Source organism: Ochotona princeps, chromosome 16 (genome assembly GCF_030435755.1).
Source record: "Ochotona princeps isolate mOchPri1 chromosome 16, mOchPri1.hap1, whole genome shotgun sequence".
NCBI classification, from domain to species: domain Eukaryota; kingdom Metazoa; phylum Chordata; class Mammalia; order Lagomorpha; family Ochotonidae; genus Ochotona; species Ochotona princeps.
In genome coordinates, this window is record NC_080847.1 from 56,152,061 (window position 1) to 56,216,550 (window position 64,490).

At 56.7% G+C, this 64,490-nt stretch overlaps 1 protein-coding gene across 1 annotated transcript; it reads right to left on the reverse strand.

The window, feature by feature from the left end:
• Positions 1-40,502: 40,502 nt before the first annotated feature.
• Positions 40,503-52,002, reverse strand: NLRP12 (NLR family pyrin domain containing 12). The gene is made up of 10 exons (XM_058674575.1): positions 51,708-52,002; positions 50,194-50,262; positions 48,218-49,922; positions 47,465-47,635; positions 46,483-46,653; positions 45,674-45,844; positions 44,904-45,074; positions 43,651-43,821; positions 41,871-42,041; positions 40,503-40,639 (listed from the first exon to the last, which is right to left on the reverse strand). The coding sequence occupies exons 1-10, from the start codon at positions 52,000-52,002 to the stop codon at positions 40,552-40,554; spliced, it is 3,183 nt and encodes a 1,060-aa protein (XP_058530558.1). The 3' UTR covers positions 40,503-40,551.
• Between the last annotated feature and the right edge of the window lie 12,488 nt (positions 52,003-64,490).

The window sequence follows — 64,490 nt, forward strand, 5'->3', positions numbered from 1 at the left end:
TGAAAGGGTTACTTGAAGAGACAGAGGATTTTAGAACAATGCCTGCAGGCCACAGAGAAACTTCTTCCTGATGGAAGAGCCAGACGTCTCTTCCTCCAAACCCAAGAAAAAGTGATGTTTTTCCAAGGACGAGTTGGTTAATAGTGGCCCAGATGAGACACGGGGGAACGGCGGGGGGGTGGGGGCCCACACAAGCCCTCCCCCAGGAGGGAATCCTCGACCCAGCAGGAGATGGTGGGGACCTGCGTGGAGGAGGGGGCAGCAGGAAGGTCTCCAAGGAAAAGCGTAAGTTCTCTTCCAAGGATGCGCCTGGCAGCAGGGGCAGCACCAAGAGAAAGAACAAGCTCCCGGTCTCCCAGGGCCACTGCCTGGAGGGTGCCCCGCAAGAGAACCCTCACCCACACCCCAGTAAAGACCCCGGTCTCCCAGGGCCACTGCCTGGAGAGTGCCCCGCAAGGGAACCCTCACCCACACCCCAGTAAAGACCCCGGTCTCCCAGGGCCACTGCCTGGAGAGTGCCCCGCAAGGGAACCCTCACCCACACCCCAGTAAAGACCCCGGTCTCCCAGGGCCACTGCCCGGAGGGTGCCCCGCAAGGGAACCCTCACCCACACCCCAGGAAAGACAAACTCAAAAAATAACAATAAAAGCCTAGAAAGACACTTCTCCCTGGCTGAGGCTGGTAGGAGCTAATCTTTGTAGGCCCGTCCCTCCTGGGCTGGCTGGTCTTGACCCTCGGCTGGCTGGTCTTGACCCTCGCTACCTGCCCCGCCGCATCCTCCCTCCCCAGAAAGCCGGGGCACACAGCATCCGACCCTCGCTTCCAGCAGAGCTGCTGTGCCACTCTGCCTTTCTGTTATCCGAAGTTAAAAAAGCACCGTGGAGCTGGGAGGAAAGGCTCTGGCATTTGCCAGATGGGGCCTGCCAGCTCGGCCTTCCCAGATCCTGGGGCCCCCGCCCAGTGACGCAAGAACTTTCTCCAGGAGCCAATTTGATCCCTGGCAGCACAGGCCCAGCACCCCAGCAGATTTCCGATTTCCTGTTTCCGATCCCAGCTTCTAAAGGAGCAGGCAGATTAGGAATCACTGTGCCGATTTGCATGTCTGTTTGCACATGGATGAGACATGGAGACATCAAAGCTAAAGGAGCCCACCTTGAGCAGGTGCCCCCCAAGGAGCCCTTCAGTGGGACTGCTCCTGCTGTGTTGGTATTTACTCATTAAGGGCAGAGAGAGAGAGAGCGCACGAGCGAGCCATCTGCAGGTTCACTCCCCACACTGCCACGTCTGAGACTGACGCAAGCCAGGGGCCTCCGCACAGCCCAGGTGCCCCATGTCACAGCCACAGTGCTAGGTGTTTGTCCTAGGCAGCAGCTCAACCCTCCCCACCTCCCTGCCGCCTCCCCCCCCCCCGCCGCAACCCTGCTTTGTAACTGCCACCCATCAGAGGAGGCCCAAGGTGAGATTTCCTGTGTGTGACATCAACACTGTTGGAATGTAGAGTATTTCGCACGCACGCAGCAGGCCCTCGGGCCCCCTAGCACTCTCCCTGAGGGCTCCCCAGCCCTGCCCTCGTGAGTGTGTGCGCAGCGGCCAGCGCAGGGGCATGAGGGACACGTGGACAACTACGCAGATCGGAGAGCAGCAGTGGGGAAACCCACCCGGCCAGTCGGTCCACATTCCTGCTGGCCTCTTGCTGCGGGGGCGGCACGCCACAAGGGGACTCCCAGAGAGGGAGCAGGACCCCTTCTCAAATGCGGTGGCCTTAGGACCACCAACCAACCAAGGCAGGGGACAGAATATCTTCACGACCAGCTCCAAACGTCAGAAAAAAAGAGCAGGGACAAGGGCTGGCTGCCGCGTCTCAGAGTCACCAGGGCAGTGGAAATCTCTGCTTCCAAGGCCCGTCTTGGGGTGGGGTGGGGGAGCAGTGAGCCTGGAATCCCGGGCTCCTGCAGGATTCCATCAGCCTCATCCTGTCCTCCCACAGAGCCCCCATCCTGGGACAGGCTGCCGCAAGCAGCATGCTGTCCTGCCAGCCCCTCACCTCAGCATGCCCCGGGGCCCCCACACACAGAGCTTCCCCCCGAATTACCGGATTCCTAGCGCAGTCCCGGGAGTGCCTGGTCAGTCAGGCCGGAAGGCCACGCAGGAGCACAAACTGGAGCCGCTGGACCCGCCGGGGCTTCCAACCCAGGCTTAAATAATTCCAGGGAGGGGCCCGCCAGGAGGGCCGGGCTGGGCGGGGCACAGCGTGCAGGTGATGCAGCAGCTGGTGCTGCTCTGCCGTCAGCAGAGAACCAGCCACGAGGGGTTTTTCTTGTTTGTTTTGTTAAGATTTATTTATTTATTTGAAAGGCAAAGAGAGAGCTTTCATCCATTGGTTCACTCTTCCAAATGGCCAGAGCTGAACTGGACTAACGCTAGAAACAGGAGCTCCACCGAGTCTCCTACACTGGGCACGGCTCCAGGCTCTAGGGCTGCCTTCCGAGGGGCTTTAGCAGGGCGCTGAAAGGGAAACCGAGCAGCCAGAACTCAAGCCAGACCTGCTCTTACAGGACCAGGCATCCCGCGTGACCACATAACCCGCTGCACCACAATAACTGACCCCAAGTCCAGTTTTAAAGATTTATTTATTTTTATTGCAAAATCAGATATACAGAGAGGAGGAGAGACAGAGAGGAAGATCTTCCATCTGATGATTCACTCCCCAAGTGACTGCAATGGCTGGAACTGAGCCGATCCGAAGCCAGGAGCCAGGAGCTCTTCCAGGTCTCCCACACGCGGGTGCAGGGTCCCAAGGCTTTGGGCCATCCTCGACTGCCTTCCCAGGCCACAGGCAGGGAGCTGGATGGGAAGTGGGGCTGCTGGGATTAGAACCGGCGTCCATATGGGACCTTGGTGTGTTCAAGGCGAGGACTTTAGCTGCTAGGCCACCGCGCCGGGCCAGAGGCCAGTTTTTTATGTTGTTTTGTTTTGTTTTGTTTTGAGTACCATGAATGCTGTGGCCTTTCAACTGGTAAAACCTTCATTCTGTCCAGAAAGTAAGCAGATTATCACCAGAAGATATTTGCGACCCAAAACCTGTTCGACAGTGTTCCAAACATCATTAGGGCATCATCACCTCTCTTGCTCCTTCTTCAGGAAATGGTGGGGGGTTCTTAGGAAGAAAATGAGAAAAGGCCACTGCTGCGAAGAAACATTCCTCTCCTCTCCCTCCCATGCCTTGGTAACAAGGTGTCTGTCCAGCTGTGGCAGGGCACATCCGCCACAAAGTATCCTGGGACGGCCTGTGGCACCGCCTGCTGGCCATCATCATGACTGCCTTACGTGCAGAGCCTCCCTGCAGACTTTCCACCCCACTGTTTGCACATTTAGAATCCCCTTCCGGGCGCGGTGGCAGCCTCAGCACAGTGTCAGTGGAGAGTGGTGAGCCAGGAGCTGGGGCTCCAGAGACCATGGTGGAAATCTAACATAAGAACCCAGACCTGGAACTCGCTGGAGGTTGTGGCACATGTGGCTGCAAAGAGCCATGTACCAACTGCAATAAGTAAAATCTAACTGTAGACCTGTGGGTGACACAGCTTATAAAACCTGCCCCAAGGAGAAGACTCTGCTAACCAGAAATACAATGACCAAGAGCAAAAGAAGAGACAAAAGCACAATGAATATTACTGAAAACTGCCCTGCAAAGGAGCAAAACCCTATGCCAACCTCAGAGTTAACTGAAGAAGACATTGAAAAAAAACGGGAGATACAGAATTCAAAACACTTGTTATAAAGCTTCTTAACAACAAGAAGCACATAAAGCAGACGTTCAAGGAATTTAAGGAATATGTTGCACTGGAAATGAATCAATTGAAAGTTGATACATTAGAAATGAAGAATACAGTGGAGCAAATTAAAACTACAGTGGAGAGTCTCCAAAACAGAATGAAGGAGGCAGAAGAAAGAATCGCAGAATTGGAAGATATTTCCTGTCCTCACAGGGAAACAAACAAAAACCTGGAAGCAGATCTGGATCAGATCATAAAAAGTATTCAAGAATTAAAAGACACTATTAAGAGGCCAAATCTAAGACTTATGGGAGGGCCCGGCATGGTGGCCTAGCAGCTAAAGTCCTCACCCTGAACACGCCAGGATCCCTTATGGGTGCCGGTTCTAATCCCAGCAGCTCCACTTTCCATGCAACTCCCTGCCTGTGGCCTGGGAAAGCAGTTGATGATGGCCCAAAGCTTTGGGACCCTGCACTCGCGTGTAGGAGACCTGGAAGAGGCTCCTGGTTCCTGGCTTCGGATCAGCTCAGCTACGGCCATTGTGGCCACTTGGGGAGTGAATCATCAGATGGAAGATCTTCCTCTCTGTCTCTCCTCCTCTCTGCATATATGACTTTGCAATAAAAATAAATAAAATCTTTTTTAAAAAGAGTTATGGGAGTCCCAGGAGGTGCAAAAAGAGAAACTAGGCTTAAAGGTGTATTCAAAGAAATAAGGGAAAAATTCCCTAGTCTGGGGAAAGCATTGGGAAAAAACATCCAGGAGGGGCACAGAACTCCCAACAGGGTTGACAAAGGCGATCTTCACCACGACACATGATAATCAAGCTCTTTTCAATCAAACATAAGGAAAAGATCCTTAAATAAGCACGTGAAAAAAAATGAACTGACATACAAAGGAATGCCAATTAAACTCACAGAAGATCTCTCACAGGAAACTCTACAGGCCAGAAGAGAATGGAGTGACATATTCCAGATTCTGAAAGAAAAAAATTGTCAGCCCAGGATAACATATCCAGCAAAGCTTTCCTTTATCTTTGAAAATGAAATAAAATCCCTCTGGGCCTGGCGCAATAGCATAGTGGCTAAAGTCCTCACCTTGCATGCACCGGTATCCCACACGGATGCCAGTTCTAATCTCAGCGGCCCTGCTTCCCATCCAGCTCCCTGCTTGTGGCCTGGGAAAGCAGTCGAGGACGGCCCAAAGCCTTGGGACCCTGCATCCGCATGGGAGACCTGGAAGAAGCTCCTGGCTCCTGGCTCCTGGCTCCTGGCTTTGGATTGGCACAGCTCCAGCCATTGCAGCCATTTGTGGAGTGAATCATCGGACGGAAGATCTTCTTCTCTGTCTCTCCTCCGCTCTGTGTATCTGCCTTCCCAATAAAAATAAATCAATCTTTTTAAAAAAAAAAAAAAGAAATAAAATTCTTCCGCAGTAAAGTTAAAAGAATTTGCCTCTTTCAAACCTGCCCTACAAAGGATACTTAAAGATGTGTTCTGTTGGGAGCACTGCACGAATGCCCTGCCCTAAGATGGTGGCTGGTTCAAGGCCAGGAGGCAGCAGGAAGACAGGAGGTCACAGGTGAGGCAGATCTGCCTCCTTTCCAGGGCCTGGCCAGTCAGGTAGCACCCAGTGGACCCACAGGAATGCAAGTGATGGGAGTGAGAGCTGAGGCTGCTAGAACAATAAATATAGGCTAGCCTATCTTTGCAAGTTTTTGGAGCATGCAGAGTATAACTGTTTTAGCTGCTTCGGTGACTTTTGACTGAAGGAATTGGAATGCTTTCATTAGAGAAGGATGCTTTTGATTGTTGTCTCATTGTTTATGGAATTGTGGAGTCTGTAGTTGTGGGGGGATTCTGTATTTGGAATTTCTGTTTTGGAGGTTTTTTCCCCCTGTGGCCTGTTTTCCTGTTAGATGATGGGTGGTTTGTGTAAGTGAAAAAATGTAACGAGAATGTGCTACTAGTTGGCGGATGATCGCATGTGCCTTGACCTTGGAGTCCTGGCTGTTGCTCCATAACTACTGTTAAAGAGTGAATAATGTCTTGTTCAGAATTATCTTTTGAGACGCCTGCTTAGCCTTGAAGTGCAGACGGAGTGACCAAATGACTGTACATGCCCCTGAGTCATGAAGAAAAAACAAAATAATTAGTTACTTGTGCAGAGGCTTGTGAGGTGTCTGGGTAAATAAAAAGGACAGCCTTTTCTTGGGCTGTGTGCAGGATCGTGCAGGATCATGTAAGATCATGTAAGAACGTGTGAGACCATGTAAGAACGGGTGAGAACGGGTAAGACCAGGTGGGAACAGGCAAGAACGCACCAAGTGTCAGTTTCTGTGTTTTTCTTTATCGCCGACTCCACGCACCCTTCCCGAGCTCCGAACTCTCGGCTGGAGCTGGACTCCAGCAGTTACTTTTTTTATTATTATTAATTACATTGCATTTGTGACACAGTTTAATAGGTACTGGGATTCCCCCCACCCCTCCCCAAACCCTCCCCCCACGGTGGATTCCTCCACCTTGTTGCATTACCACAGTTCAAGTTCACATGAGATTCTTTCATTGCAAGCATATACCAAGCATAGAGTCCAGCATCATATTGTCCAGGTAAATTAAACGGCTTGTTGGGGAGACCATCTCTGGTCTGAAGGTAGAGCTGGCAGAGTATCATCCCGATCAATTAAAAGCTCCAATATAACATCAGCAACAATTTACAGCATTATGGAATTAGTTGACATAGTATTGAGTAACCAATATGTTAAAAAAAAAAAAATGCAAGTTCTCAACCACATCCTGTGACTTCTTCATTGACATTTCAATTTTAGTTTATATACAATCGGGTTCTATACACCTTAAAATGGCTATAGATTACTATTCAGCCGTCTCGTGTCTATTTTCATTTTAGTATTTAGCATTCTATAGCGTTGCAGCATAATTTTGCTGAACTTGGCTTTTTCTTTTCGGGTAGTCTAGACTGGCTTATAACTCTAACAAGACATATGTCAACAGTTGAGGTGCAGAACAGTTTTAGGAGAGGCGTACAGAGAAATCCTTAATACCCTAGTGAGGAGTAACCAATCTTTGCGTCCCACCTAGTAAGGTATAAGTGAATCCACGCTGACCGTTTCCTGTCTGATTCCAAGCTTTCCTTGTTCTCTATCTATTCTAGAGCTTTGTTTGTTTGTTTGTTTTGAGGGGTTTCTGGAGTGATACTGATGGTCATTGCAAGAGAGGGTGGGGACCCAAGGTTGGAAACAAGCAAGGACCAGAGAAAGCTCCCCTCCTTAATCCAGAAGGAAGTTTACTGTTCTTCTGTTTCTGTGGACTGCTCAGGGCTCCTGGCTGTTCTGACGCCCTTGGATCCTGCCAGGAAGGATTTGGATTTCTTTCATCCCATGTGGTGGATCCAAGCGGAAGTGGATGAGCTCAGAGTTCTTGGCCTCCGAAGGCACTCCAATTCCCTGTGGTCTCCTTGGCAGTAAGGATGTAGTCCTAGGTGCCCCCATACTGATGGTCCTTGGTGAGAATCCGTGAGTCTTCAGGGTTGGGATACAAGCCTCCTCCTGTCCCCCTGCTCCACTCCGGGGTCCTCCCTGCTCTGTGCATATGACCTCCTGTTAAGAGGTTGTCAGGACCGCTCTTAATTCCCCTTATATGTCTTTGTAGTTTAACTATTGTCTAATGCTGATGTGAGTCTGTTGTCTATGAGTTACCAGTTATGATCCTGGTAGGTTATATTTCACGTCTTCCTTACACATTCCAGGGAGATGGAAGATTTCTCTGCTCTCCCTCCCCACTATGGGATAACATAGGGTATTAAAAGTATATTAGGTTTGGGCCTGGCATGGTGGCCTAGAGGCTAAAGTCCTCGCCTTGAACGCGCTGGGATCCCACATGGGTGCTGGTTCTAATCCCGGCAGCTCCACTTCCCATCCAGCTCCCTGCTTGCGGCCTGGGAAAGCAGCTGAGGATGGCCCAAAGCTTTGGGACCCTGCACCCGTGTGGGAGACCTGGAAGAGTTCCTTGTTCCCGGCTTCGGATCGGCACAGCACCAGATGTTGCACCCACTTGGGGAGTGAATCATCGGACGGAAGATCTTCCTCTGTCTCTCCATATGGGCACTGGTTCCGATCCAGCTCTCTGCTTATGGCCTGGCAAAGCAGCGGAGGATGGGCCAAGCCCTTGTCCCCTGCACCCATGTGAGACACCCCAAAGAAGCTCCTGACTGCCAGCTTCAGATCTGGACAGCGCTGGTCATTGTGGCCATTGGGAAGTGAATCAGTAGACTTCTAAATAAAAATCAAACACACCTAGGGACACCAAAATCCTCCCAAAGATGAGCTTGGAGAGCCCAGCCTGGCCTGTGACCCCCAGGTAGCTGACCACTTGGTATCCTAGGAGGGGTTGGCGCCTCAGGGTAAGGGCCTAGGGCAGAGCTGCAGGCAACCAGCGCTGTAATTCCATCCAAAATTTCACTCACTGACACAGTGTCTCTCCCTTTAATCTAAAGAGCTTTTCCAAGAGCATTTAAGTCTGAGGACTTTATCTGAAAATGGGGAAGGAGTGAGCGACCTAAAATAGGATTAGGATTTGAATGGGGCACTTAGCACACCATCTAAGGTCACCCCGCCAGTCACTGGCCCCATCTTCAACCACAAGAAGTGTAAAGTTTCTACCTGAAAGATGGAATTGCCCAAGCTTGGCCACAGGAGTGACCGGGCCGATGGTGGCAGCTTGAGAACAGGCAAGGCCCGGCTAAGACACTTGCCGACTTTGCTAAATTGCACAGACCACAGTTAAAGCATTGGTGAATCTGAAGGGCAGGTATAGACAGACTGTACAACACCTCACTCACCCAATGACTGCAATAGCCAGAGCTCAGCCAATCGGAAGCCAGGAGTTTCACCCATGTCTTCCAAGGCCTTGAGCCATCCTCCGCGGCTTTTCTAGGCCATAAGCAGGGAGACGCTGGATCAAGAAACACAGCAGCCAAGACTCCAGCAGCATTTTCATGAGACGCTGGCACAGCAGTCGGAGGATTAGCCTACTACGCCATGGCACGGGTTCCCAGTGGAGCCTTATTAAAGTGATTTACTACCTTGTGATACGCTCACAATCTTGCGCAACCAGCTCTATACTGAGAAATCATTTCATAAAGCTCTGTCGAGTTCTGACCCTCACTCCCTCCTGCCCCCAGGCCGTCCATCCACGGAATGCAGAAGCAAACACGGACAGGACAGCATGCTCAGGGAGATGCTCCGGCCCCTGAGCGGCGGGATCCACCCGTGTGAGGGAGATGCTCGGGCCCCTGCGCGCCGGATCCACCCGTGTGAGGCCTTCGTGGGCTGCCAACCCACAGCAGCAGGCAGCTCCCTCCACACTGCTTCCCAACACCACCCAGAGCTGAAATGGAGCTTCCGAGTTGCTACCTGCAGGACTCACCTCCCGCCAGGCCTCTGTGAGATGCTCAGAAAGGCCTGAGGGTGGTCCCAGCACAGGACCAGGACCAGGACCAGGACGGCCAGAAAAGCTGCTGAGGGCTGAGGGCTGGGGGCTGGGGGTTCCACCACCATGTGCGATGCCATGGTCTTGTACCAGAGCTCCAGTTCTGCCAAACAAATACACAGGTTAATTTAAAGAATATTGTTCCTGGGCCTGGCACAATAACTTAGAAGCTAAAGTCCTCACCTTGCACACTCCAGGTTCCTTATGGGCACCAGTTCTAATCCCGGCTACCCCACTCCCATCCAGCTCCCTGCCTGTGGCCTGGGAAAGCAGTCGAGGACAGCCCAAAGCCTTAGGACCCTGCACCTATGTGGGAGACCCAGAGGAAGTTCCTGGCTCCTGAGTTTGGATCGGCTCAGCTCCACCCGTTGCAGCTGCTATTAATTGGGGAGTGAACCATTGAATGGAAAATCTTCCTCTCTGTCTCTCCTCCTGTCTGTTTATCTACCTTCCCAATACCATCAGACAGAAGATCTTGTCTCTCCTCCTCTCTGTATATCTGCCTTTCCAATAAAAATAATCTCAAAAAAATCTAGGAGCTATTCCAGAAGCTTCGCGGAGCGGCCTGCGATTGGCGGGAGGAGGAGACAGGTCTACAGGTGGGGTTGATAAGAGATCTGCTTAAAATCCTGGCATGACTCCCCATGCTTCTCACCTCTGGAGCTCAGCGTGTCACAGCCACATCTCAGCCACAAGATGTCAGGTAAGCCTGGCCGGGCGCGCGTTGCGGGGAGGACGCGCACTGGGCAGGGACTCTGTGCAGGCGCTGGCGTGGATCCTTCTGTGAGAACAAGCCCAGCTCCTCCTGCCACGTTCGCCACGGGGAGACCAGGACTACAGTCAGGGGAGGGCCAGGTCCCAGAAGGGGACGGTCTGTGACAGTTTGTGGGAATGGAATTAAAATGAAATCCATGCAAATGCCTGGTCTTTAGAAAAAAGTTCATAGAAAATCAGTATTCATTACAAAGCAACCCTGTGGGTTTCAAGTAATTTGCACCAAAATGAACGTATACATTTGTCCACAACTTTTGGGTAGACCTCCAAACAACAGATCTTTTAATTACTTGCTTATTTGAAAGCTGAAAGAAGGAAATATGGAGATCTTCCATGCGCTGCCTCACTCCCAATAGCCCACAAGAGCCAGGGCTGGACCAAGCAGAGCCAGCAGCCTACAGCTCATCCAGGTCTCCCACACGGCTGGTAGCGGCCCAAGGACTCGCGGCAGATCCCGGCTCAGGACCCAGGCAGGCAGCAGGTCCAGCTGGAGACATGGCTGTGCCCGGCAGAGCCCGCTTCAGGATGTGGGCCGCGGGGCATTTCCCCAGCAGCAGGCAGCTCTCACAGGTGTACGGCCGTGGCCCACGGGCACGGGCTCCCCAGCAGGGCTCGGTGCACGGTGGGGCCGGGCACCTCACCCCAGCTCTGAGCTCCAAGAACTGCTGTCATGTGTCGCAGGCCTCTGCCAAGCTCCTGCGGGATGATGGGATTGTAAGCTTATCTCAGTGCAGTCTCAAAACCCACTCAGGTTTTTTCCACACCATAGAATTCCCAAGAGCTTTTCTCCCCCTTTATTACTCCCCAGAGACTGTAAAACTTGCCAATGGGGACTGCATTTCCAGTTGTGGCGAAGAAAGTCGCCCGCTCACGATGCCCATGCCTGGACGGCCTCACTGGCTGGGGTTCCACCACCGCGCTCTTCCAGGCCCCTCCCAAGGCCCCTCCAGTAGCTCTGTATATGCGTGCATGTGTGTAAAACTGAAGCAGAATTCATGGAAAAATGAGAAATAGTGCAATTCCCTCAACTCTCAGAAGCACTTCCCATGTCTGCTCCGTTTTTCAAGTGAGGACCCAAGTGCACCAACTTGCTCTCTGCCTGCCAACGGCTGGCAAGGAGGTGGCCAGTCCCTCCCTGGACAGCTAGTCGGGGACCCCGGGAACCCCTCTCTCCTGGATACGGATGTTAAGAAGCCCAACCGAAGCCATTGTAACTGTGCCAGAGTTGGCAGAGGGTCGGCTCTGCAGGGGCTCCCAACTCTTCCTCCCTCATGGACCATATAAAACCAGACATATTAATGTGTATCTATATAATTCTACATTATTATGGTACTTTATTCAAAATAACTTTCATTTTATTTTAAAGGTGGACAGAGACATGAAAGGGCCCTGCCAGCCACTGGTCACTCCCTACAAAAGGCTGCCGCAGCCGGGGCTGGGCCAGGCGGGCACTGCCAGCCGAGGCCACCTCCCGGGTGCCCGGGCAGGGATGCAGGGGTCCCAAGCCACTGGCCAGCCCTGGCTTTGCAGCCATCCATAGAGTGAAGCAGCAGATGAGCTAAGACCCCTCCCCCCGTCTGACTCTGCCTTTCAAAGAAGTTTTTTTTTAAGATGTATTTTTATTTGAAAGGCAGATATTTCGTAGAGATCTTCCATTCACTTTTCTGTTTCCCAGGCGAAGTGTACGTACACGTACCCAGGAAACGAACCAAGTTCACAGAGAAGCAGGTGGAAGAGCTGATGGAGCTGTTCAACAAAAATCCGTACCCAAACTCCAGGGTGCGTAACGAAGTGGCCTCGAGAATGAACATTCACCCCAGGATCGTGCAGGTGCGAGACTAGACCGGCTGGTCCCCGCCCCGCTGGGCTCCCTCCTGGGGCCGGAGCCTGCCCCGAGACCTGCGGCAAGGGCAGAGAGCTACTGCCAGCGTGTGCTACACCAGCCGCCGCACCAGCGTCCCATACCGGCGACGAGTCCTGGCTGCTCCACTTCCAATCCGGCTCCCCAATACTGGACAGGCAACAGCTTTACCCACTCTGCCAAATGCCTTGCCAGGAAGTTTTTGCTGGGGACCTCCCTGGAACTTCCTGCAGGCTCAGTGTCCTTTAGGCCCTGTGCTGTGTCTGCCAGGGCTGGGTGCCTTGGCCACCACAGCACGTAGACAGCCACTGTGGCATGTGAGCAGCATGGCAACCAGGACTCCAAATAGAAGTTCATGAAATTTCCACATTCACAAGGGTGTTGTATGTTTCCTTAAAAGGGCTGACCTGTCCATAGCGCCTCAGTGACAGCTGAGGGGCAGGGCTGGCCCTGGGGCAGGCAGGAGGTGGCCATGCCCTCCCGTCTACCCACCTGCTCTCTCTCCTCTGTCAGGTCTGGTTCAAGAACCACCGAGCAAAGATCAAGAGAGAAAATGGAAACTTGGACCCATCGCTCGAGGCTCAGCCCCCACCATCCCCTACAGAAGAAGACAACACACACACCGCCCCAGGCCCAGCATCAGCAACACCTCCCAGATGCCGCCCTGATGGCCACCCCTGGGGCCCCAACTCCAAGAACCAACTCAACAGCTGTCCCAGCTCCAAGGTGTCCTCGGAAGACCACAGGATGGCCCGGTTGCTCCGCTGCCAGCACTCCATCTACAACCTCTTTTCCATCTGGGTCTCGGAGATGCCCTCCTATACCTTTTGCTCTTCTGCTGCCTCGTTCCACGTGCGCAGCCAAGAGAAGATAAGAGGGCCCTCCTGCCCATCTCAAGCCCAGAGGTCCCCTTCAGCAGTGAAGGCTGAGGGACTGGAACGGGGGGCCCACTGCCCAGAGCCCAACGTCTCCAGTCCGGGCCTGGCCTCCACAGACAGCAGCAGCAATGGCCCAAGGACGTGGGTTGCTGGCCCGCCATGTGAGTCCTGGTTGGAGCGCTTGCCTCCTGGTCACTATGGGTCCCACCTGTGATGCAGGACCCTGCAGACGCACCTGGGAAAACAGCAGGAGACGGTCCAAGCGCTTAGGCCCTGTGCCCACGTGGGAGACCAGGATGGAGCTTCAGGCTCCTGGCCATTGTGACTGTTTGCAGAGTGAACCAAAAAAATATAAGATCTTGTTCTCAAATAAATCATTAATTTTTTTTTCAGAGCCCGGCATGATGGCCTACCAGCTAAAGTCCTCGCCTTGAACACGCCAGGATCCCATATGGGTGCCGGTTCTAATCCCGGCGGCTCCACTTCCCATCCAGCTCCCTGCCTGTGGCCTGGGAAAGCAGTCGAGGACGGCCCAAAGCCTTGGGACCCTGCACCCGCGTGGGAGACCCAGAAGAAGCTCTTGGTTCCTGGCTTCGGTTCAGCTCAGCACTGGCCTTTGCAGTCTCTTGGGGAGTGAATCATCAGACAGAAAATCTTCCTCTCTGTCTCTCCTCTCTGTATATCTTTGTAATAAAAATAAAATTTTTTTTTCCAATGAATCATGAAATCGCAGCCTCCCGATCACTGCACTGGAAGGCCGGGCCCTCCCTGAGCAGGGCAGGGAGGTCTTCCTGGCCACAGACCTGTCACAGCGCTGTCATGGCAGGTGTGCTCAGGCTGCAGCTGGGTGAGGAAGGAGCGAGGCCCTGGACACCAGGAGGGAGTCTCGGGGGCCAAGGAAGGATAAAGAATCTAGAAAGAGCCTCTCCTCCGCAACCTGGGGCAAAGGAGGGCTGGTGGGCCCCCCGACAGCCCAGCCGCTGTTCCCTGTGGGCTCATCAGCGCTGCGTCCACTGGCCCCCAGGCCCCTGGGCCTTGGCCCCTCCCTGAAGGCTGGGCTCCTCAGTCCACGTGGGAGGGTCACAGGCTGGCTGCATGACAGGCGCTGGCTCAATCCCCTCTCCAGAGCTCACTGCCAGCTCACTTGTCTTGCCAACTGTCCTCGGGGTGAGGGGGTTCCCATGGGTGCACCTGCTTCTGTCACGCATGCCGTACCTCCTGCCCCCGCAACCCTGGCTGGGGCCCCAGGAGTGCCCATTAGTCCCAGCACGGAGGGGCTGGTAACATTACACAGCCTTCAAATGGTTTAGTCCTGAGTGGTTGCCTAGCAACTGAAATCCTCACCTTGTATGCACCCAAATCCGTGTCTCTGAGGTCCCACCTCCCATCCAGCTCCCTGCTTATGGCCTGGGAAAGCAGCAGAGGACGGCCCAAAGCCTTGGGACCCTGCACCCGTGTGGGAGACCCGGAAGAGGCTCCTGGTTCCTGGTTTTGGACTTACTCAGCTCTGGCCCTTGCAGACATTTGATGCGTGAACCAGCCGACCAGAAGAGCTCTAACATTATTAGACTTTCACGTAAATAAAAAGCCATCTTTGACAACACGGTAATGGAAGTGGCAAGATCAGAACAGGCTAAAGCTTTGGGCCTTGCGCAGGTGCGGCCCCGGGACGTTTCCTCTCTGTTTTAGGGGTTGGGCGTGGTGCTGTGGAGTGCTGGAAGCAGTCACAGACGGCATGGAGCCTCGCTCCCCGAGGTCGCCAACGACACCTGCCCGTGCCCCCACTGCACCCGCACCCCGGGTCAGGCTCTCACACACACAGTCTATAGGGGCCCTCCCACTTCCACCACCACCTGCTGGCCCCAAACCCCTCCCCAGCTCAACATGGCTCAAGACACCCACCTGCGTGCGACTCTTCAAACCCAGGTGAAGTGCGTGGAGGGAGGCTGGCTGGGGGTAGGGTCTGCCTTTAACCTGGACGCACTTAGCGAAGGCCAGAGGCGGCCCTCCCGCCGTTATGTCCGAGCTGGGCTGTGAGCTCCTGGTGTGCGGGCGACACGGCCAGGCCAGGCCAGGCGGCGTAGTCCCTGAGAAGGTGAGGCCGAGGGCTGGGATCCATGACCAGGAAACTCAAGGCTGGGCCCCTCCCCAGGCGGCTGTGCCCATCCACCCCTCAACAGGAGCTGGAACAGGAAGCGGTCCAGGTCCCTGCGGTCACAAGTGTTCATGGGAAGGACCTTGCCACACTTGGCAAAATAGCTTATTTTGGGGCACGCAACATGCATTCCCTATTCCAGAACTTTTAGGAAAGCCTAAATGTACTGGCATTCCCCGAGTAACCCTCGGCAAAGGGAGACTGACTGTGGCCAGCGGAGTGCGTAAGTGCTGAGGGACAAGCCGGGCAGTTAGAAGGACATGAGCTTATTTTGCTGCCAGACTGTCCCCCCTAAAACAGAAATACAGAGAGGATGAGAGACAGAGAGGAAGATCTTCTGTCTGATGATTCACTCCCCAAGTGACCACAATGGCCAGAGCTGTGCTGATCCGAAGCCAGGAGCCAGGAGCTCTTCCAGGTCTCCCAAGTGGGTGCAGGGTCCCAAGGCTTTGGGCCGTCCTCGACTGCTTTCCGCTTTCCCAGGCCACAAGCAGGGAGCTGGATGGGAAGTGGAGCTGCTGGGATTAGAACCGGTGCCCATATGGGATCCCGGTGTGTTCAAGGCGAGGACTTTAGCTGCTAGGCCGTGCAGCCGGGCCCTGGGTGCTGATTCTAATCCCGGCTGCTCCACTTCCCATCCAGCTCCCTGCTTGTGGCCTGGGAAGGCAGTCGAGGACGGCCCAAAGCCTTGGGATCCTGCACTCACGTGGGAGACCTGGAGGAGGTTCCTGGCTCCTGGCTTCGAATCGGCTCAGCTGTGGCCGTTGGGCTCTCTTGGGGAGTGAGTCATCCATCGGATGGAAGGTCTTCCTCTCTGTCTCTTCTCCTCTCTGTATATCTGACTTTGCAATATAAATAAATAAATCTTAAGAAAAAAAAAGATTTTGCCCGAATGTGAGATGCAGACACATAATTTTCCTGAGCATGCACCAGGCTGAGCCTGGCTTAGTAAACCATCATTCTGCCTTCTTTCCTGTTCTATTTTTTTTTTTTTTTTAATAGCTGAGCTATTTTATTTTTCTTAATTTTTTTTTTTTTAATAGTGAGCTCCCGGGCCTCACCCGCTGACCCTGGCGCCAGCTCACCTGCGTTCCCCCGAGCGTCCTCTCGCCCGCCTCTGCTTCTGCACGCCCGGACACCTGGCGCCGCAGCGTCTCCAGGTACAGCGTGCGCCACGGGGCGGGTGCTGCGCACTGGCACAGGTTTCCAGCGCATCTGCGTCATTTTCCATGCCCCCTCAACACCTCCTGGGACTTTGCCACGCCCGGGACCCAGGCCTCTGCTAGTACCCACCCCTGCAGTCCCCAGACCCCACCAGACACCTGCCCAGCACCCTCGTGGCTCTGGGTGGACGGTCATGTGCCCTTTTGCACCCGCCAAGTCCCCCTTGGCACTGCACCCCACCCTGCGGGAATTCACTGCAGGGCCCCGCAGGCACTCTAGGCCGGCCAATGGTGGGTGACGTCAGGCTTCCCAGGAGGAATAGTCCAGAGAGAAAGATGTTCTATCTTGCCCCGCCCTATACCCCACCCGCCAAGTGTGTTCAATGCGCTGTGGTGTTGCAATGGATGAACTTATGTCTGTGCATGGCATCCCGCCTGACTCAGGAGTTTGAGTCCCAGCTGCTTCCTTTCAGATCCAGCTCCCTGTTCATGCCCTGGCGAGGCATCTAAAAATGGCCCAAGTGCTTCAGACCCTGCACCCACACAGGAGACCTGAGTCGAGTGCACAGCTTCCCCCCGGGCCCCGACTGTTGTGCCCATCTGGGAATGAGTCAGCAGGGAGATCTTTTTCTCTGTTCCCTTCTTATTTCTGTAACATTTTTTGTTCTTTTTGTTTCTGTGTATTTCTCTGAAGGCAATACAGGGAGGGAGGGAGGGAGCTTTCATCTGTGGATTCACTCTGCATAGGGCTGTCACAGCCAGGGCTGGCCCAGGCACTGAGGCCGGCAATCTGTTCTGAGTTTCACACATGGGCACCTGGGCCATCCCCCACTGCTTTCCCAGGCACATCAACAGGAAACTGGATTGGAAAGAAGCAACGGGGACTACCCCGGGAAGCTGTTTCCCAAGGGCTTCAGGGCTCACCCAGCAATCCAGGATGCTGGATTTATTTGAAAGGGAGAGTGCCAGAGACAGAGAGAGAGGAAGATGGAGAGAGATTCCATCTGCTGGTTTGCTTCCCAAGTGGCTGCCATGGCCGGGACTAGGCCAGGTCATTCCCATGGGTTCATCACCTGCTATTTCCCAAGAGCAGGTAGGCCCAGCACGTAGCCTAGTGGCTAGTCCTCAGCTTGCTCACACCCAGATCCCATAGGAGTGCTGGTTTGTGTCCTAGCTGCTCTATTTCCCATTAAGCTCCCTGTTTGCGCGTGGGAAAGCAGTAGAGGATGGTCCAAAGCTTTGGGACCCTGTACCAGCACCCTGTACCAACATGGGAAACCCAGAAAAAAACAAAACTCCTGGCTCCTGGCTTCAGATCAGCTCAGCTCCAGCCACTGTGGCCACTTAGGGAGCGAATCAGCAATGGAAGATCTTTCTGTCTCCTCTCCTCTCTGTAAATCTGTTTTCCCAATAAAAATAATAAAATAATACAAAAAAAATTTTTTAAAGGCATTACCAGGGAGCCAGATCAGAAGCTCTGGACGCTGGGATGACCCAGTCCCAAATGATGGCCTAACCTATCGTGCTCCTCTTACCAAGGAGCACCCCAGATGGGTTGGAGTCATTGTCCCCCAACCTGGATCCCCCTCACCCAGCACGCAGAGAGCCCATCACGACTGGGGGCGGGGGAAGAAAGTGAGTCTTTATTGCAAAGCACAGAGCAGGGAGCCAGGCAGCTATGGCTTGATCCCCGGGCTCCCCTGGGAGTGAAGGCTGATGGTTCCTAGGCGTTGAATTGGGGCTGACGGGTGCGCGACCACCTCGTGACCAAGTTCCTGGTTGGTCAGTGGAACTTGTGACCTTCCTGTGATTGGCCAGTGATGTGGTTCTCTTCAGAGAATTTATGATGGCCAGATGGGCTCCAGTTGGGCTGGGGGCTATTGGGAGGCTGCAGTTACATTCTGCGCAGGGCTGCAAATCTCCCACCCAAATCACTCCAGGACAGCACCAGTAATCCAGGTTCTTATCTGTTGGAGTAGCAAATGACTCCTGGGGAGTAGCAATTAGAAACCTGTAGGGCCAGCTGGATCACTCCCTGAAGTCAATGAATTCCTTCTGATGAAGGACAGGAAAGGTGGGGCTGACCTGATGGCTCAACTGACTAATCCTACACCTCCAAGTGCCAGAATCCCATATGGGCGCCGGTTCTAATCCCGGCAGCTCCACTTCCCATCCAGCTCCAGTTGAGGATGGCCCAAAGCCTTGGGACCCTGTACCCATGTGGGAGACCCGGAAAAGACTCCTGGCTTCATGATTCAGCCTCAGCCATTGCAGCGGATGAAAGCCTCGCTGTAGATCTGCCTTTCCTATAAGATCTTAAGAAAAAGGGGGGGCGGGGAAGGCAAGGAGGCAAGGACACCTCGGGCTACGGGGTGCAGACAGCAGGCTCGGTTCTGTTTTTGTATAATCGGGGTTCGTTTGCCTCTATTGTCAGAACTCTACCCTCACACTTGTCATGCTTTGAGGAACCCATGGATGTTTTCCTAAGGCTGTGCCGAGTGGCGTCCCCACCAACGCCCCCCAAGGGTCCAGTGTCCATGTCATTGCTGTCATGGCTCACCTTGGTCTTGATGGCTCTGACTTAGATTTGCTGGTGACAAGTGACAGTAGACATTGCATCTCCTGCTTGCCGCCTGTCTGGTTTTAAACATGTATGTGATGTATTTGAAATGCAGAGAGACAAAGGGAACAGAGAAAGATCTAGCCACTAGCTCCTTCCCCAAATGGCTGCAGGGCCTGGGCGCGTCTGAAACCAGGAGTCAGAAGTTCCCTCGGGGTCTCCCACGCAGGTGCAGGGCCGTCCTCTGCTGTTTCCCTAGGCCACTCAGCAGCGAGCTGGACCAGAAGTGGAGCAGCCGGCCCTGAGCTGTTCCTGTGAGGTGCTGACCCCGCAGGCAGCAGCTCTGCCCACTACACCAGCCCCAGCGTTTAGGCATTTACAAGCTCTTCTAGGTCCCTGGGGCCTGAGCCATCTCTTGATTGGAAGCCTCGAGCAGAGGCCAGGAACGGGCAAGCGTGGGGTTAGGGAAGGAGAGGGGTTCCTGCATGTCCACCTGGGGAGTGTCCCAGGGTCAGGGAGGCCTCTGGGCCAGACGCCTACACAGTAACACGGGAGCTCAGAGAACTCCCAGCTCCCTTCTGCCCAGGATCTCCCTCCATTTCCCTGCTCTCTCCCTCTGGCTTACTGCCGCCCCCGCCCATCCTCCTCAGCCAGGCTCCCCTCTGCTCTGCTGCCTGCCTCCGGATGCACCGTCTCCTCCCCAACCCCCATGTGCCTCTTTCTCCACGTGTGTCCCTCAGCCTGTCTGGCTAGCCTCCTCCCTCTGTCTCTGCTTCAAGCCCTGGCGGGAAAATTCCAGCAACAGAACATTGGCAGCTGTGAGCCTGAGCAGAGACTGTATGCTGGATGACATCATGGCCGCCAGCTGGGGGAGGCGGCACCCTCCAGGAGGCCGAAGACCCAGGAGGTCCAGGAGCCTGGCTGACCTGCAGGCACAGGGTCGTGGCCCGAGCTCCTGGCTTCAGATGAAGGTGCCAGATCCTTAGCCGGACAGATCCCAAAGAGGGAACCAGGAGAGTGTTTGCTTCCCGTGTCAGCGGTGGGATCCCTTCCCTTCCCTGGCTCTGGGTCTTGTTACAACCAGATGGGGAAGGCAGAGCGGGTGAGGCTGTCAGCTCAGACAGGTGCAGTGGTCTGCCCACCACCAGCAGAGGTGAAGGGCAGGACCAAGGACCAAGTCCAGGTGTGGCCCCCTGCCAACTCTACTGAGCAAGGCCACAAAGCCAATGTCTTTCCAATAAAAATACATTTTTCTTCCCTAGATTTATTATTTTTTTATTGGCAAGTCAGATTTACAGAGAGACAGAAAGATCTTCCGTCCGATGATTCATTCCGCAAGTGGCCGCAGTGGCCAGAGCTGAGCTGATTCAAAGCCAAGAGCCAGGAACTTCTTCCAAGTCTCCCACACAGGTGCAGGGTCCCAAGGCTTTGGTCCGTCCTCGACTGCTTTCCCAGGCCACAAGCAGGGAGCTGGAGGGGATTGGGGCAGCCAGGATTAGAACTTTAGCCATTAAGCTACTGTGCCAGGTCTCCCCCCCCTTAATTATAAAATGTAAATCAAGAAGAAGTTCCTGGTTCCTGGCTCTGGATCGGCACAGCACCAGCTGTTGTGGCCACTTGGGGAGTAAATCATCGAACAGAAGATCTTCCTCTCTGTCTCTCCTCTCTGTATATTTCACTTTCCAATAAAAATAAAATAAATCTCTTGGGCCTGGTGCAGTGGCCTAGTGGCTAAAGTCCTCCCCTTGAATGTGTAGGGGTCCCATATGGGTGCGGTTCTATTCCCGGCAGCCCTACTTCCCATCCAGCTCCCTGCCTGTGGCCTGGGAAAGCAGTGGAGGACGGCCCAAAGCCTTGGGACCCTGCACCAGTGTGGGAGACCCGGAAGAGGTTCCTGGTTCCCGGCATCGGATCGGCGCGCATCGGCCCGTTGCGATTCACTTGGGGAGTGAATCATCGGACGGAAGATCTTCCTCTCTGTCTCTCCTCCTCTGTGTATATCTGGTTGTAATAAAATGAATAAATCTTTAAAAAAAAAAAATCCAAGAGAAGAATTAGGGGATTTGGGAGAAGCAAGCAAGGTACTCTGCTGCCTACAGATAAGCACAGCAAGGAAGGAACCCCTCGGAGGCACAGGGTGGGCGTCCAGGGAGGAGTGGCAGGCCGAGCTGGGCTGCTTCTCCCCCATCTGTTAAGGATCCCACTCAAATGCAAATGAGGACCTGGCCCTCCCAGAGGAAGTGGCGCTAGCCAGCTCCTACCCGCCCTTCGCTGCCCTCACACCACCTTGCAGCCCCTCCCTCGCCTCGGCTGGCAGCCCCGGCCGGTCACCCCACCTGGTTCCCGTGTGAGCAAACCCTCATCTGCTCACTCAGATGCAACTGCGGTGACCATCTTACAAGACGAAATACGTGGGGACTGTTCAGTGGCAGAAATTAGTGTGACTCCCACTGTCAGGGGTTGGGAGTGAATTGGGTTTGAAAACAAACAAGACATGTAAGAGTTGTAGACTGTATTCATGACTATTTTGAAAGCAGAGACTAGCAGAAACACTCGAATGTAGGCACTGAGATTGGGACGCAGGTGTGGGAAGTGCGATGACCCAGTGACACCCCTGCAGGGGCATGAAGTGACCTGGGCCAAGAGCTGGCCGGGGCCAGGGCTAGCAGGCTTCGCCGCATCGCCAAGCAGCCTGGCCTGAGATGCAGCTTGGGTGAGGGGGTGATTCTGAACACCAGGATGGGAACTCCCATGACACCCCCTCTCTCATCTGTGGTTTCCAGGCACAGTCAGGCCACCCCTCTGTGAGCCCGCGTGTCCAGGGCGGGCAGCGGGTGGGAAGCTGAGGTGGACAGGAACGGGGAGGGGTCACTTCATGCCCCTAGACTGATGCAAAGCTAAGAGCCCAGGGCTTCTTCGGGCCTCCCACATGGGCACGGGGGCTCTAGCACTTGGGCCATCCTCCCCTTCATGGCCATTCGCAGGATGGACGGGAAGTGGAACAGCCGGGACTGGAATCAGTGCCCATAAGGGTTCAAGTCCTAGCTTCTCCCCTTCCCATCCAGTTCTTTGCTTTTGACTTAGAAAAGCATCGGACGATGGGCTGGCCCAGTTCTTGGGACCTTGTACCCGTACCAGGGACTCAGAAGAGGCTCCTGGCTGTTGGCTTCAAACCATCTCGGCTCTGTCACTTGGGGCCATCTGGGGAGTGAACATGAGGGTGGAAGATCTTTCTGACCCTTCTCTGTGTGAGTCGGCCTTCTCAGGTAAAAGAGGAGCAGGCCTCCTGTGGGGGCTGGGCCCAGCCGGCATCTTGGTCTGCAAGCTCTGACCCCTCAGGCACCGCCATCTGGGGAGGCAGCAGTGGCCTTCGGGACTCTCCCGTGGGTCTGTTAGTCCTCCGGGCACCTGGGTCATAGGCCAGGCCTGTGCTTTGCTACCTACAGCTGAATTCTTACCTAGCCCCAGGACCCCCTCAAGGCTCCACAGCCCCTAAGAACCAGGCTGTCTCCTGCAGAGGCCAGCCTGGCCCATGGGAAGGGCCTTCATCTCCGGACAGCGACTTGAACCTTGAGGTAGGCCTGGCCACAGGAGCGTGGCCTCGGCGCCTGTTGCAGGTCCCTTGCCCCATGAGCCTTTGCGTAGATGAACCACCTTTCTCCCCACACCCTTGGGCTGACCAACACTAAGAATGCACAGGTCTTGTTCCCAAGCCCCACACCCTGGATCTCTGCACCAGGCTCCTGTGGCCCCAGGTGGTTCTCATCTTCACCTTATCTTAGCTTTCACCTTGTCTTCAGGACTCCTAAAAAGCTCAGGAGGAAGTAGCCTCGCCTGGGGAGAGGAGGGCCATTCCTGGGCGGGGTGGGTGGGGCCAGAAATGAATCCTACCTGGAAGGGCCCCGGGCTGGGCCCCCCCCCCCCCAGCCCTGGGTGTATAAAGGAGCCTGGAGCCCACACATTCTCTCTCTGACCCTGTCTTCCTGGTCTGTGCGGCTTCACGTGAGTATGGTCAGATCGGCCCATCCGTTCCATCCTCTGGGTCTCTGGGTCTCTGGGTCTTCCTGGCCCCAGCTGGCTCCTCCTTCCCTGCCCCCTGTCTGCTACTGCGTCCTTCTACCACGTGGTGGAGGCAACTGCTTGAGCTCCCCCCCACCCGCCGGGGTTTCTCTTCTTTAAATATTTTTATTGGAAAGATTGATTTCCAGAGAGGAGACACAGAAAACTTCCCTCTACCAGTTCACTCTCCAAGTGGCTGCCGTGGCCGGAGCTGAGCTGACCAGAAGCATGGAGAGCTGGATGGGAAGTGGAGCAGCCAGGACAGGAACAAACGCCCACAAGGGATCCCGGCGCGTGCAAGGCAAGGTTTTAGCCACGACGCTAATGGCCGTGGGCCATGCTCACGCTTGCGCGTTGGCAGAGCTGGCTCGGGATTGGAGCAGGGGCTCTCGCAGTCACCCATGCGGGGTCCCGTTGTTGGCATGCGCTCCCGCTGGGCCGCACTGGCAGCCCAGGGCACGCAGTGCTTGGCGTGTGTTAGCATGGGTTTTGAAGTACTTGGGTATAGGCACCTGTTAAGGTTAAGGGAACAGTTGTCATTCTACAAGGCTATTGTGGGGTGAGAAGCTTAAGCTCAAATTGTAATAATTTAAGATCTTTGTTGCTGTTTTTCTCAATGCGTGCAGATATGCTGTGTTGCATTTTCGCACTTGGCTTTAGGAAGCTGCTTTATCCTCTGTTGATTTTACACACTTACATGTACTTTTTTGGTAAACAGGTGCATCACACTCCCAACAGCGGATCCTAACAATTACAAGGTAGGAGAGAGCCGTTATCACGCACATGGTGACATGCAAGGGGTCATACCAGGTATGAGCCGGCAGTACTTGTATCCCACATTTCCACATGGAGTTCTTGTATTTCTGTCTGGTCTGGCTTAATTCATTTAGTTAAGGTGGGCTGGACCCAGACAGAATCAAACTTTCTTACGGCCTGTAATGAATAGAAGTCAGATGAGGCAGGGCTGTGTTTGAGCACAGGGCCAGAGGCTGGAGCCTCGCCTCCCACGTTGCTGCAGGTCGCAAGGGAACAGGGTTGCTGAAGAGGCTGTAGTGGGATTCTGGGAGTTCCTGATCCGCACTGCAGTGTGGAGATACACCCCAGCTTCCAGGAGATCCCAGGCTGTGGACCTCAGCCCCGGGGGCACTTTTCTGTTATTACGCCAGAAAGTGCTGCCACAGCTGAGTCCCTCCGCCTGAGGAAGCGCGCAGGCTGGGCTGTGCCTGGAGGAGCAGCGGATGGATTTCTCAGCATTACAGGGGACCCCAAGGAAAGGATGGGTGCGGTGAGATGCGGGCTGGGGAGAACAGAGAGCCTACATGCTCCTGCCGCACAGGTGGGCCGCCTGACCTGCCGCCGGCCCCAATCTTCCCCTGGGCCCAGTCTTTCTGGGTCTTCCCAGGAGCTTGGTTAGACCCAGATGCCTCTTGGCTTGTCACAGGGTTTGCGAGGGCTCCTGTGGGGTGGGGAGGGTTTCATGACCACATCCACAGGCAAGGAAGGTTAGAACGCTCCTGGTGGGTGAGCTGGCAGTATTGGGTGCAGTGGCTGAGTGACCATACAGGCACGGACCAAGGACAGGAGCGTGTCACGTCCAAATATCTTGCAGTCTCCACTCTGCTAGTTCATAGGCGTGCAGGACTGGCCAGCCTAAAGCCAGGATCTTGGAAAGCCAGGTAGGCCAGGCACTTGAGCCATCTGTCATGGACCGCTAGGATTCATTTGCAGGAAACTGGTGGAAAGCCACAAGTGGGAATGGGCTGGCAACGTGGTGCCCACACTCTTGGGCCCGACCTGGCAGGTGGAGTCGGCCCTGCCCCCTGAGGACATGACCTGGTTCACTTAGTGACATGTGATCTGGAAGTGCTTTCTGGAGTTTGAGAAACTACTTCCAGACTGCGTGTCACTTCAGGAGCCCAACCCCTTGCATGCGGCTGAGCAGGGAGGGTGCCATGGGGAGCTGCGAGGTTGCTGGGCTTGGGGCCCGGCAGGAGGAGGGACCAGCACCTTACAGCCAAGTGGTGCAGGGGCTTGGTGTGCAAACCCTTCCTCTTGCCTCGCCAAGTTTAGTAACTGTCTAACATTCCTTTTTTAACAGGAATGAAGAAAGTGCTCAACCTTGAGCAGATGTGCTGGGCTTACTCCCCTATGGGCAGAGCTGAGCCACCCCAGCATCTTCCGAGTCCCCTGCATGGGCGTGTGGGAGCCATGCTCCTCGGCTTTCCCAGGCCAGGAGCAGGGAGATTGGTCAAAAACAACCAAGTGGGATGCTGACACCATGGGCAGGCACCTGGGCTGCCACTAGCCTATAGTGCCAGCCCCCAGGATGCGAGCCAGATCGCTAGATAAGGAGCACTGGGCACAGTGTGCAGGGGCATGTGTCTGGGGTATGTGGAGACCAGCCACTTCCTGCAACACCTGACCATCCTAGGGTTTTACTGGGTACCCAGGGAGGTCTTGGCTGAGATGGCAAAATGGCATGGAGCCCATCCTGCTCATGTTCCATGCAGGGAGACTTCCCGGGTGTGCTAGCCAGCAGACAAATGGCCGTGCCACCACTGCAGGCAGAGGCCCAGCCGTGCCACAGCGCTACCCCTGATTAGCCCCCCTGCCCCAGTGCCTTGTGGATGCTGCTTGGGCAGGTGCCACCAACTGGAGGGGCCGTACCTCCTTCACATGGAAGCGCAGGGCGATTTCCCACTGCTGTCCTGACAGCTGCTCTTCCTGCAGGCCGAGAGGCATCGGGAGTCCAGCTCGGTGTGTGGTTTCAAGCTGGGGGGTGTTTTTATGACCGAGCTGAGAAAGCACCCCAAAGCTTGATACTCACACACTGAGACACAGCATCCAAAGTCCCGGCTGCGTCCTCCATGCACTCCAAGGGGAAAGTCCTTCCCTCTGGTGGCCCGGGTCCCACCAGGAACCCTTTCAGGTGTGATTGGCTTCCTGGGTTTCCATTCTGACTTTGAAGAGCTGATGGGTTCCTTAGGCTAGGGGTGTCTTCTGGTTGCTTGGTCCTCCCTGCAGCATTGTTTGCCGACCCCTGCTCAGCCCTGGACTGGGCAACTTCTGAGCTCATCTCTGTTAAGACCAATAAACGCTAGCACTGTTTGTCCCTGTGTTGGTTCAATGTGTGCGCCTTCTGCCAACTCCTGCCCAGGTTGCATTCTAGCTCCTTGGTGTGGGGAGGGGGAGGCTCGCGGCTCATCCTAGCTTTTCCATGATGCATTTTCCACATTACAGAATTTGCTGTAAATTCAGCTTGAGAATGGGTTTCTTGAGACCCAGAGCCATCCTGGACCCATGTTGGAGCGACTGCTGAACAATTGGAAGCCTGCCTCCCACTCCCCAACCTGGTCCTCTTGGGTGAGGCTGGCAAGAGGACTGGCACAGCTCCTAAGCATTAACAATCGGGCTTGAAGTGACAGTTCAAGGGTTCTGGGTCAGCACATGGTCTAGGAGTCATTGGTTCTGGCAGCCCAACCACCTGGGCAGGTCTGTACCTTGTGCCTCCAATTTCAAGGTCCTTGCTTTTGGAAGCATTCACAGCTGGGCACCCCTCCCCCAAACCTGACCTTTGCAGGTAATTGGTGTGAGGGAGGCCGCCTTTTGTACCTGGTTTAACTGGATGGTTACCTGGGAGACCATTTCCGGTCTTAGATGCCTGTGGGTAGGTGGTGGGGAGCCGGGGAGAACCCCGCCAGGTGGGAGGCCTGTAAGGGAGGGGGAGGGTGCTTGGGGGGCCCTGGGTCACGTCTGCCTTCTCTGAACTTGCTCCCAAATGCGTGGGGGCCCCCATCTGGACCTCCCTCCCCGACTATAGTCCCTCTGGGCTCCTACTGAAGCGCCGGGGGGGGGCCTCCTGTTGCAAGGTCACTTCCTGGCAAGTGCTCAGTGAGCCCCGGCTGCAATTTCACAGCACTGGGAGACGGGATTCACTTGAGGATTGGGTGTCGCCTTTTTCTGTCCTGTGGCAGCCCCACATCTGGTCTCAGCTACCTGTTGCTTACAAATTGCAACTGGAAAATAAATGGAGAGTTCCTGAGAGGATTATGACAAATTGGAAATCTTATACCAATTTAGTTTGACGTGGGTCTCTGGGCTCTGTCTCCCCCACCACGTGGGGTGTGGCTGGGTCTGCCTGTCCAGGTGGAAATTCAAGAAAATTGTGTTCTATGGCACTTTGTTTTTTCTGGACTGGCCTGAGAAGGGAAACGAGGGTTTCCCTTAAAGGCTGCGATTTCCTGGGGAGAGTGGGTGTGTTAGCAACGTTTGGAATCCGTGGGATGCATCCCATGACATGGGTATTGCAGGGAATCCAAGGAGAGGGGATTAGTATGCTTCCCTTCATGACAGCTGGTTCTGTACGTTCTCCCTCAAGGGGACTGGGGGCAAAGCTAGGAGCAACCGGGAGAAGGAAGATTTTATGGTTTACAAGGGCTAACTTTACCAGGGGCCAGAGACGCTACCTGCCACGACCAACCTTCCCAGCAGGTCAGGGCTACAGCGCTCGGATCCCTGTGGCTCCATGGGAGTCCGGGATTGGGACTCCTCTGAGCGTCCGTGCCCCGTTTCACTCCACAGATGTCTGCAGTGGTCAGGGCTGAGAGAGGCCGATGCCTGGAGGGAGGCTGGGCACCAGGTTGCCCATAGCGATGCAGGGACCCAAGCACATGGGTCCTCTGCCAAGACCAGAGTCAGGTGGAGCGAGCTCCTCCAATCCCCCGGTGCCTGCAACCACCTGGACTGTACCAGGACGGAGCAGGAAACTGGCTGGCACAGTCCCAACACCCCTAGCCGCCACTGCCGTACCTCCCTGGGATCCGCATTACCAAGAGGCTGGGTAGAGGGAGAGGCAGGGGTGTAGGAGACCCTGGGCCTGCAAGTGTGTGGGAGTCGGAAGCACAGGCCCTGCCCTTAAACCAAGGTCAGTGCGATAGATCCAGTAGCAAACAAGTCCTCCAGGTGCCAAGAAGGGGCAGGCAGATGGGTGTGGATGTCCATCGTGGCCTGCAGGGGGCGCGCCAGAGAACACTTGCTGCTCTGGTGGGTGGGAGGGAGCATCCCCCAGGGCTCATGGCTCCCTTCACCCCTGCTTCCGTGCCCCCCAGACTGCCCCGCTCTGGCCTTTGAGGCCACTTGAGAGCAGCGAAGCGGACGCCCTCTCCTCCACGTGATAGCTCTGCTTTTCAAACCATACATTAATCTTTTTTTAAAGTAATCATAGGTTCCAGTGCCGTGGCCTAGTGCCTAACGTCTTCACCTTGAACGAACCGGGATCCCATATGAGTGGTTTGTGTCCCAGCAGCTCCACTTCCCATCCAGCTCCCTGCCTGTGGCCCAAAGCCTTGGGACCCTGCACCCGCGTGGGAGACCTGGAGGAGGCTCCTGGCTCCTGGCTTCGGATTGAATCATCTCCAGCCATTGCGGCCACTAGGGGAGTGAGTCAGCAGATGGAAGATCTTCCTCTCCGTCCTCGTTGTTAAAATCTGACTTTCCAATAAAAATAAATCTTTAAAACAAAAACCCTTTTAAAGCAAACATAACTGAGCAAATACTGCTATGACTTTCATTTCCCAGCAAAAAGTGTCTTATCAACTCGCACTTCACTGAGGTCAGACGGAGCCTGGGTCCTGCTCGCCTCGCAATGGCGTGACCTCAGAGGCCACTGTCACAGCTCACACAGCCAGCATCCCCTGCGGGAGCCTTCCCCTGGCCTTCCAGGCTGTGCATTTGAAGGGAGCAGAACCCAAAGCAGAGTGGTAGCCGAGAGTCAGACCCCCCCAGGCATGGCAACCGGCACCTGAACTGCCCTGCCAAATGCCTGTCCGTGGGCATTATGTGACAGATGAGCGGAATGAAGCTGAGTGCCAGTGCTGTGGCAACATGCAGTGCGGACATGCCATCCCGTACGGGTGCTGGCTCAAGTTCTGGTGGTAATGCACCTGTGAAAGTAGCGTAGGCGGGTCCAAGTGCTTGGGCCCCTGCAACCACCTGGGAGACCCAGAAGAAGCTCCTGACTCGCTCCCAGCCCAGCTCTGCCCAATGTGGCTGTTCGGGGAGTGAACCAGCAGATGGAAGATCTCTGTCGGCCTCTCCTTCACTCTATAACTCTACGAAGAAATAAATCTTTTTTTTTAAAGATTTATTTATTTTCATTGCAAAGGCAGATATACAGAGAGGAGGAAAGACAGAGAGGAAGATCTTCTGTCCGATGATTCACTCCCCAAGTGGCCACAACAGCCGGAGCTGAGCTGATCTGAAGCCAGGAGCCTGGAGCTTCTTCCTCCAGGTCTCCCAGGGTCCCAAGGCTTTGGCCCGTCCTCGACTGCTTTCCCAGGCCACAAGCAGGGAGCTGGATGGGAAGTTGAGCCGCCGGGATTAGAACCGGCGACCATATGGGATCCCAGCGCGTGCAAGGTGAGGACTTTAGCCACTAATGCTATCATGCCAGGCCCAATAAAAAAAATCTTAAAAGATCTTGCCTGAGGGCCCAGCATGGTAGCATAGCAGCTAAAGTCCTCACCTTACACGCATAAGGGAGATCCCATACAGGTACCTGTTCTAATCCCGATGGCCCCGCTTCCCTTCCAGCTCCCTGCTTGTGGCCTGGGAAAGCAGTTGAGGATGGCCCAATGTTTTGGAACCCTGCACCCAAATGGGAGATCCAGAAGAAGCTCCTAGCTCCTGGCTTCGCATCAGCTTAGCTCCTGGGGAGAGAACCAAGAGAGGGAAGATCTTCCTTTCTCTCTCTCCTTCTCTCTATGTATCTGACTTCAAATAAAAATAAATGAATCTTTAAAAGATCTTGCCTGCACTAGCCTTATGGTGCTGTTCCTGCGCTCTGTGGGGACCCCTGCTGAGTACTGCCATCCCCTCCACCCCCATCCCCAGCACACAGGCCAAACCCCACACACTCAGGTTCAGGCCTGAACCTTTGCCTGGGGATTCCAGAGACCCCTCCGCCACAGGGCGCTTCCCCCAGTGTGGGAAAGCTCTGGCCGCCTGTCCTAGGACCCCAGCCACGGGGGTCCCTGAGCCTAAGCAGGGGGAGACTGGCATCTGGGGGCTGTGCGGTGCACCCCTGAGCCGCTGACCCACCACTCCAAGCAGGGGCAGAAGGAAGCCGGCTGAGCCGTATCGCTGGGCAGACCCCGTTAGCCAATTCTTCAAGCTCGCTGTTGGCCAGCACCTAAGCCACCTGCGACCACCCATCTCTCCCTAACAAGCACTGTGCCGCTGGGAGCGCCCAGACCCATGGGGGGTGGGGGAGGCGGCCCCGGCCACAGGGGTCTGTGGTGGTCCCCGTTTTCCTGTGTCCACATTCACCCACAACACTCTCCCCAACCTGGTTGGCCGCGTCAAGAGCCGGGGAGAGGATCGTGTTGCCCTCTCTCTAGTGCCATCTGTGAAATGGGTCCAGCAGCCAAAGCTTAGCAGTCTCTGGGTCCGACAGTATCTTACTGAGAACACCTGCTAAGATTCTAAAAACGAACAGGACAGATTTGCGGACTTCAGTGCGGGTCAGAGGAGGCGCCCTGAGAAACCTCCGGCCTTCTTAGGCCCCAGCTCCCAGCCCCTCGCCACGGTCAGCTCTCGAAGGCCCCCAGGCCCACCAGCTTCCTGCACCTCCGCCCCGACGCCCCCGGCTGTCTCCAGGCACTGTGGTGGGGCCCTACTCGGACCCCCGGGGCTGCGCTGAGACCATTTTCAGGGGCAACGGGTCCAAGTCGCGTTATCTCAGCTTCCTGGTTTGCAGAAGGCCTGGACCTGCGGCCCCGCCCGTCCTCAGGAGTCCTCGGAATTCCTGGGTGGCGCCTCCATGGCATCCCAACACCCCCTCCCCGCCTCCGCCTTCCCCTCCTCCGGCCGCCCCGGCCCCCCTTGGGCTAGGCCGGGAGTGGAGAGGTTCCCGGTGGAATTTGTGTTTCCGAGAAGTTCCTGCCTGGGGCACCGAGGCAGGGTTCGGTGCGACCCGGTGCGCCCAGCTGGGGTCACCTGTGCCCTTGGAAGTGCGCACAGTTAAGCCATGCCACCTTCCTCCCTTACCACCGGATAAGCTGGGCAGGTGGTCAACTTTAACAGACTTTTTTTTTTTTTTTTAAAAAAACGGGACTAGCGGGGGACGTTTATTTTGGCTCAAAACCACTCTCGAGTCCCCGCATGGTTGCTTCACACCGCGCGTTTGCACCACAGCCGCCCGCGTTCGAGAAGGAACCCGGCTTTAACCGTGAACAGCTGAGCTCCGCACCTAACTGAAGTTTCTCGACAGCCAAGTGATCACGCGCCTGGTGACTCCTCAGAGGAAAGGCCACCAAGACTCGGTCTCCCTCCCTGCCCCCTAGGGAATTCCAGGAGTGATTACAAATGCAGTTCCGCCTTGTTAACAGTTGCTAACAAGAGCCATCACCACCACTCTTGTGTTGCTAAAAGAAAAAAAAAATCTTGCATTAAAATCGGCAAAACCTATTCACACTGAATGGGCTCCTAAAAACATTTTTTCCAATAGCAACCCCCCCACAGCCTGCTCGTCCAGCCCACCCGGAACGCAGCCCTTACCCCGCAGCTATGCCCCATACAGCGCTATTCCAGAACCTTCTCCCCCAAGCTGCCAGGCTTCCTCTACCCCACTTTTCCACCTTTGTAGCCATGAGTGACACATAACAGTGACGGGGGCTCATCATGGCCCAGGGAGATTTGTCTGACTTTTCAACTTTTTTTTTTCCCCCAATATACGTTTTTAAATTTGGGATTCAGTTACAAAGAGAAATCCCCCACCTGCTGGTTTGCCCCCTAGCTGGCCACAACTGCTCGATGTGGGCCATCCCAAGCCAGGAGACTCTTCATGGTCTCCCAGGTGCGTGCAGGGCCCAAGCAGTTGGACACCCTTCGCTGGTTTCCCAGGCCACAGGCAGGGAGCTGGATGGAAAGTGGAGCAGCTGGGACATGAACCAGCACGCTTATGGGGTCCCAGCGCGTGGAAGGCAAGGACATTGGCCAGTAGGCTCCCGAGCCAGGCCCCAAGTTCATTTTTAAAACAGTTCAGGAGTGTGTAGAGCTGGCGTGACTAGTGGTTCCCAAGGGGCACAGGTCCACGGGCTGTCTCTCCGCACATACCAGCAGGAAGAGAACAGCAACCCTGACCCAGCCGGAACCAGCCATTTTGTTTTCTAAAGATTTATTTATTTTTATTGCAAAGTCAGATATGCAGAGAGGAGGAAAGACAGAGAGGAAGATCTTCCATCCGATGATTCACTCCCCAAGTGGCCACAATGGCCAGAGCTGATCTGATACAAAGCTAGGACCCATAAAATTTCCTCCAAGTCTCCCACGTGGGTGCGGGGTCCCAAGGCTTTGGACCATCCTTGACTGCTTTCCCAGGGCTACAAGAGGAAGCTGGAAGGGAACTGGAGCAGCTGGGATACGAACCATTGCCCACATAAGGTCCTGGCATATACCAGGCAAGGACTTTAGCCATTAGGGTATTATGCCAGGCCCCCTGCTTTTCTTTAAGAAAATATTTAGGGCCCAGCGTGGTGGCCTAGCTGCTAAAGTCTTCGCCTTGAACGCGCTGGTATCCCATATGGGCGCTGGTTCTAATCCCGGCAGCTCCACTTCCCATCCAGCTCCCTGCTTGTGGCCTGGGAAAGCAGTCGAGGACGACCCAAAGCCTTGGGACCCTGCACCCGCGTGGGAGAGGCTCCTGGCTCCTGGCTTTGCATTGGCTCAGCTCTTGCCGTTGCGGCCACTTGGGGAGTGAACAGATGATGGAAAATCTTCCTCTCTGTCTCTCCTCTTTGTAAATCTGCCTTTCCAATAAAAATAAATAAGTCTTTTAACAAAACAAAGAACAGAAAAGCAGCAGTAGTTCTGGTTGATAACTAAGTAATAAGCAATGTTTGAGTGCCAAGAACATAGCTTAAGGCTTGTTGAAATATGCAGACAAGCTAAGGGAAGATGTATTTGTTAACATATCTTCCAGTCACCTTGGTGACCGAAGGCTGCGGCACAGGGCCCAGGCTGGCCCTATGGGCCTTGGTAATAGAAGGCTGTGGGGCAGGGCCAGCCTGGGTCCTGTGCACCTGCCGATACCAGGCTGCTCAATTCTCCCCTCTGCAGCCAGCATCCTTGCACCTGACTGTGTTTTGAGATGCTGGCTAGAATTGTGAAGCCCCAGCAGACCAACCCATCTCCTGCGTGCATCGCACAGGGCCTGGGCTCAGTTTGCTATTCCAGCATCTTCAGAACACAGGGCTGTCCTAGGGCAGCTGCCTGGGCAAGGACGGAGCGGCAGAGCACGCTGAGCCACACGTACACACTCCCCTTGCAGGGCACAGGCAGGCATTAGCCCCTGCCAGCCACCGCCCTGAGGCCTCCTACCGGGGCTTCCCCAACGCACCTGCCTGGATGCTGGGCTACCAGTTCCTTCAGCCAAGTTCGGGGAGTTTACTAGCAAGAACACAACTGTGTTTACATTTTATTTTATTTTTATTTGAAAGGCAGAGTTACAGAAAGAGAGGTCTTCCATGTACTGGTTCTCTCCCCCAGGAAGCCAGGAGCTTCTTCCAGGTCTCCCGTGTGGGTGCAGGGTCCCAAGGCCTTGGACCGTCCTCTGCTGCTCTCCCAGGCCATAGGTGGGGAGCTGCATCTGAAGTGGAGCAGCCGGGACATGAACCAGCACCTGTACGGCATGCCGGCAGCAGTTTCAGGCCAGGGATTAGCCAATTGAGCCCTCATATCAGCTCTTACAGATTTTTTTATTGCAAAGGCAGTGTTCCAAAGGGGGGCGGCTGTTTCTTCTAGCGGCTCTGTTGCCACATGGTCACAGGCCTGTGCCACACTGAAGGCAGGAACTCTGCGCGGGTCCGGTGCGTGCACGGCAGGGACCCTGTGTCGGCACTGCCTTTCCCAGGCACTTTAGCAGAGAGCTGGCTCTGGAGCGGGACAGCCAGGACAGCCAGGACAGCCAGGACAGCCAAGACAGCCAGTCTTGCGTGTGAGGAGCTGGGGGTTAACTACTGAAGGGGAACATTTGGGATTGGAAAGACAGGATTTAATTTGCTTTTTCTTTGCTTTCTGTATTTCACTTGCAGTAGAAAACAGTGAATAGCTGAAGGAATATTTCATGTTTAAATATTAAAATATTTCATATTTTAAGTTTAGATAGAGCCTGGGAGCCTGAGAGATATGGGGCACCTGCAACCAGCCCCCGCCCTAATTGCATGGCCCCCTCCCTGTTCATGGTTATGGTTTTATGATTTCATGATTTTAGCCTTGGTTCAGCCTTTAAAAGAAATGCCATGCCATGATTCCGGGTCGATGGCAGCCTTCCTGTGCGAGGAACTGGCCCCGGCCCCAGCGCGCTGGTGATCGAATAAAGCCTCTTGGTCATTGGGGAAACTCGCTCTCTCCAGACAGGTGGTAATTTTTAAGTTCCTGTCTTATCATCGCCCCAAAGTCCTGGGCGGCTACAAGTACACAGGCGCCAAGTGACTTTCCGACCCCCTGCTTCTCAGCAGCCAGAAAGCAGAGGTGGCCCAAGTATTCCATTGTCTGTACTGCGACTGGGGACCAGTAGGGAAAAAAGGCTGAATCCGGAAAAGGAACACGAGGCAACACGTGGCAGGTGTTCCTGGAGGCAGGGGTGAAAAGCGCTCTGCTTAGCTGCCAGCCCCGTCACTGGCCGTGATGGAGTCCCGACAGGATCGTTTCCAAGCTGTTAGTAGGTCCCAAGCAGCCAGGCCTGCCTCGGGGCACCTGCAAGGGACCAGCACTGCAGGCTTGGAGGAGCTCAAAGACCTCCAGCTTTTCCCAGCACAGCCTGTCCCTTGGCTCCTGAAGGCTGAGGAGCCGTTCAGGACCAGCACCATCTGCAAGCAGTTTCCTGTTCCAGGGGCCTGGAGGCCCAGGGTGGACACTTCCTGTCAGGTGCAGTCCATCTAATGTTAATAGTGATGATCTTGGGCCCGGCGCGGTAGCCTGGCAGCTAAAGTCCTCGCCTTGCACGTGCTGGGATTCCATATAGGCGCCAGTTCTAATCCTGGCAGACCCGCTTCCCATCCAGCTCCCTGCTTGTGGCCTGGGGAAGTAGTTAAGGACAGCCCAAAGCCTTGGGACCCTGCACCCGCGTGGGAGACCTGGAAGAGGTTCCAGCCTCCTGGCTTTGGATCGGCTGAGCTCCAACTGTTGCGGTTACTTAGAGTGAATCATTGGACAGAAGTTCATCGTCTGTCTCTCCTCCTCCCTGTATTATCTGACTTTCCAATAAAAATAAAATAAGCATTAAAAAAATACTTCCTCTCCTATAAATAGGATTACCACCCACCTGCTAACTCCAGGTGGGAGAGCAGCTTTGGACTGAGAGAAGGATGGGATTATACTGCGGAATCTGGTGCCCAGGAGGGCTTCAGAAGCCGCTGGACGCCAGACAAAGGACGGCCGCTGGGAGTCCGATCAAGTGTTTGCCGAGCTGCGGTGGGGGCGGGGAAGGCTGGGACCGCCCTGCGCGGAGATTAGCAAAGGACGACCTTGCAATGCGCGCCCCCTCCCAAGTCTAACCTGGAGGCCCAGCTGCTCCCCCCAACCCCACCCACCCCGCCCCCAGGCGCTCCCAGCTCCCTGCCAGATTCCTGGGGAAATCGGGTTCCTCCCAGGACAACCGTGGCAAAACGAAAGTTCCAGAATTTATGTCAAATCTTTGCAGGAAATATGCTGAGTGACAATGTAAGGATTGGCCTCATATCCTTGGAGAGAAGGCCATGGCGTTTAAAGAGAGCCTGCAGACTGGTTGCAAGGGGAAACAGGTACAGGCTGTACCCTGAGTTCAGACAAAATGTATCCATGGCCTTCCGGCAGGTGCAGAGGGGCCACGCAAGTGAAATCGATTTTGTAACTGACTTACGAACCTGGTCTGAGCAAGAAAAACAGTCTTGTTTATGGTGATCCCGGGATTCCTCAGCGCAGGAGAAGTAGGGAGTCTTCAAAAAGTTCAGGAAATGAATATTGTTAAAAATACATACAAGTTCTGAGTATTTGCGAGTCAAGCAGGTACCTGCCACACTGAACTCCCTCCGTGAGCCCCCTGTGGGCGCTCGCTGGGGTCCTGGTGCCTCCACTTGCCCTCCTGCTCGCTGTTAATGTGCCTGGGGAGGCAGGGGGGCATGGCACACCTGCTAGCCTTGTGGGAGACCCAGATGGAGCTTCTGACTCAGAACATGAACCTGGGCCAGCGCTGACCATCAAGGCCATTGGGGAACCTCTGGTCCCCTCTCTGGCATTCAAATAAAGACGTAACTCTTCAGAAAATAATGTAATTTGGGGGGCACCCAAATGAAATCTTGTACTTATTTGTTTTTCTGGGAAAGGTATTTTACAGACAATAGAAGCGGAGAGGAGGATCTTCCACCTGCTGGCTCACTCCACAAGGGCCGGAGATGAGATGACATGAAGCCGAAGCCAGGGCCCAACTGATTATTTATTTGAGAGATCTCCATCCTGTAGCAGCACCACCTCGGCGGGCCAGGAGTGTCATCAAGGCTTCCCACAGACACTGAGCTTTCCTGAGGCGCACCTCTTTCAAAACCCATGTCCACTGCAAACGCAGACCTGGACTCCTCGTCCTCCATCTAAGAAGGGCTTCCCAAAGCAGGCGTCCGGCCACTGGGCTGCAACCCCTATCTCAATGATGTATTTTAACTGCCCTATCTTTGACCCCCCCTGGCCTGTTGTCTTTGTACCCACAGAAGATACAAATGTCCAGAACAAATGGATTGGCGAACTTGCATTCTACAGGGGGCTTTCCGGGCTTGGGCTGCCGATTCCGGCTAGAAGGTGGCGAGCTGGGGCAGTGCACTCCACCAGAGAGCCGCTGGAGCAGGCTGCTTGAGGCAAAGGGCTGGGAGGTTGGGGACCACTCCCCACACCTACCCCTGGAGAGCTGCAGGGCGGAGAACAGAGTTAGGAAGAGGTGTCTCTGGGTCCCAGGCTGGAGGGCCCGGGATGCTAGGGGGCAGTGCAGTGGGGGAGGGGTGGCGGGGGTCACAGCAGGCCTGAACTGCCCTGCGGGGATGGGCTCTAGCCGGAGAAAGTGGAGGCTGGGCCCGGGAGACTGAATTCCGGCCCCCTGCCGGGCGCTTCCTGGGGCCAGTCTCTTTATCTCACTGGATCTCATCCAGCTGCCTGGTTCCTCCCTTTGTGTTGTGCCGAAGGTCAAACACAAGGACTCCCCGGACCATCTGGGGGATGTCATATTTGAGGAGCACTTGAGGGAGGGGACCTGGAAAGAAGTTTCTGGGGGTGCAACATGGGACCCGGCTTCTATGTTGTTGCCTCACAATGGGCGGGGTCTCAGAACTTCATCAGGATGTGTCATGTGAACAAGATACTCATTTCCTCATATCAAAAGCAATGCATTGAAAAACTTCATTGTGGGGCCTGGTGTGATAACCCAGTGGCTAAATACCTTGCATGCACCAGGATCCCAGAGGGGTGCCTGGGCCACTTGGCTCCAGCTCCCTGCTTGCAGGCTGGGGAAAGAAATCGAAGAGGGCCTAAAGTAACTTTAGGAAGTTAACCAATAGATTGAAGATCTTGGCCTCTTCTTTTCTATGTAAATCCACCTTTCCATTCAAATAATCTTTTTAAAAAATTTACTGCGTTTCCTTGACTGGCAGAAGCGAGAAGGAGGGAGAGAGAGTGCTAGGTCTTCCACTAGCTGGCTTGCTCCCCGGGTGGTGGCCTCAGCCAGTGCTGGGCTAAGCCAGGGCCAACCTTCCCCAAGAGGACGTCTGTGTACAGAGAGCCTGGCAGCGGAAGGCAGGCAAAACAGAGCCGCACCTTCCTGTCTCTGTGGGCTTTGTTTGCATTCTGGCTCCCAGCGCCCTGAGGCTGGCAGGGGTGTCTCAGAGAGAGAGAGAGAGAGAGAGAGAGAGAGAGAGAGAGAGAGAGAGAATGTTCTGTCTGCTAGTTCACTTCCCTTACAGGTGCCCTGGCCCGCACTGGCCCAGGCCAGAGCCAGGAGCCTTGGCATGCCCTCCAGGTCTCCCATGTGCAATGCCAGCACTCAGCACTCACGTGGGATGCAGCCCCAGGAACCGGAATGAAAACATAAGCTTTTTTGATTGAAAAAAAAAATTATTAGAAGTCCATGTGTAGTTTTTACATGAGATGCATTTTCTAGGGCCCGGCGCGGCAGCCTAGTGCCTAAAGTTTTTGCCTTGCACTTATCAGGATCCCATATGGACGCTACTTCTAATCCCAGCTGCTTCTCTTCCCATCCCTGTGGCCTGGGAAACCGGTCGAGGACGGCCCAAAGCCTTGGGACCCGCACTCGCGTGGGAGACTCGGATCAAGCGCCTGGCTTTGGATTGGCTCAGTTCCAGCTGCTGTGGCCACTTGGGGAGTGAACCAGCAGACGGAAGATCTTTCTGTCTTTATAATTCTGTTTTTCCAATAAAAATAACATACATATATGTTTAAAAAGTTGCACTTTTCCCGGATTTTTGGTTTTTTTTTTCATGGATTTAAACTTGTTTTTTTTCAATTTGTTTGCAGTGTACAGGATGCAAGCGTGGGCCTCTGATTGGAGTCGGGAGGGTCAGGGAGGGAGGAAGGTGGTGGGACAAACGTTTCAATTTTTTTCTTTTCACCCGTGTCCGCAGGGGAGTTTGTGAAATTTCTTAAGGCCCCCTACAAAGGGAATTAAGATATCTTTCAATCCCGTCAGCACCAGATATGCTTAACTCGAGGGATGGCGGGAGGGACTCTGGAATGTGGGGAGGTGCAGGCGGGGCGGGGCCTCGAACCTCTTCCCGCCCCTGGCGAACACCCGCCCTTCGCCCCGGCCTATATAAGGCCCCAGCGCGCCTCGCTCTTTCTCCTTCGCCAGGCCTTCGCTTCCTAACCCTGCATCCGTAAGTGCTCTCCGCCTTACTCTTTCCGACCCTGCGGCTGCGCCCTTCCCCAGGCCTAGGGCGCACAGGTGCGCGCCCCGTCCCTCTTTGTGCGCTCGGCGCACCCGTGGCCGACCCTGGCCGGCAGACCCCGAGAGCTGCCCGCGGCCCCCTATGCTCCCGGCCGCCTTCCTGCCGCCCTCGGTGCTTGTGCGGGTTCCTGGATAGGAAGCCGAGCAGCCGTTATCGCCGGGCGTCTGCGCCACGAGGCCTGCAGGCGAGTTAACCAAGCACGCATTTTGTTTTTTTTTCAGCCTCGAGGATGAAAATCTGCGGAGCTTATTTCACGCCTTCCACGATCGCTCCAGCCTGCGGTACTCAAACTCTGGGGGCACTTTTTGGTGTGTGTAGAAGAGTGCCGCCACGGTTTGAGTGTCGCCGGTGGAGGACGCCGACGGTGTGGGATGCTGTTCGCGCCTCGCGGTGGGGACGACGTGGACCGGCGCCCGGCGGGGCTTGGCGTGTCCCGCCCGGCCTGCGGCGTGGCCGTCCTTGTGTCTGCCTGGAGTGTTCCGGCTTGGGGCACTCAAATGGGTAGCGCTCTCCATGTTGTGTGCGCGGAAAGTGCTACCCATTTGAGTGTCCCCGGCGGGCCAAGGCGACGGGGTTGCAGGCAAGCCAGACGTTGGGAATTTTTTGTTCGCCTTCTCCTGTGGCGTATGAGAAACTTCCTGGCCCCGCTGCGTAGTCGGTACAGGCTGGCGTGAGCCCGGGTCTTGCACGTGCGCGGCTTTTGGAAATGGAGCAGCTGGTGAGGTGTGGGAGCCTCGTTCCCTCGCCGCTGCTGGCCGGCCTGCGTACTTGGAGGCACCCTGCTCCCCCCACCCTACTGCTCATACGGTGGTCCTCAAAAGCGGGGCACTTCTCTTGTTTTAGATTGGAAAGTGCTCCCCTTTTGAGTGTCACAAATGAGAAAAGCATCGAGTGAATGGGGTATGGTATCCCTCCAGGTCTGAAGGCAGGCGCGAGGTAGCTAGAGGGAGGCCCAGAAACGGTGTACCTCGAAGCTCTTCAGGGGTGTCTGGCGGGCCTTTTGGGGGGCAGTGCTAATTCCGGGGTTCCCTGCTGCTGCTGTCGACTCGGGTTTTCACTGGGAATTGAATCTCTGGGTTTGTCTTGGGACTTATTGTCTGGGAGGAATTTTAATCCTAAAATAAAGCTTACTCTAATGCATTTGGACTGACTCATGACATTCAGGGGCTCGGTGTTGTAGGGTGGCGACGGGACTGGGTGGCGGGATGCCCCTGAGGCCTGCCTTGTCCCAGGCAGCAATTTCCCGAGTTGAGACGACCTCGTGGTTGGACTGGCATGGTTGCTTTGCCCGTTGAGCCGGCCCGGAGCCCTACCTTTGCCAAGCCTTTAATGGAAGTTCTTTACAAACGCATGCCACGCGCGCCATCTGGTGCGTGGCTGTTTCCTGGATGATTGCCGTTTGCTGGCAGGAAGGGGTGGCCTAGAAATGGCTTATCCCACGGTGACCCAACTTCAGGCCCTATTTCAGTGGAGGTCAGGTTATCACGCCAGCAGGTACCTGGAGGGGTGGGGCCAGGGAACCCCCAGGTTCCGTGGAGGTGTTGTCCTCTGTAGAGGTTAAATGGTCTAGATGTGTCCCCGTCGGCCTCGGCAGGCCGCTAAAGGTAACACTGGGCAGGCTGGCCCTGTCCCTACTAAGCTAATGAAGTAGGGATGTTCCCCGCATATGTGTAAAAATTTTTATTTGAAGATGGGCATAACATTCAAGTGAAGACTGCTGGGTGGGGGCGCTCGGTTAGCTCTTTGCGCTGGTGGTTGGTCCTGCTGGGTCCAGGGTTTGTGTCCTCAACACCAGTTACCCGGCGTTGGTGACCACGCACGTTTCCCTGTCCCGGCTCCCTCAGCAGCCGATATCTAGGTAGGGTTTTGTCGTGCGAAGTGCAGCCAGTCTCTTGTGGGTCAGGTTGTTCAGATCCATCCCAAAAAGCCTGTGGGACAGCAAGGGGAGTGACAACCTTGTGCCATGGGCTTGCGCCATCCCTTTGATGAACCTAATGGCATGCCTTTTCGCTGGTAAAAAAAAATTCCTTATCTTGTAGTACTCCAACCTCATTGGGAAATAGGGTCCCGCTGCAACTCTGTTCCCCGTTTACCCTCAGGGGTGCTGAGCTGCTACCGAAGAGGCTACTGCAGTGAGAATTACAAGTGGAATTCGGGCAGAATTCCACCGAACTGTACCTGTTCGACCTGAAAAATGAGGGAAGCGGCTGAGCTAAGCCCACAAGGTGGTGCAAGCGAAGGGGTCGCCCACATTCCCCGTGGTTCCACAGAAATGTCACCGCACTAGAAAAGTGGATTCCTGGACTATTTCCAGCGCCCGCGCCCTGCCCTGCCTCCAAGGCCTAGGAGCCAGCACCTCCCGCCTGCGTCCCCCGCGCGCCTGGACCCGCGCCCCACCTCCTGCGTCCCCCGTGCGCCCGGGCCCGCGCCCCACCTCCTGCGTCCCCCGTGCGCCTGGACCCGCGCCCCACCTCCTGCGTGCCCCGTGTCCCTGGGCCCGCGCCCCACCTCCTGCGTCCCCCGCGCGCCTGGGCCTCCTGCTCCGTGCCTGCCTCCCCGGAGCTCCCCGCCGTGCTCCTAGTCCCTCTTCCCCACACCTGCCTCCCTCGTGCTCCTGGGTCGAGCCCCACCCTACCTCCCAAGGCCTAGGAGCCAGCACCTCCCGCCTGCGTCCCCCGCGCGCCTGGACCCGCGCCCCACCTCCTGCGTCCCCCACGCGCCTGGACCCGCGCCCCACCTCCTGCGTCCCTCGTGCGCCTGGGCCCGCGCCCCACCTCCTGCGTGCCCCGGGGTCCTGGGCCCGTGCCCCACCTCCTGCGTGCCCCGGGGTCCTGGGCCCGTGCCCCACCTCCTGCGTCCCCCGCGCGCCTGGGCCTCCTGCCCCGTGCCTGCCTCCCCGGAGCTCCCCGCTGTGCTCCTAGCCCCTCTTCCCCACACCTGCCTCCCTCGTGCTCCTGGGTCGAGCCCCACCCTGCCTCCCAAGGCCCAGGAGCCAGCGCCTCCCTCGCCTGGTTCTCCTGGGTCTCCCGCCCCGCGCCTGCCTCCCCCACCCCGTGTTCTCCTAGGCCTCTCTGCCCCATACCTGCCTCCCTGCTGTGCTTGGGCCCTTGCCCCACGCCTGCCCCTGCCATGCTCCTGTGGCCTGGGAACCCTGCTCACCACAGGACTCGGAGTTTGCATGTGGGGTGGTGCAACCTCCTGCACAGCAGCCGCACCCCCGCGTCTCCCAGGGCGTTGTTGGTCAGGTAGAGTTCAGTCAAGGTCTGGTTGGTGGCCAGGGCGGAGGAGAGGGTCTCACAGGCCTTGGCGGTGAGGCTGCAGCTGTCCAGCCTGTTGGTGACAGGGGTCGGGGACAACGGCAGCCCATGTGACTGCTTTCCAGGAGGACCGGGAGAAATAAAGTTTTCGGGGTCCAGGTGAGGAGAAAGCATTGGTGGTGTGGAGTAAACTGAGGTCAAGGCCATGCTGCCCAGCAAACGGCAATCATCCAGGAAACAGCCACCCACCAGATGGGGCGCCTGGCCTTTGGGCCCGGTGCAGTAGCCTAGTGGCTAAAGTCCTTGCCTCACACACGCTGGGATCCCATATGGGCTCTGGTTTTAATCCCAGCAGCTCCACTTCCCATCCAGCTCCCTGCCTGTGGCCTGGGAAAGCAGTCGAGGACGGTCCAAAGCCTTGGGACCCTGCAAGCGTGGGAGACCTGGAAGAGCTCCTGGCTCCTGGCTTCAGATTGTATCAGCCCTGGCCGTTATGGCCACTTGGGGAGTGAATCATCAGCCAGAAGATGTTCCTCTCTGTATATCTTACTTTCCTATGGTTAAAAAAAAAAAAAAAAAAAAAAAACTGTATTTATTTGAAATGCAGAGTTGTAAGGGAGAGGTCAAGGAAAAAAAAAGGAAAGAGAGAGGCCTGGGCCAGACAAACCGGGAGCCAGGAGCCGCCTCAGGCTCCGGGGGAGGAGCCAGGACCCGGGTACAGCAGCTGCCCTCCCAGGCGTGACAGGGAGTTGGTCAGAGGTGGACTAGCCGGGACTTGATCTGGCACTGCAGGTGCTGAGTTGGCGTGCTGTGCCACGATGCCAGCTCCAGGATTTTAATTGTAATTTTATTTAAATATTTATTGGAAAGGCAGAGTTAGATCTTCCATCTGCTGGGAATGACCCCAAATGACCCTCCTGGCCAGGTTTGGACCAAGCTAAAGCCAAGTGTCTACTCTGGGTCTCCCAGGTGGGCGCAGGGGTCCAAGCACTTGGACCATCCTCTGATGCTTCCAAGATGCATTGGCAGGGAGCTGGATCAGAAGTGGAACAGCCAGGACTCGAACTAGAACCTGTGTGGGATGCCAGCACAGCAAGTAGCAGTCTAACTAGCTATGCCACATGGTTGACCCCAGATTTTTTTTTTTTTTAAAGATGGGCTGAGTCCCCAGGGCAGTAGATGGCAGCTCTTGGAATGAGATATAACTTAATTCAGGATTTGTCTGGAAGAGGGAAGGCTTTGGAGACAGAGTACCCCTACAGCAAGATAAAGAGCTGGGAGGGGCCAGCAGGTTCCCTGATTGGGAGCCGCTCCCAGGGGCTGGAGAATGCGGGACACGCCCCTGGGCTTCCCGACACTGGTCCCGTGAGAGGCGCAGGTGGCTGTTCTCCAGGCGGGGGCACAGGTACCCCAGTGGGACCCAGCAGCACCGGGGAGGTGGGGCAGTGGAGTGGAAGGGAGCCCAACAGGAGTGGGCAGTTCCTGCGGAGCTGTGAGTCTGCCCAAGGGAAGGAGACGATGGTGTGACGTGGTCTGACAGCATGGCGAAGCCTGAGGCAGCGGGCACCTGCCTTCCTGCCCAGCAGGAGCTCACAGGGTAACAGCCTGGCCGGGCCGGCGTCTGCGTCCCGTGTCCTGCAAAGCACGGGGCAGCTGGGCCTCACAGGCCGCTGGACACTTACCACAGCTTCTGCAGCCTGCAGGTGGGGAGGCGCAGCCCCTCGCCCAGCAGCCCCACGCCAGGGTCTCCCAGGTCATTGAAACTCAGGTCGAGCTCACATAGGCGGAGGTTGACCCGCAGCACGGCAGAGAGGCCCTCGCAGGCGGCGGGGCCCAGCCGGCAGATGCCCAACCTGGAACGGCATGATGCCCAGGGCTGAGGCCAAGTGGGCTCTCTGCAGACAGCTGGGCGGGCTGGGGTGCCAGGCCTTGCCGGAGCACGAGGGCCCACACACTCTGCTGCTGCTCCGGAGTGAGGGGATGAGAGAAGGGCAGAGGCAGGCAGGCAGGGGCACAGGGAAGGGCACAGCAGAATAAGACAAGCCATTAAACTAGCACGAAGTATTCGATGGGCACTTGGCCCTTGGTTCCTGTCTGGTGCAGCAATTTCCTGGGGGCTGTGTGGCTCAAGTGAAACATTTTTCTATTAAAGTTTTTTTTTTAAAGGCTGGCACTATGACTCAATGGGCTAATCCTTAGCTTGCAAGTGCCAGCATCCCATATGTGTTCCAGTTCATTTCCCAGATGTTCCAGTCCAACTCCCTGCTTGGAACACAGTAGAGGACGGCCCAAGTCCTTCAGATCCTGCACCTGCGTGGGAGACCCAGAGCAGGCTCCTGGCTCCTTGCTCCTGGCTTCAGATCAGCGCAGCTCTGGCCGTTGTGGCCACTTGGGGAGTGAACCAGCAGATGAAGATCTTTCTATGTGTCCTCTCTGTTTATCTGCCTTTCCAATTAAAAAAAATCCTTTTTAAGTCCTGTACATTTAAAAAATATTTTATTTACTTACAAGGCAGAGTTACAGAGAGACGGAGGAAGACAGAACTCTGCCATCCACGACTCACTCCCCAAATGGCTGCAATGGCCGGAGCTGAGTCAATTAGAATCCAAGAGCCATAAGCTTTTTCTGGGTCTCCCACGTGGGTGCAGGGTCCCGACGCTTTGAGCCATCCTCGACTGCTTTCCCAGGCCACAGGCAGGGAGCCGGATGGGAAGTGGAGCAGCTCGGACTTCAACGCACACCAATGTGGGATCCTGGCCTGCAGGCAGAGCCCTGCTATGCCACCACAGCACTGTTTTCCCCTCCTGCTGGAGGGTCTTTGGAAGGAAGCTGATACAGCCAGAGGGCAGGAGAGGGTGTGGTAGTCCACGCACTGTGAGCCCCTGGTGCTGTGTTGGGGCGCCTGGGCCCATGCACGGCTTTGCGCTGGACTTACCGGAGCGTCTGGAGCTGGCAGGCAGGGTGCCTGAGGCCATCACACAGCAGCAGCACCCCAGGGTCCCCCAGGTCGTTGAGGCTGAGGTCCAGCTCTGTGAGGCTCCGATTCACACTGAGGGTGGAGGCCAGCTCTCTGCAGGCAGTGCCCGACAGGTGGCAGATCTTGAGCCTGGACACAGGGGCGGGTTTCTGGGTGACGCTAGGCTGTCTGCACCTTGGCCACCAACCCCCAAGGTTTCCCAACAACCCGGCAGAAGTACGGGTACGGGGCCTGGCCTGGCGGGAGACATGTCTCCCGAGAAGACAAACAGCTGGATGGCGGGCCCGCAAAGAGACAGCTGTGAGCGTCAGGGTGATGCGACAGGGGAAGCCACAGCCTGTGTGCGCTAGGATGGCCATTGAGACTAGCACACAGAACCCGGCAGGGGGCAGTGAACACGAGGAAGAGCTGCAAGGCCTGGGCACCTGTAGGGTTTATTTAGGAAAAATGGCACTCCCAGGGCATCCCACATGGACACCAGTGTGAGTCCCAGTACTAATGTGCCCAGGAAGCCCCAGCACTTGGCTCCCATGGGAGACCCGGAGGAAGCGCCTGGCTGCGGGCCAACCCAGTTCTGACTGTTGTGGGCGTTTTGGGGGGATGCTGCACCTGTGGACATGGGCTGCTCTTCACCTTACCGCCGTCCCAGGCAGCACTGCCGACCCCCAGGCCGCACACACAGCAGGTGCAGCTCTGCTGCATTGGGGCCCTGGGAGGGAGTGACTTACCACAGGGTCCGCAGCCTGCAGCCTGGGAGCCTCAGCCCTTGGCACAGCCACGCCACGCCCACGTCCTGCAGGGCATTTCCTGTGAGGTCCAGCTCTGCCAGGTGTGGGTTGGTGCCAAGCACCGAGGCAAGCTCCTGACAGGCGCCGGCGTCCAACAGACATTTCCTCAACCTGGGGCAGGAAGGATGTCAACAGGGCCACCCCGTGCTCACCCTGTCCCGCCCCGTGCTTGGCCAACCCTCCGTAACCAGGGGAGGGGTGCCACCACACCCAGATGCCCGGAGCCTTGGATGTGGAGACCCTCATTGGACACGGTGCAGACGGGTGGCTAGCACGTTGCCTGGCAGCCTGTGTCCTGTCTCAGACTCCCTGGGTTCATGGCCTGGGAGAACAGTAGAGAAGAGCTTCATCTGGGTCTCCCACACGGGTGCAGGGTCCCCAGGCTTTAGGCCATCGGTCACTTTTCCCAGGCCACAAGCAGGGAGCTGGATGGGAAGTGGAGCCGCCGGGATTAGAACCAGCGCCCATATGGGATCCCTGGTGCTTGCAGCTTTCACCTGTTATGCCACAGGCATCAGCCCTGATTCTGTTTTCCGCCTTTCAGATAAAGTCAAGGTAACCTCAGGTGAGGCCTCAGGGACTTGTCACCATGTGGAAGTGGGCAGGGCGGAGGGCGGAGTGCAAAGAGCAGAGGTCAAGGCAGAGTGGAGGGCGGAGTGCAAAGAGCAGAGGTCAAGGCAGAGGACTCTGGGGGCCCTGGTGTGGGGGTCAACACGCTGAGCTGGGCCTTGCTCTCCGAGGGGACTCACTGCAGCATCTGCAGCCCGCATCTGGGGTGCTGCAGCCCCTCGCAGAGCAGGCGCAGGCCGGGGAGCCCCAGCTTGTTGCCACTGAGGTCCAGGCGCAGGAGGTGTTCATTGGCCGTGAGAGCCGCAGCGAGGTCCTGGCACGCAGAGCTGGGGACGCAGCACCGCTTTAGCCTGTGAGGGGAAAAAAGGCATGGACGGGGCAAGGTGGACAGGGCAGAACTGGGCCGGGCAAGGTGGACAGGGCAGAGCTGGACGGAGCAGAGCTGGGCGGGGCAGAGCTGGGCCGGGCAAGGTGGACAGGGCAGAGCTGGGCGGGGCAGAGCTGGGCCCTGCCCCCTTGGCCTTCCCTCCCCCCTCTCCTTCATCAGAAAGACAGCGGGGTTGGCACTGTGCTGCTGCGCATTCTGCTTTTTTTTTTTTTTTTTTAAGATGTATTTATTTTCATTGGAAAGTCAGATATACAGAGAGGAGGAGAGACAGAGAGGAAGATCTTCTGTCTGATGATTCACTCCCCATATGGTGCTCATATGGGATCACAGCACATGCAAGGTGAGGACTCTAACCCTTTGGCTACCGCACTGGGGCCCCCCTTTTATTTATAGAAAGTGAGAGAGGCTGTGGTGTGGGTTCAATTGACTCCCACCTGTTGGGCTCGCTGTGGCAGCACATATGCTAACATTGGTACTATTCCCACCTGATAGACCTCAGTCATGTCCCGCACAGGCAGATAGTCACTGTGAGCCCCGCTGTCGGAGCTGGTAGCTGTGCAGGGAGACAGGATATTGGGTGTGGCCATCGAGCTCAAACCAGGTTATGGGTGGCTCGGGTCCAGCGGGGCTGGGAAGGGGGCGTGACCTTCTGCTAGCCAGGAGGGAGGTGGACCTTGGCCTTGGAGGCCCAGCCCCAAAATTGGGAGGCCACCAGAGTCCCTGCTGCCACCAAGCCCCCGAGGGGCAGCGGTGGACCCAGGGTGGGTGCTCACCTGAGGTTCTGCAGCCTGCAGTCGGGGTGTCTGAGGCCCTGGCAGAGCAGTGCCAGCCCCCGGCTGCCCAGGGCGCTGCGGTGCAGTGCCAGCTCAACCAGGTCCGGACAGCGGCGGAGGGCTGTGGCCAGGTGGTCCCCGTAGGCGTCTGGCAGGAGGCTCCTCTCGGGTCTGTGTGGACAAGTGCGGGTGGCAGCTGGTGTTACGGCTGGTAGGGGAAGGCCTCAGGATGTGCCGTACGCTCTGGGAGGGATTGGCGAGTGTGGCTCAGGGGTCTGTGCCGAAAACCCCCCTGGCCTCATGGGAATTACGAGTGCTGGAATCGACTAGGCCTGGGAGAAGCCAGCGGCAGGTGTGTGGCAAGAGCCATCTCTGCTAGGCAGGCACTGTGAAAATGCAGCCTGTGTAGCCCATGTGGTGGCGTAACGGGTTCAGCTGCTGCTTGCAACGACAGTTTAATCCTAGGGGGTAGTGTTGAAGGGCAGGGTTCTTGACTAGGGTGTTCCTGATTTGGGGACCAGGCCATTTTCGGTCTGGAGTATGGGTGGGGCGGGAGCCTTCCTGTGTGTTGTGGGGTGTTTGGTCATGTCTGACATGTGCCCGCTGGACATCACTAACGTCATTCTTTCCCTGTAGGTGTGTCTGGACATTGCGGGGCATTTGGCGGAGGGCACGGAAGCAGCCAACCCGCGCCCCCGTCCCCTAAGGAACACCAGGACGCGTGGCCCGGCACAGCCAGCCTCCAGCACTTACCGCTGCGCCAGCGGCACCTGGGCACCTGCCGGCCTTGCCGCGCTGCCCTCGGAGTCCGCGCGGTGGGCAGCCCCGTGCAGGTGCAGGACCACCGCGTTCCTGCAGTTCTGGGCACAGAAGGAGGCCGCCACGTGCTCCGTGTTGCTGGCCACGTCGCTGACCACGACCGTCTGGAAGTGGCTCAGGGCTCGCTGCACGAACTCCTCCTCCTGGACCTCGTACAGGCAGCTGCAGACCTCCAGGGCGCCCTCCTGCAGAACGGGTCCCTGGCTCCGCGCCCAGCTTCGCATCCAGCCCAGCACCGCGTCCTTGATCTGCGGAGAGACCGCGCAGCGCAGGCTCTGCTCCAGCGAGCTCCTCGTCTCCTCGTTCAAGAACCCAAACAGGAAGCGGGCGGTGAGGGCCAGGCAGCTCCTCGCCGAGAAGGTGTACTCGGCCAGCAGCCGGCTCAGGTCCTGGTCGGGGCCCGCCGCGTCCTCTGCACCGGCCAGGACATAGTGCAGGGCAGCGAAGTACTCCTGGAAGCTCAGGTGGATGAAGCTGTAGAACTTCTCACAGCCTAGATCCTTCTGAAAGACGTGTGTGCTGAGGAAGGCGGAGACGTCGGCTGCGTCCAGCCCGTGCCTCTGCAGGTCCCGCTCCTCGAACAGGACCCGCTGGCTCCAGACGCCCTCGGCCGCCAAGGCGCACAGCCCCCGCGGGTTGGGCGGAGGCCGCGGGGTCGGGGTGCCCGGTGGGCTGGGCAGCAGCAGACTCAGCAGGTAGAGCGTGTACACTGCCGTGGTGGTCCTGGGCTTGTGACGGAGCAGGCCGCCGTCGTCCAGCTGCTGCTGGAGGCAGGTGCACACCACCCAGCACACCATGGGGACGAAGCACAGGGTGAAGAGGGGCTCGTGGTCCCGCACGAAGGCGAACACGCGGCCGGCCCGCTCAGCGTCCGGGAAGAAGCGGTGGATGTACTCCTGCCTCTCGGCCTCGGAGAAGCCCAGGGTCTCCACATGCCGCGGGTGCTCCAGCAACCGCTGCAGCTTCATCAGCGCTGACGGCCGCGTGGTGATGAGCAGCGACAGCTCGGGCAGCAGCTTCTTGCCGATCAGGCTGCCCAGCAGCAGCGCCGTGGGCCACCTCTCCTCCCAGCTGAAGCACCAGGGGCCGCGGGCCTTGTGGAAGGCCGGCTGGAGCTCGTGGAAGCCGTCAATGATTAGGAGCAGGCGCTCTGGGCGCTGCAACAGCTCCCGCACCTGCGCGCCGGGCTCTGGCCAGCAGCTGGCCAGCAGGTCCAGCGCGCTCTGCTCCGGGCCCGCCTGGTTCATGTCCCTGCAGTTGATGTAGCAGACGAAGTCGAACCGGCCCTGGAAGAGCCTGCCGTCCGCCCAGTCCACCATCACCTTGCGGGCCAACATGGACTTGCCCATGCCGGCTGCCCCCTGCAGCACCACAGTGCGCGGGGGCTCCGGTCGCTCCTCGTCTGGCTCAAAGAGCATCTCCACGCGGATGGGACTGGCCTGTTGTGCGGCTGTCCCCGCTTGGCCCCAGCCCCGGTCCAGCAGCTTCTGCTGGGCCCCACGGAGGCTGGAGTGCTCCTGGACCAGGAGTAACCGCGTGTAACGGTGGCTCAGGTTGACGCATTCACCCAGGCGCGCGTTGCGGTCTTCCATGAGCCGGAATTTCCTGCGCACATAATCGCGGTAGGCTTTCTGGGGCTCTGGAGGATGGGAGGGCGGGGAGCAGTGCGTGAAGAAGTCGGTGGAGCTGAAGGCAGCCGTGAGGGGCCCGGGTGACCCGCAGCACCGGCATGCCCCTATGGGCACTGCTTGGAGTCCCGGTGGCTCCATTTTCAATCCTGCTCCCTGCTAATGCCCCTGGGAGAGCAGCGGAGGACAGCCGAGTGCTTGGGCCCTTGCACCCACGTGGGAGCCCCACCCCTTACTGGGCGCTGGCCGCTTGCAGCCCGGCCTTCCAGACTCAGGGCTCACCTGTTTTCACAGCATCAGGAGACACTTTGGGAAGGCATGCAGAGTGGTGTCTGAGTGAGGGTGAGCCATCTGGAAGAGACACTTGGGGAGATCAGCTAGGGCAGATCTGACCAGCACCCCGATGACTGGCCACTGGGGCAGGCCTTGGGGTTCAGCGGGCAGAGCTGCCGGTGGAGGAGCCCCATCCCATCTCGCAGCGCCTGGGAGGGACTCAGCTGCTCTGCTTCTGAGCCAGCTCCCCGCTTATGTGCCTGGAAGGCAGGAGGTGATGGGCCCAGCTGCCCACAGGGGAGACCTGGAGGAAGCTCCTGGCTCCTGGCTTCGACCTGGCCCAACCTTGGCTCTTGGCAGCCATGTGGGGAGTGAATCAGCAGATGAACGACCCTCCCTCCCTCCCTCCCACCCACCCGTCTTTCTTTCTCTATATAAGTTTGCCTTTATAACAAATGAAAAAAACAAAAAAAAACAACTTTAACTTTAAAAGAATGGGCCCAGCGTGGTAGCATAGCACACTAGTCCTCTGCCTGCAGCAGCGCTGGCATTCCGTGTGGATGAAGGGTTAGCCTGCTATGCCTCAGCCCCTGATGTAGTAGTTAGTGGCAGGGAGCTAATTGCCATAGAGACAGATTGGCATGTGTGGACTTTCACACCCATCACCCCAGCCCGGGGGCTAAGTTGGTCTCTGAGGACCCTACATTTATTTTTCAAAATGTTGTTAAGTGTATTGGCTTGAAAAAGAGAAAGCGGTTTCCCCCACCCACTTACCCTAAATGGCCAGAGCCAGGATCGGGGACTCAACCCCATTCTGCCGTGTTCGTGGTCAGGACCCCAAGCTCTTGAGAGAGCCTGCCCAGGGCTGCATTAGCAGGAAGCTGGAAGAGCTGCCTCCCAACCCCGGCATCCTCCAGACAGCGTGGGCAGCACCTTAACCACCCGGAGAACGGCCAGTGATGTGGTCAGCCAGACCCAGGTGAGCAAATCATGCTGGGAACCCCAAAGGATGGGCTGCTGGGAGCTTCCACGAACTTCCTGACGGGGCCCTGGAGAGGGCGTGACAGTCCCCGCTCCGGCCACATGCACCTCTCCCTGTAAGCCAATACGCGTAGGAGGCTTACAGGGGTTCTGGGAGCTGCCCTCCCAGGTGACCTGAGCCTATGAAAGGGGATCTGGGCAGTAGGGGCTTGCAACTGGGCTCTGCAGGCTTTGGGGGGAGGGATGCAGGCTTGGGAATCAAGGCCTCCGCTGGGAAACCCGATGCCACCTCCACACAGTGCCCAGCTGGTGTCTGCAGTGCGACCTTGCCTGCCCTGGTGGGGGGGGGGGCTCTGGTGCCTGGCTCATGCCCCCCGCGTGTGCTGGGAGAAACCATGGACAACCCACAGACAAACGAGCACCACCTTAGGACTGTGGGATGAGGCCAGCACCCCAGGCTGGTGGGCTTAGGGGCTGACGACGTTGGAGGGGACGCAGGTTTCCGGGTCTGACCCATGCCCGCCCTGCCCCACCGGCCTTACCCCCGGCCAGGTTCTCGCCATGTCCTCTCTCCCACAGGTCCTTCCGGTGCATCCGCTGGAAGACGCTGAGGGCCAGCCGCCAGGCGCCCTGGGGCCCGCAGTGGGCCACCAGGAGCTGGGCCAACTCCAGGGGCCCGGCCCCCTCCATCCGGCCCCAGGGGATCTTGTCCTCTCCCAGCTCGGCTGCCACCACCCCCAGGTACAACTTGAACTTCTTCAGCTCCATGGCTTCTAGCTCCTCCAAGTAGGTGGCCAGGAGGCTGAGGTCCCCTGCAAGCATGGCCCCGGGCAGCATGGGAGATGAGAGGGACAGGGTCCAGCGCTGGCTCGCACAGGTGGAGAGACAGGGTCCGGCACTGGCTGACACAGGCAGAGGGACAGGGGCCACTGCTGGCTCGCACAGGTGGAGGGACAGGGTCCGGCGCTGGCTCTCACAGGCGGAGGGACAGGGGCCACTGCTGGCTCGCACAGGCAGAGGGACAGGGGCCAGCGCTGGCTCGCACAGGCGGAGGGACAGGGACCGGCGCTGGCTCGCACAGGCAGAGGCCACTGTGGGGAGGAGAGAAGAGGAAGAGCTTGGCTGCCAGGCCTGCCCGTGGCATCCGCTTTGGAGAAGGGGAAGTTGGGAAAGAGGAAGAACTTGGTCACCACCTGTTTATTCCTGCTGTGCCCGAGGTCCCTTCTCTCTCTCCCTGTTTTCTTCTCACGGGGCTCACGACCTCCTTTTCCAGGCAGCTGCTGTGCCTCCTCCTGGGAGAAGCAGGGTGACTTGTCTGTTCTTTCAGCCCTTACACTGCCGTGTGTCCCCCACAGGGACTCCGCTCCCAAGCTCATCCTCAGGGGGCCCCCCTCAGTGTGTGATTAAATCCTGGCTCACCCTGGAGGCCGCTGAGGAAGGGGGAGGGCTGGCGCGTGGCAGGTGGGGTTTGCAGTCCGAGGAAGACCCACAGTGCCACATGGGAATGACCAATCCGTCCTGAGGCGATGATGCTGCAAGTGGGGGAGGAGACAGATGGTTGGTTTTCTGGGGGCATGGGGAGCCCCTTGTCTCCTCCAACACCACCCAGGGCTTCAGCGCGCCCTCCCAGCTCCTGGCAAAGCAGGCCGGTGAGCAGGACAGGTTTTGTTGGGCGAGGGTCTGGCTGGGAGGGAAGCACCCAGCACCACATCTAAAGCACCTTTGAACCCTGCATGACTTAGCTGTACACCTGCCAGTGAGCACACCTGTCCCCTCCCCAGCCCTCCAGGTGAGGTCAGGAGGGCTGTGTTAGGTCAGCCTCATGGGGCCAGCGCTGCGTGCTGCGTGTCGTGGGTTAAGCCTCTGTCTGCAGCGCTGGCAGTGGTGCATAGTCGCACTGGTTCCTCCACTTCCGATCCAGCTCCCGGTTAACATTCCTGGGAAAGTAGCAGCAGATGGTCCAAGTGCTCGGGTCCCTGCACCCACGTGGGAGGCCCGGAGGAAACTCCTTGCTTGGACTGGCCCAGCTCTGGCCGTGACAGCCACTTGGAGAGTGAAGCAGCCGAGCACCAGGAAGACCTCTGTAACTCTGCCTTTCAAATACATTTTCTTTTTTTTTTTTTTTAATTATTTATTATTTAACTTCAGTAATTACATTGTATTATGTGACACAGTTACATAGATACTTGGGTTCTCCCACCCCTCCCCAAACCCTCCCACCATGGTGGATTCCTCCACCTTGTTGTATAACCACAGCTCAAGTTCAGTTGAGATTTCCCAAATACATTTTCTTTAAAAATATGTATATATTTTCATGTATTTATATTGAAAAGTCAGATACACAGAGAGGAGGAGAATCAGAGAGGAAGATGTTCTCCCCAAGTGACCGCAACGGCTGGAGCTGCACCGATCTGAAGCCAGGAGCCAGGAACCTCTTCCAGGTCTCCCACACAGGTGCAGGGTCCCAAGGCTTTGGGCCGTCCTCGACTGCTTTCCCAGGCCACAAGCAGGGAGCTGGATGGGAAGCGGAGCTGTCGGGATTAGAACCAGAGCCCATATGGGATCCCGGGGCGTGCAAGGCGAGGGCTTTAGCTGCTAGGCTACCATGCTGGGTCCTCCAATTTCTTTTCTTTTTTTATTTATTATTTTGTGTGTGTGTGTGTGTGTAAATGATAGAACTGATGCTTAAACTCAGGTCTGTCTGGCTTGGAAGTTCAAGCACACGGCAGGCCTGTCCTCTGGCTCCAGGGCGGAGCTGGCTGTGGGGCACGGAGGCGCCCTGAGGCTGCGGTCCACCCAGGTACTGCTGTCATCGCCTGGGGCAGAACGCCTCCACCGGCCCCAGAGGCACTCTGCCTGGGGTTGTGCAAGTTCCTGCCCGGTGCTCAATGTCCGCTGACCACAGGCCCTGTCAGGAAGCTCACTGCCTGGCTGCAGGGTGCCCTTGCCCACTGCTTTGGGGTGACACAGCCCCCACCTCCTCCCTGCCTCCTCCCCTGAGGCCCCAGTCGGTCAGGAACTCTCAGCCGCTTGTTGATAATTCTCCATTTGTGTAGCCCGAGACTTCGCAATTTCCTGCCGGGTCTGTGTTGTCAGGACCCGGAATGGGAGTGGGACCCAAGAGTGCACACTGGTGGGCAGCGTGGAACTGCCAGCCGAGCCAGGACCTGTACCAGCCCTGCGGGGATGTGGAGTACGCTGTGTGACATTGCGTCAAATGTGCATCCCGAGGTGTTTCTCGTTTGTTTTTTTAATCGGCACTTCTGCGAGCAGTGATGGTCCAAAGCACACTTTCCTCCGAGCCGAGCCGAGCCGCTGAGAGGCGGGCTCCAGGGCTGCAGGGAGGGCTGGCTGCCTGCAGAGCATTGTCCAGCCCGGCAGAGGGCGCCGAGAGACCCGAAGCAGGAAGCTGATACAGTGTTCCATGAAATTAAAAAAAGTTTTATTTACTAAAAATATGTGTATATATATTATTTTTTATTGGAAAGCCAGATATACAGAGAGGAGGAGAGACAAAGATCTTCCATCCCCTACTTCACTCCCCAAGCAGACACACGGCCACAGCTGAGCTGATCTGAAGCCAGGAGCCAGGAGCTTCTTCTGGGTCTCCCACATGGGTGCAGGGTCCCAAGGCTTTGGGCCGTCCTCGACTGCTTTCCCAGGCTACAAGCAGGGAGCTGGATGGGAAGTGGAGCAGCCGGGATTAGAACTGGTGCCCAAATGGGATTCCGGCGCATTCAAGGCAAGGACTTTAGCCACTAGGCTATAGTACCAGGCCCAACAATGCATCTTTTCTAAACATTTAATAAAACCTTATGTTCAAATCATTGCTCCACCTGTCAGGACCGCTGCAGGCGCCGCTTGCCTGCCCGTGTGGGGAGCCGAATCCCCAGCCACTGCGTCTGCACCGCCTGGACCTCCTTGCTGGCCACCCCGGTTTCTGCCAAGGGAGCCTCTCCGCTGTGGGAGCACTGCAGGGTCCCCAGAAAGGTAGTGACTTTCTGGACCTTCTTCCCAATCCCTGGAGCCCCTGAATGGGAACCAACACTGTCCCCCCAAAGCCTGGAAGTGAGATCCGAGCCAGACACCATCAGAGTCCGAGACCAGCATCCTCCTCGACAGCCGAGGGTGTGAGGGCGTGGGCGCTCGCAGCTCGGACCCTGCTCTTCACGGCTGCTGGCAGGAGACATCAACCCCCTGGCTCCGAGACCAGGGCTTTAGCTGCTCACAGTACAGGGGGCGCGTTGGTGGCTCCTGCCCCCACCCACAACCCACCTGGCCGACCACCAAGGGTCTGGCAGGCGTCTGCAATCAGTCTGTGGCACCGTAGCTGAAGAATGCTACAGCTGGCCTGCGCTGCCCAGAGGGGACATCCTCTGTCCACTCCCGGACCAAGGCAGGGAGGTCCGCGGCGGTCTGCCCTTCACAGCAGGCCGCTGACACACGTGGAGTCCTGCTCTCCAAGAAGTCAAAGTCATTGAGTGTCCTGAAACCCTGGGCCTGCGGGCATGGCCAGCCACAGCTCGGGATGGGGAACTGAGCGAGTACACACCCGTGTTGCCCCGTGCTCAGCACTGCACTCGTGTGACAGCCTGCGTGCCCTGTGACGATCGGGTGCCCGTTGTGGTGAGGAGTTGGGCCTCCGTAGCCCTGCCAGGAGCCTGTGCATGGCTCACACGCTCCGTACACATTTGTGCAGTGATGACGGCACCCCTAGGATCTCCCCAGGGACCCCATCCTTGTGGTCTCCTCCACCCACTTCCTGTCCTCGCTGCAGCCTCCTGGCTGGCTGCCATACAGACCTGGTGATGTCACTTCCTGTCCTCGCTCTCACGGCTTGTCCTCCGCCCGAGAAGAGTCTGGAACAGAGATCGAATGATGTCACTTCCACTTGGAAAGCTGCTAATTGCTTCCTGTTCCACCTGGAACGAAAAGCCGGTCTGAGGCAGGCCGTCCCTGCGTCCTGCCTGAGCCCTCAGGCTCCTGCTCACCGCGTCTGCAGAGTTCCCCTGTGCAGAGCCTTCTCGGGCCTTGCTCCTCCTCCGCCATCTGCCTGGCAGGAAAGGCTGAATGGATCGTCTCTACCCTCTGCCACCCCACGGGCATGTGCGGATGACATAAATTAAGTGAAATACATTGGCCCAAGCCGTGCCTGCAGCCCACGCTCACGGCCAGGCTGCCCACGAAAGCCAGTGGGAATCCTGGACCGACGAGGGGGCAGATGCGGTGTGTGCCCACAGCAGAGCGCTGCCAGCCTTTAACAATAAAATCAGGTACAAGTTGACATGATTGCATGGCATGTTAACCCCGGCGCAGAGAAAAAACACCGTGTGAGCTCACACACGCATGCAGTCTGGGAACGTCAGAGCGGGGCCCGTGTTGTGGCGCAGAGGCTGAAACCTCTGCCTGTAAGCAGCGGCTTCCCTTTGCACTGCCAGTTCAAGCCCCAGCTGCTCGGCTTCTGATCCGGCTGCTGCAGCCCCAGGCCTCGGGACCCTGCACCCACGTGGCGGACCTGGAAGAAGCTCCTGGCTTCGGATCAACTCAGCTCCGACCACTGTGGCCACTCGGGGACTGAATCATCAGATGAAAGATCTTTCCTCTCTGTCTCTTCTTCTCTCTGTAAATCTAACTTTCCAATAAAAATAAATCTGAAAAAAAAAAAGTTAAAGCTTTATTACCGTGCGGTATATCATAAACAAATGCAACTTTACTTTTCAGTTAAGCTCATACACCCCACATCGGCTGCACCACTTATCCACGGTCTTGCAAATCCTCTCTCCCCGCAGGGGATCCTGTCTGTCACCTGGGGACAGAGTGGCCAGTGACCGGTGACCAGTGACCGGTCTTGGCGAGATGGCGTTTCCATCGCAGCCGCTAGAGGGCAGCATCAGCACGCACGAGCCCTGGTTGGTGCAGCTTCTCAGGGCAGTGGTCCGGCAGCCTCCCAGGAGCCGCCCAGCAGTGGCCGAGCAGCTGTCCCGCAGCGGTCCAGGAGCCGCCCAGCAGTGGCCGAGCAGCTGTCCAGCACCGGCCCAGGAGCCGCCCAGCAGTGGCCGAGCAGCTGTCCAGCACCGGCCCAGGAGCCGCCCAGCAGTGGCCAAGCACTGGCCCAGCAGCGGTCCAGGAACCGCCCAGCAGTGGCCCAGAACTGGCCCAGCAGCGGTCCAGTAGCCGTCCAGCAGTGGCCGCCAGAAGCTGGGCTGACTGGCGCACAGGTTTGTGTGGAAGCAGCAGAGTGTTGGAGGTGTACTGTACATCAGGAGATTCCGGCCAAGAAGAATGTACCATATCTAACTTTTATTCATTTTGGAAAAAGGTTTATTTATTTTTATTGCAAAATCTGATATACAGAGAGGAAGGGCTTCCGTCCAATGATTCAAGTGACACAGGTGCAGGGTCCCAAGACGGCTGCTTTCCCAGACCACAGGCAGGGAGCTGGATGGGAAGTGGAGCTACCAGGGTTAGAACCATCACCCATGTGGGATCCCGGCACGTTCAAGGTGAGGACTTTAGCCGCTAGGCCACGCCGGGTCCCATATCTAGCTTTTGTTTTCAGATTTATGTTTGTATTTGAAAGAGAGTTAGAGATCTTTGAATGACTACAGTGTTTGGAGCCTGGGACTTCACCTGCCTCTGCTCCTGGGCACGTGAGTAGAGAAGCTGGGACTGAAACGGGCACCCACAGGGGAAGCCGGCAGCGGCGCCGTGCATGTCCTGTGGGTCTCCCCAAGGGTGCAGGACCCCCAGCACCTGGGCCATCTTCCACTGCCTTTCCAGGTGCAACAACAGGGAGCTGGATGGGAAGGGGAGCGGCTGGGATTAGAACTGGTGCCCCTGTGGGATGCCGGCCCCATCACAGGAGCCGATTTTGCCCCCTATGCCACAATGCTGCCTGCTCAGAAATGTTCAAAGATTTTATTTGAAAGTCACAGTTACAGAGAGTGATCCTCCATCCGCTGGTTCAGTCTCTAAATGACTGCAGTGGCTGAAGCCAGGAGCCAGGAACTTCCTCCAGGTCTCCCACGCGGGTGCAGGGTCCCAAGGCTTTGGGCCATCCTCGACTGCTTTCCCAGGCCACAGGCAGGGAGCTGGATGGGAAGTGGAGCAGCCGGGACACAAACTTCCGCCGTTATGGGAAACTGGTGCCGCACATGGAGGATTAGCCTGTTGAGCCACTACACCAGCTAAGCTCCTGTTAATGCTTCCCCTCCTCAATGTGCTGGAGCAGTGGGAATGCAGTTTAGAGCAGAGGAGCGGTGGAGACACTCAAGCGCCCCACCCTTTCCCCCTCAGCGAGGAGAGGTGGTGAGGGTTTGGGGGCGGAAAGGAAGGTTTGTTGATTGCTGCGCGAAGCCCTGGCAGCTGTCCAGGACGGCTAGGGCTGCGTGGCCCTGGAGGGCCCTCCTCTGCCTCCCGCCTCACCGCCTGCTTTCCCTGTGCCCCAAGCAGCGCGCTCCAACTGCTGTCCCTCCCACGCGGGGCCCTCCGCTTGCTCGGTGCTTGACCACGGAGAACTCCAGCAGGTACCACTGCTCGGGCTGGACGACGGGAGACCCCCGAGGGACACCCCGCTCGCTTCCTGCGGATTGGAGCAGCTTCACGCCCACGGTCCATGCAGATTGCACGGCCAGATGGTGACTCCTGTCATCCTGAAGCAGCGCAGGCGGTCTTGTGTTTTGCAGCCGAAGGCTGTGTGGGGGAGGGGAAGGAAGGCGATCTGTTTGCAAAGCTCCTGCTCAGCTTGCGGATCACCTTGGAGAGCAGCCGTCTCCATCTCTAGGGGACAGGCCGTGCCCAGATACTACGGCCTCTGCTTTTAAAGACTGACCTGTTTGAACGGCAGAGTTACAGAGAAACGGAGGCAGAGCCATTCTGTCTATGCACTGGCTCGCTCCCCAGATGGATGCAGTTGCTGGAGCAAGGCCAAGTTGAAGCCACAAGGTTCTACCCGGTCTCCCACGCACTTGGGCCTTCCTTTGCCGCTCTCCCAGGCCATCAGCAGGGAGCTGGATGGGAAGTGGAGCAGCCGGGACTTGAACCACGGCGCCCACATGGGATGCCAGCTCTGCAGGCAGGGTTTTAGTGTGCTGCACCATGGTGCTGGCCCCATGCATGTGTCCTTTCCCCTCCCCAACCCCCGGCTAGGTGAATGTGTTTTAAACAAGAGATTAGAAAACTCATCCTAGGAGCCAGTCCTCGGTGGGAAAAGGCAAGAGGCAGAAGGCTTTGTGAGGAATCTGCCAAGGTTCGCGCCTGCGCAGGAAGCGCACGGGTTGCGACGTATGAGACAGGTGCTGGCACGGAGGTTTGCCCTTTAACAAAGTCGTACACTGTCTGTTTAAAGCTACGGCAGCACAGTCAGCTGAGCTGTCCCCTGCAATGCCATATCCTGTACCAGCGCTGGTTCGAATCCCGGCTGCTCCACTTCCCACCCAGCGCTCTGCCGATGCGCCTCAGGGAGCAGCAGCTGATGAGCCAAGTGCTTGAGCCCCACAGTCACATGGGAAACCTGGCTGGAGCCCCTGGCTCGTGGCCCGGCCCAGCCATCGTGGCCATCTGGGCAGTGAAGCCGTGAACAGAAGAGCTCTCCCCCTCCCTGCCTCTGCAGGTCACTCTGACTCTACTTTCAAACACATAAATAAATCTTTTGTAAAACTCCATTATATCTGTACATACATTATAAACCCTGATGCATTAAAAATACTTAGGACACTGTCATAGTCCACGCACGGCAACTGTTTTACACACACTGGCGCGTGTGTTTCTAGAAATACGTAAAGTCAGTCAGTAAAACAGAAGGGGCGAGTTACTGGGCAGCTGAGGAGGAGGTCTCCCAGCAACCCTTTAAATACATTACCAAGTCAAAACAGAACTGGAAAAAAAAACCCAAAAACAGAACCGCAAAGCCCACGTCGCTTGGTGTGCGTTTTAATGAGCTACTGCAATCTGCGAGCAGGCAGCCCACCACAACAAGGAGATATCAGACAGCACCATCCACAGATGTCCCGTCCATAGCTCCGGTCAGCTGCCTCCAAGTCCAGTCTCAAAGGACCTCATGGAAAATTCCAGAAACAGCTCCTGAGCTCTCAGGCTGAGCAGTGAGATAGAATTGCACATCTGTCTCGTGCCGTCTACCCAGCGCGAGACCCGCCCCGCCTAGGCTGGCCCTGCCGGTCACGGTCACGGTGATGTCTCTCCTTGCCCAAGTCCAGGCAACCCTGACCGCATTAATGAATAAAAAACAAAGTTCTTTCGTCGTAGCCCAAAGCAGACAGGCAGCGGTGCTGGGGTCTGAGTCTGTTCACGGGAAGCCACACAGTGTCACAGCGCAGCAAGGGCAACCCGTTTACAGGGTTGGTTAAGCCACCACTTGTAGCACTGGCCTCAGTATCGGTGCACTGGTTCAAGTCCCAGCCGCTCCATTTGCCATGAGTCTCCCTGCTAACGCGCTTGGGAAAGCAGCGGAGGACAGCCCAAAGCCTCGGACCCTGCTACCCATGCGGGAGACCCAGATGGAGTTCCAGGCTCCTGGCTTCCATTTGGCCCAGCCCTGACAAGTGCAGACAATTTCCCTGTCTCTCTTTCGTATTCTGCCTGTCAAATAAATTAAAAATATTCACCCAAGTTTTATTGCCATCAATTGTTAGAATTGTTCTATTTCAATCTTCTTTTCTATGTCTACTGTACTTCATTTGTAAGTTCATACTTTAAATAAAATTTTATCTACTTGAAAAGCAGAATTACAGAAAGAAAGAGACATCTTCCATGCCTTTGATTCGCTCCCCAAATGGTCCTAAGAGCCAGAGCTGGGCGTGTGCGGAACCAGAAGTTGGGAGCTTCTTCCAGGTCTCCCAAACATTCGGGCACCGTCCGCTGCTTTCCCAGGCACACCACTAAGGAGTTCGCCTCAAAGTGGAACAACTGGGACTCGAACCCGCGTGAGATGCCACGTTGCAGACAGAATCATTATCCGCATGCCACACTGCAGGCCCCTGTGAGTTCCTTTTTATCATAGATATGTGCGTTGGGGGAAACCAGGGGGTGTGGGACTCCCCTTGGTCTCAAACTTCCCTGTGAGTCTCGGAATATCCCCTGGCAGGACAGGAAGCTCCTCTGGCGAACTCGCCCTTTTGGTCATTGCAAGACTCCCTGGGGCCCACGCCCTTCACCAGGCAGACTCCCCACAAACCTGAGCAGGAGGCCCGGGAAGCTGCCGGGGATACTGTCGGAGCTCTTGGTGCACACGCTGCTGGGGACACAGACCCCTTGGCACCGTTTCCTGGAGACCCGGAGGGTGCTCACCGTGCTGTGCAAGGCCATGTTGGCACAAGTAGTGCAGGGAGGAAAAGGTCAGGCCCGGCGCAGTCGCCTGTTTGAAAGACAAACCCAGGAAGCCTGACACGTGTGTGTGTGTGTGTGTGTGTGTGTGTGTGTGAGAGAGAGAGAGAGAGAGATACACGGATCTTAACCGCCAGATCAAAAGCCAGGCCACAAATGTATTGCTTTTTATGTTTATAAATTTAGGCTTTAAGATTTTCATTTTTTATTTGAAAGACAGAGTTACAGAGAAAGAATAAAGATCTTCCACCCACTAATTCACTCCCCAGATGGCCTCAGTGGTTGGAGCTGTGCTGATCCAGAGCTAGGAACCAGTAACTGTGTCTCCCACGTGGTTGCAGGGTTCCAAGGCTTTGGGCCGTCCTCGACTGCTTTCCCAGGCCACAGGCCGAGAGCTGGTTGAGAAGTGGAGCAGCCGGGACCTGAACCAGTGTTCTTACGGGAAATGGACACTGCAGGCAGAGACCTGGCCTGTGCTACGCTATGGTGCCAGCCCCATGAAGGAATTTCTAAAAAGCCAATGAAATGTTGTTCTCTGAGTAGGAGACGTGGACTGTTTGAAGAAAAGAGAGAAAGACAGCGACAGCAGAAATTAAGTTATAGGAAGGAGCAGGTCTCGATGTATCACCAAAGTCAGGGACGTTGCCAGGGGTGAGAACCGCCTCTCCTGGTGGGGCAGCCCTGCAGGCCAGCCCGCCGTTGGAGCCTGGGCACTGGGCACGTGCGGGGGCTTCTCCTGGTGGGGCAGCCCTGCAGGCCAGCCCGCCGTTGGAGCCTGGGCACTGGGCACGTGCGGGGGGCTTCTCCTGCTGGGACAACCTGCAGGCCGACCCGCTGTTGCAGCCTGGGCACACACAGGGGCTTCCCAGCTGTGGTTTCTGTTTTGTGTCTGAACAAAGAACGTGGGTCAGTGGGTGGAAGCGAAGGGTGCAGAAGGCCCAGAGTTGAGGACAAAACAGCACACCGGGTAAGCAGAGGGCTGCAGATTTCCGGGTGGTATTTATTTATTTATTTTATCCTTTTTGTCAGATTCTGGTGGGTTATTTTTGTTTGCTTGCCTGCTTTGGCTTTTTCCACATATGTATGCATAACAATGTTGTCGGAGAGGACTCACATCTAAGCACAAAATCCACTTTGGCTTCACACACACACTGCATCACATAGTCTGAAGGCAACACGACACAATGTTTCTTTTTAAAGATTCATTTGTTTTTATTGGAGACAGATATACAAAAAGAAGGAGAGACCCAGAGAAAGATCTTCCATCCCTGGTTCACTCTCCAAGTGGCTGTAATGGCTGGAGCTGAGCTGATCTGAAGCCAGGAGCCTGGAGCTTCTTCCTCCAGGTCTCCCATATGGGTCCAGGGTTCCCAAACTTTGGGCTGCCCTCGACTGGCTTCCTAGGCCACAAACAGAGAGCTGGATGGGAAGCAGGACCACTGAGATTAAAACTGGCACCCTTATGGGATCCTGGTGAGTGCTAGGCTACCGCACCAGGCCTCCAACCCTGGTTCCAATGCTCACCAGTGGGAGTTGCAATCCATCAGAGAGGTTCCCACAGTTTCTCTCCTGGGCCCAGTCGCAGTCCTGGTCTTGCACTTTCCAGGTGGTTCTAACTTGACATGACTTACCCCCAGTCCCAGCACTTGCCAGCTGGTGCTGCAGCAAAGCCCGACTAGCTTGTTCTTACTCTGACCTCTGCATGTACCCGTGGGTTCAGTCTGTGAGCCCAGCCTGGCTCTTCCACTCATCCAGTTCACAAGCAGGCCAACAAGGTGGTGTAGCCCTGCCCGGCCTGGTCTGCCCCCATCCCAGGTCCCACACTCACCAGTGGGAGCAGTGGCGCAGCAGGGAGTCCCCCATGCTCCCCGCATTTCACATGTGCTGGTGGGTGCTGTAGCCCAGCCTGGCAGGGCCTGCCTCGCCTCGGCATTTGCCAGCAGGTGCTCTGGCCTGGTCCGACCTGGTCTGCCCCCAGTTCCGGCTCATGCTGCAGCCAGTCCCTAGTCCCAGCCCTAACACAAACTGGCTGGTGTCGTGACCCAATCTGGCCTGCCCTGCCTTCCATCCTGGTTCCCACAGCTGCCAGTGGGTGTTATGAGCCCCAGCCTGGCCCACCCCTGACCTGACCCCTGGTACGCTGGCAGATGCCGTGACCTGGCCTGGTCTGGGCTCCCAGCCTTGGTTCTCATGCTCACCTGCAGGGGCTGCACCCTAACAAAGGAACTCCCCAAGCTCCTCTAGCAGGCCTGCTCCCAGTGGCACATCTCGCACCCATTGGTGGGTCCTTGGCCCAGACTAAGTCCACCTCCTGTCCTGGCAGGAACAGTAGCCTTGACCAACTGGCATATATCCATTCTGGTTCTTACTGTTCGGGTGCTACAGCCTGGACACACCTGGTCTATGCCAAGACCCAGCTCTCCCGTGGTTCAGCAGATACAAAGACCTAGCCCAGCCTCTCCGATACCCTCTGGCTTTCACGAGCACCGGTGGGCACTGGAGTCTAACCCAGTCTGGTGCACCCCAGACCTAGTCCATACCCATGCCGAGGGACACTGCAGTCATGTCCAGACCACCCCCAGTGCAGCTCTTGTACTCATCAGTGGGAACTACAACCCAGCCAGGGTGTCCTCTCTGCTCCCCACTCAGGCCTGTTCCCAGCCACAGATCCTGTGTGCGCCAGTACTTGTTCTGACTCTGCTCAAAACACCCTATCGCCTGTCCTGGCCTTTGCCATGGGATGCTGCAACCTGGCTTGTCCCAACCCGCTCCCAGTCCCAACTCTCACTGGTGGGTGCTGCAGCCCAGCCCTGCCCATCCTGGCCCCATCCCTGGCTCACACAAACTGGTTGGTGTGACAGCCTAGCCCAGCATGAGCTGCACTTCAGCCTGGCTCGGGCACATGCAGGAAGCTAAGGTTGTCCTAGGCCTGCCCCGTTAGCCTCCCGCCAGAACCAACCCACACACTTGCCGACAGGTGTAAC

Bases quoted from the DNA above. Each gene is read 5' to 3' on its own strand.
- NLRP12 (XM_058674575.1), bottom strand. From the start codon at position 52,002: ATGCTGCCCGGGGCCATGCTTGCAGGGGACCTCAGCCTCCTGGCCACC. The intron at 49,923-50,193 runs GTGAGCCCTGAG...CCCATCCTCCAG, and splicing joins TCCTGATGCTGTGAAAACAG to AGCCCCAGAAAGCCTACCGC. The intron at 45,845-46,482 runs GTGAGTCCCCTC...TTCCTGCCCCAG, and splicing joins TGCGGGCTGCAGATGCTGCA to GTTGAGGAAATGTCTGTTGG.